At 40.6% G+C, this 72,089-nt stretch overlaps 4 protein-coding genes and 1 long non-coding RNA gene across 7 annotated transcripts in view; 1 reads left to right on the top strand and 4 right to left on the bottom strand.

Moving 5' to 3' along the window:
• Positions 1-8,369: 8,369 nt before the first annotated feature.
• LOC133436727 (forkhead box protein O6-like) lies at positions 8,370-38,885 on the bottom strand. The gene is made up of 2 exons (XM_061717242.1): positions 37,421-38,885; positions 8,370-11,900 (listed from the first exon to the last, which is right to left on the bottom strand). The coding sequence occupies exons 1-2, from the start codon at positions 37,904-37,906 to the stop codon at positions 10,206-10,208; spliced, it is 2,181 nt and encodes a 726-aa protein (XP_061573226.1). The 5' UTR covers positions 37,907-38,885; the 3' UTR covers positions 8,370-10,205.
• Positions 38,886-43,545: 4,660 nt separating this feature from the next.
• On the bottom strand, positions 43,546-48,323 carry med18 (mediator of RNA polymerase II transcription, subunit 18 homolog (yeast)). Of its 2 annotated transcripts, none has more exons than XM_061718462.1 (3): positions 48,220-48,323; positions 47,891-47,986; positions 43,546-44,346 (listed from the first exon to the last, which is right to left on the bottom strand). In XM_061718462.1, the coding sequence occupies exons 2-3, from the start codon at positions 47,961-47,963 to the stop codon at positions 43,790-43,792; spliced, it is 630 nt and encodes a 209-aa protein (XP_061574446.1). In that variant the 5' UTR covers positions 47,964-47,986; positions 48,220-48,323; the 3' UTR covers positions 43,546-43,789. The 2 variants fall into 2 exon arrangements, with proteins under 2 accessions (XP_061574446.1, XP_061574448.1); XM_061718464.1 differs by lacking the exon at positions 48,220-48,323 and adding an exon at positions 48,080-48,191.
• A 1,317-nt stretch (positions 48,324-49,640) lies between these two features.
• Positions 49,641-52,413, bottom strand: LOC133441080 (uncharacterized). Of its 2 annotated transcripts, XR_009782390.1 has the most exons (6): positions 52,206-52,413; positions 51,779-52,081; positions 51,365-51,655; positions 51,093-51,238; positions 50,775-51,005; positions 49,641-50,693 (listed from the first exon to the last, which is right to left on the bottom strand). It is a non-coding gene; the product is annotated as an uncharacterized LOC133441080 (long non-coding RNA). The 2 variants fall into 2 exon arrangements; XR_009782389.1 differs by having other exon boundaries at positions 50,775-51,238.
• Positions 52,414-56,399: 3,986 nt separating this feature from the next.
• On the top strand, positions 56,400-63,762 carry LOC133436743 (cytochrome P450 4B1). The gene is made up of 12 exons (XM_061717243.1): positions 56,400-56,633; positions 57,738-57,882; positions 58,036-58,080; positions 58,207-58,334; positions 58,458-58,582; positions 58,714-58,868; positions 58,962-59,068; positions 60,043-60,233; positions 60,359-60,492; positions 60,875-60,939; positions 61,258-61,340; positions 63,293-63,762. Exons 1-12 carry the CDS (start codon positions 56,442-56,444, stop codon positions 63,459-63,461), a joined length of 1,539 nt encoding a protein of 512 aa, XP_061573227.1. The 5' UTR covers positions 56,400-56,441; the 3' UTR covers positions 63,462-63,762.
• Positions 63,763-68,727: 4,965 nt separating this feature from the next.
• Positions 68,728-72,089, bottom strand: part of ppp1r8b (protein phosphatase 1, regulatory subunit 8b) — a 6,483-nt gene continuing 3,121 nt past the window's right edge. The window contains exons 5-7 of the mRNA XM_061717244.1: positions 71,435-71,579; positions 70,970-71,034; positions 68,728-69,232 (exon numbers count right to left, since the gene is read on the bottom strand). Coding sequence (XP_061573228.1) covers positions 68,879-69,232; positions 70,970-71,034; positions 71,435-71,579 — 564 coding nt within the window. The 3' untranslated portion in view covers positions 68,728-68,878. The remainder of the gene's footprint in view (positions 69,233-70,969; positions 71,035-71,434; positions 71,580-72,089) is intronic.

The following is a 72,089-nucleotide window of genomic DNA, read 5'->3' on the forward strand; positions in this document are numbered from 1 at the left end:
GAACAATAAGGCTTTATGCTACCTTCAAGGTGACTTCTTTTCCAGAGGCATCCAAGCATTTTGCAACAACGGCATGGTAAACTACACTGTGCACACATTATAAAGACATGGCTGGAAGAAGAAGATATAGGTTCTGCACTAGTAAAGAAACATCTACTACAGGCAGGCCAGTGGGTCCAGACCGTAAACGGGAAACACTGCACTAGTCAGTACCGTATCATACCTGAGAATGATTAACCCTGAAGTCTTGCTCATTTCGCTCCTGTGAGTGCTCAAGCACAGCCCAATTCCTCATCCTTGGCACAGTTGGAGGAGTTAAGCTTGGGTACAATAGACAAGGGTGTGTATAATGCAACATAAGTATGATGTGTAGATGCAATGCTTCCTTGCGAGAGTCATTTAACAACACAGAATAATCACGGAATAATCCAGAAAATGTAAAAAATGTGAGTGCTGAACCTGACTCAAAATAAAGTACAAAGCGGTGTCCTATATGATGACGTGTACAAAATGCAATTGCACTCAAGCACAGTTTAGTTTGGAGTAATGTAAGAGCAGGCCAGTGGGAGAATAAGGAGGGAGGGTCAATCTTGCCCGGGTAAAGAACCGCTCTGCTAGTGTGAGGGTGTGCTAAAGCTTCTCAAGGTAAGAAATAACGCTGAATGATCCAACATGATTTGTTAAATCACTATTTAGTAGCTAGTTCTTACAAATACTTAAAGTTTTATGCAACAAAAAAAGTGTAAAAGATTTAGGAATACTTTATCCGACCAAGTCCTATAACAACAGATTTTTATTATGTTGCTTTTGTAACACAGAATACCTGGGATGGATTCATTTTTTGTTTTTTGGCATTTATATTTTACTGATTTTTGTGTATTTTGTATTGATCATTGAGCACAAAGGTCTTCCCTCCTTCTAACCTCTGCAAAAACACTGCAAAGGTTAATCAGGGCTGTTCAGGACCCTGTGCGCTGTAGGGATTCATGGTCTTGCGCAGGAACACTCTTACAAACAAAACCTTGAATTTTGATTGTAAGCCTTTTGGTTTAACCAAACTTCCCAGCTCTCTGGGCAGCACATTACACCTTTCCCAGATAGCAAAATATGACTGAATTAACTTAGAAATATGGTTAGGCAAGAACTTTCAGCATACGTTGATTCAACATTGATTAGACATTGGCATTAAAATTCTACCTCAAAACAACATTGATTCAATGACATCTTTTCAACATTTCACTGGCTAGACTTGGATGATTGTTGGATTAATACCTTTTGCTATCTGGGCTCCTTCCTCTATTCTCTTCATTTTTCTACGCTCCTTCTGCCATACTGCATCACTGTGCATCATCACTGGATTGAATCCAAACTGCAGAAGACTTTTTTTCCTAACATAACCCTTCAAGCTATTTGATATGTGGTTCTAAAATGGATTTCAAAAAGAAGTATGCGATTTCAGAATGATTAAACCTCCTGTGTTTATTATTATTAAAGAAAACTGTTGTTGCAAAGCAAGTTATTAGACCTGTTTTGAGATTTGTTTCAAATGTCTTGATATCTCCATAAGATAATCAATCTATTTTTGTTCAGGCAACAGTATCCCAAAACATCTCACATTAGACTTAATTCAGGAATAAGTAAATCAGCCACAGCTTGTGAATTGTTTTTTTTTGTTGCTGCACAAGAGTTGCTTCACAGCCAAAAGCGCTGGACTGAAAACTCCTCTTACTCCCAGACCGATCTGCAGGTCTTTTAATACAGGGACCAACATAAGACAACAACTGAGTCCAAGTTATTAATGTTTACTGCTATAAGGTTTGTTTACATCAGTGTGGGCGAAAATTAAAGTCATCTGAAGTAATGCAAAGGCCTCTCTCTGATGTGGTTTGTGTAGCCTTCCAACTTAACAGTGCATTTTTTATGATTTGCCTGATTTGCTGGAATGAATTATTCTAACATAAAATTTTGGGGCATATTAGCTTTTTTTTCCTTCTTTTAATGTATTTTGTTCAGTGGTGCTGTAAACATGCCATTTTTGCATATGTAGTAAGGTCTCCAATAGTCTATCAGTTTTAAAACATTACTGTCCAACAGTTTTCAACTCTGTCGTCAACAGATAATTCTCAGCGGTCTTTCTGAGATCCTCTTCAAACACTACCTCTGTGCCTTAAGGAGTATGTTCATCCTGTTCAAAAATCTTTTTTTCCACAACATTTTTTATCCTGTTGCTGCTTTTGAAAGTAAAAATTGTAATATGTAAAACATATTTCAACTCAACTGAAAAGCCTTTTTCATAATGAGTGATTGCCGTCTTTAAATAAAGGATTTCAGACGATTGTGTTTAGTGGTGCCACATGCATGTATGTAATCCATAACCTCAGGCGTAGCTGACCAGACAACCCCAGTCTGTCCGGTGTCCCTGCCAGCGGTCTGGCCACAGCGCTGCTGTGGGCTGTCTACTGAGTGTATGATTCAGCAGGAGGATGGCTAGTCCCTGGTCTTGGGTTACAGCTGGTGACAGTAGTCTTTGTTCTGCTGTCAGGGGGCGGAGAGCAGTGGCGTCCAAAGTGATGGAGCTGGAGTCCGTCCATGGGAGGCCATACAGGGATTAGCAGTGACTGCTTTCAGAGTGAAATAATTGTATTTAGCGCCTTTAACCTTTGATAAGTTACCAGCTGGTAAGAAAAAAATATATAGTCCTAAACATCTGCCCTATATACAATTACCTGGAATTCTATATTGTTAACTAAGTTAAGTGTATTTTATCATTTTTTATTTTTGTAACATGATAAATCTTGACCAGCACGGTGGCTTAGTGGTTAGCACTGTTGCCTCACAGCAAGAAGGTTTCCGGTTCGACTCCCAGGCCCCGGCGTGGGTCTTTCTGTGCGCAGTTTGCATGTTCTCCCCATGCCGGGTACTCCGGCTTCCCCCCACAGTCAAAAATCATGCGTAGTAGGTTAATTGGTGATTCTGAATTAGGTGTGATTGTGAGTGTGCATGGATGGTTATGTGTATATATGTGGCCTGGCGACCTGTCCAGGGTGTAACCCCTGCCTCTTGCCTGAAAATGAGCTGGGATAGGCACACAGCCAAGGTAACACTCAACTGGTTGAAGAAAAAGAAAATAAAGCTGCTAGAATGGCCCAGTCAATCACCAGACTTGAATCCAATTGAAAATCTTGGGAAAGAACTGAAGATCCGGGTTTCACAGAAGAGACCCCCGGAACCTTGAAGATTTGAAGGCAGTTTGTGTGGATGAATGGGCCAAAATCACACCTGAGCAATGTATTCGACTGGTTTCTCCATACAGGAGACGTCTTGAGGCTGTGATCACCAACAAAGGTTTTTAAACTAAGTATTAAATTAATTTCAGTAAGCGTGTTCAATACTTATTCCCTGTGTCATTTCACTTTATTACACATAACGTAATTTATGGACATAAATGTTTGGATTTCTTTGTATGTGTGCATTACTTGGGTTGATGCCGACATCTGGTGAAAATTTCATGCCAATAGCTCGATTAGAAATATGTTTTTTGAGAGAAATGTTGACGTGTTCAATACTTATTTTCCCCGCTGTGTATATATATATATATATATATATATATATATATATATGGTATTCTTCATTCTTAAACCCAAAATATGAAATGAATTTAAAGAAAATGTGTCTCATGGTTGTCAGTTTGTTATGGCTTTGGTGATGGCTGGACACAAAAGCAAACACAAGACTGTGGGATGAAAAGGCAGGAACAAAAAAGAAAGCAACAAAGCAGGCTTCTGTGTTCCACCCAAAAGAGGTAATAATCTGGCATCGGACTCCGAGATGGTGCAGGCTTTTAACCGTGCCTGATTACCAACGAGCTGTAGGTGCGATGCTGACGGACTTCCACGGACCCGCCCAGCCTGAAACGCAACAGCCGGCAGCCAGGGACCAAAAACCGAACAGACAACATAACCACCACACAGGTTACATTGTTCATTTTAGAAGCACTTAAACTTTTTGTGGCCTTACTATTCCATTTTATCTTAACACCTGACTTATGCCTTCTGTTGTCCTCATTCATTATCTAAGTTGGGCTAGAACATTATGCTGCTGAAACCTGAAGGCTGGGCTTTAAAATTCAAAGACTCTTTGTACTTGTTGGAACTTTCCCTGAGATCTTTCCAAATATGGAGCTCATGTAGTGGATGATCTTTGAAATCCTCAGGACAAAACCATATTTTTTCACCTGTTTCTTCATCATCTCAATAATCTTGCAACCTGTGTGCTTTTAAGAAAGTCACACCTTGGCTTTAGAACTTTTTATTTTTTGCCTTGTAAAAGTCAAGCAGTTTTTATGTATCATTAGAGGATTGTCATGTCTTCAAATATTAGCATAAATAAATTATCCATCCATCCATCCATCCATCCATCCATCCATTTTCTATATACATTTAATCCTACACAGGGTCACGGGGCTCTGCTGGAGCCTATCCCAGCTCACTACAGGAGAGAGGCAGAGGTTAAAGGTGACCTATTATGACATTAAATGTATTTTTAAACAGGCCTTGAATGTCTTAAAAACAATCAAAAGCTTCTTTTTTCTACAGAAATTAGAAATTCAGCCTCTGGGCCATGTCTTTATTTTTACTGCTCCTAACCTCCTTCTCTATGAGGGATTCTGAGGGGAGGGGAGGCTATGATAATGAGGCACTGTGCTGATTGGCTGCCTGAATGACGTGTAGCAGGGGAGGGCACAAAGCCTCGCTCTGGGCAGAAGAGCAGCATGGAACACTATTAGAGCGTGTCCCATGCGAGCGAGTGTCAGCGACAAAATCAATTCCATTGCTTTATTTTTTTTGTATTGGACTGTGCTAACTGGCCGCGAGTTTAACGGTTTCAGTGTGGAAAGAGAGCGTCCGATGTCACGCAGCTCGACGCGATAGTCGGACGCTCGCATGCAGTTACACGGTGTAAACGGATCTTAAAGCCTGAATTACGGTTCTGCGTTAAATCGACGCATATCCTACGCCTACGCTTATGTTACAAGACAAATGAATCATGTTAACTATAAAGACATCACAACACTGAATGTTCACAAATGGCAACTTTATTGTTAAAGAAAAATAAAATAACATTTGTACACATTATATACATCACTTATATACACCATACACTGTTTATATACACTAAGTTGTATATAAATAACATTTATGCACTATTGGTGGCTCAAGGAAGGACCATGCATGTCTTCTGAAGGTGTCGTTGAACAGCTTCAGGTGCATTGCTTGGAAGATCTGAAACCATCGACAGAAAAAAATGTATTACTAATAGAGCTCCGGTGTTACCCGTTAGGTAACACCGGAGCTACTTACCGGAGCTCCGGTGTTACCCGTAGACAAATATAAATAACATAAAAAATTAACGTCACTTACTGCTGACTCGTGTGCAGTTGCCGGGTCCGTACTGTTGGTACTGATCCTTTAATGAGGGTAAGTGTCAATGCAAAACCTAATTTTTACTGTCCCTCGTTGTTGAAACAGCCACACGATATACCGCTTCGAAACAATGGCGGCGTTCTTGTCCCGGCGGAATTAGTTGTGGGCGTGGTTTCAGCAGCGGAGGCCGACCTATGGAAATCGCTCCCGTCTTTGCGTAACGACGGGAGCAGAATCTGAACGGCTCGTAGAAGTCACATGACACTGGAAGGTCATCCGGGCGGGGTGTACAGACACTGCAAAATTTGGTTGCTTTACTCCTTCTCTGAGTTGGCAGGGTGAGGGGACACCACTTTATATATGTTAAAGCAAGAAAAAACGTGTTTTTCCCCTTTAAATCAATTATGGAACGTGTTTTATCATTTATAAATGATCTAAAAAAACTTTGATTTCTGTTCAGGTTGATTCTGATTATGAAAACTTAAAGGGGACCTATTATGAAAAACACGTTTCAACGCGAGTGGCAGGAAGAAAATAGAAGTAGGGCGTCCGACAAATGTTCAGCTCAAAACGGCGCGTCATGCTGCGCAGCGCTGCATCGCTGCGGCCAGTTAGGACAGTCCAATAGAAAATAAAGCAATGGAATTGATTTTGTAGCTGACGCTTGCTCGCATTGCATGCAGTTATTAGGACACGGTGTAAATAACTCCGCTGGCCGGAGCTTCCGCCATTTTTCCGTAGCGGTGTATCGCGTCATTCAGGCAGCCAATCAGCACATTGCCTCATTATTAGGCCTCATTATCCTCCCCGCCCACTCAGAATCCAGCATAGATAATGAGGTTAGAGACTGGGAAGATAAAGACATGGCTCAGAGGCTCAGAGAATTTCTAATTTATTTAGCAAAAACAATCAAAAGCTTGTTTTTAAGACATTCAAGGCCTGTTTAAAATAGGTATTAGATGTCATAATAGGTCCTCTTTAAGTTATATCATCCTGCAAGCTAATTAATTCCCTTTTTTATTTTATTCCATATTTCAGCTAAACCAAAAACTAAGATGTGCTGAATCCTCATAAGCACTCAAGGACATGGGTACCCTGGAGTCTTGCTTGGGCGACTCTGTCTGTTAGCAGTTAGCCGTGTCCCCAGTCAGCTTTTAGCTCCAAGGGCAGTCTCCACAACAATATCACTAGAGCAAGTAAGGAACGACCTGCCTCCCAGATGCTTGAGTGGATGAATAATGATACTGTAACACAGTTTCTCTCTGCCTCTCTGATAATGAGGAACAGAAGAGCAGAACCTCCCCAAGGCAACGCACCTGGACTGGACTGCCTTCCTGTTCGGCTCAACCTCGATGTCTCTCAGGAGATGTAGGGAAGAGTTACACTTTGGCCTCATGCCAGGTTCTCAGTCTCAGTTACACTCGATCACACTCAGTTTGGTCTAATTGTGAAATTAAGAAATGCCTCATAAAGTCACCCAACCATGCTTGAGCACATCACCCCTCCTAACCAAGTAAAACATTATCTGAATTTGTGCTTTTTTGTGTGTGTGTGTGTGTGTGTGTGTGTGTGTGTGTGTGTGTGTGTGTATGTCTGTCTGTGCGTGAGTTTGTGTGTCAGACATCTTTAGATATAGGTATATAAGCTGCCTGGGTTCCTCTCTCGACACCTTTATTCCTCTCTTTCTCTCTACGTCTCACTTTTTTCCCAGCAGAGATGCTTCGCCAAGTGGAGTCAATTAAAACTGTACATCTAAGTGCGAAATATCTGTTGGAGTGTGTGCGTCCGCGTGTGTGGTTTCATAACCGTGCATTGCGCTTCTTTGTGTGACTGTGTGGTATTTTCAAATGCATGTGCATAAACATTAAGTGAAGTGTCTGTCGATGTGTACGTGTGTATGTGTAGAGGCGGGGACTCCCCTGGGGCCTGGCAGTATGGCGCTGTAATGCTGCACACTCCTCCTGTGAAAATGCCTCCAATGGGACCAGGACAGCTGTGGCCAACCTATACTGATTCGTAGGCCATAACAAGCCTTATGACACCCACCCACACACACACACACACCAAACACACACACACACACACACACACACAGAGAATACTCCAATCCAGGCAACTCTGTCTGGCTTAGTGTTAGTCTCCTTTTGTCTGTCTGTAAGGAGGTATTTGTCTCTCATAAACACCAGCATTCATCCAATCTTACAGATTCTCTACCACTTCTTTATTTGTCTTTGATGGCATATTTTTCCTCAATTTTTCATCCGTTGCACCCATTCCTTAGTCTGCATGTAGCAACATGGTGCCTGATCACCAGACAGTCAACAGGGATTGTGACTTCTGGTTGCATTGACAGAAATGTGACAATAGAGACTTTTTTTTCTTTAAATTTCATTTATTTAACAGTCACCAGATGATGAGATACATTCTCTTAAAAAAAGAAATAGACAACAAAACCGATAATCTTTTGAGATTTTTAAAAACTATTGTACATTTTTTTTAATATATAGATTTTGTACAAAATAAAAGTCAGTAAAACAGGCAAAGGGAGAGTGACATCTTAAAAAAACAAAAAACAAGGGAAGGGACAGGAGTTGTACAACTATCACATTTAGGAATGACAAAGACCAGTCTCTTTCATAAATAAATATAGGAAAATTAGACATCATATATAGCTCTCTTTCCGATAGCAAGGGATTGCTAAAAGTCTGTAGCATAGAATATAACATAACTGCTTCGTGAAGCCTGGATGCTTATAAAATTACACGCATTTCCACACTGAAATTAACCAAAACCTGTGCGGCTAAAGGCCTTCAAATAAAGGTATTTACCTCAATAATGGCTCTGATAGTCTGCGCCGTGCTTGACCTTTGGCTGTAAGAATAACCCCCACTCCACTCTCTCCGCCTCCCCCCTTTCCCCCTTCCCCCCACATTTTCTTTGTGCGGTACAGACGGGAGTGGAGAGTCTCCTTGACGGAACCAGAGAACAGGGGTGTCTTCTTCTTTTTTCCTCTCTCAAGGCCAGTGAGAAACAGGCTGCAGACTCCCCCCCTACTCACAAACACAGAAACAACTGAGCAGAGCACATATGGGAGTGGTGCACGCCATTGGAGCTTAGGAAGGTCATACTGCACTATACCAACATCGTTTCACCAGTGAATTCAATGCGTACACTATGGATATTTCAGTCCTGTTCTCATCAGTTCTTAGAATTTCAACAATACAACAACTACTACTAGACAACAGAATAAACACACAAAAAAGCAGATGTGGATGGCTTTGTGGAATTACATCCCTGTTTGATGTAGACTCATGCCACTCAGGCTGGCTGCTTGTTTTTTCCTTAAATCTCTCCATTTGCACCTGTTTCAGTATTTGAAGCTCAGAGTATAAGCACTGAAAATATGGGAACATAACACAGATAATGGAGATGATTTACAATATGAGTACACTACCTGTTTTCAGACACACACATTCAGATAGCATGGACACAGAGGCTGATGAATAATCTCAGTATAACCAGAGGCTTTTGTTCTATCCTTGTCTACGTCGTTCCTCCTTTTTTTTTTTCTTTTGTTTGAAACCTTCTGAGCAGACAAGCAGGCAGTGACATTGGCCCTTCTCAGAGCAGGAAGGCAAGCAGATTGACTTGGTGTTAATCACCTTTTTGTCTCACTACTTTTGGCCCATTACACTGAGGAGGTAAGCAGTGGCCCAGACAGCAGGGGTGAGAGAACGGAGGACAGCACGTTAGACTCTCAATGATGACACATCGCTCCCGTATCACTTTCGAGATTAAAAGCAAGATGCTGAATTTCAATCAAGCCACATTAATGGCTTGGTATGAGGAATGGTCACTTTGTCTCCACTGGTAGACAGAAAGAAGGATAGACAAACTGGCATGTGAGGCCCAGGTGATACAAGGTGAAATGGCATCTTAATTCACCAAATTACAAGCTGGCCACTAATGACAGCATCCATTTAATTGCATGACAATATTCTTCAACCAGTGAGAAAGGGGCATTACAAAATGTTACATCCAAGAGAAAAGTCAAAGCACCAAGGACCAAATGCAGGAAGTTGTAAATACCAGAGCTGCAGAAAGATAACTAATTGGAACTCATGAATATGCAAACTTATTTTTTATTAAATTGTATAATGGAGTTCAATTTAAATATATTGTACAAATGCGATACAACTTGTGCCAAATACAAGATAATCTATTAAATTATTTTGGAAATTTGGTATAATCTTTTTTTTTTTGTAGTAGGAGGGAAGGATTTGCCGCAACACTTCTCCCTACCGCTACTGACATCATATAAAAAAGTAGATCCAATTATCTGACATTTTTATTAGAGGAGCTTGCGATTTACCCAATTGTTCCCGTCAGATGCTATAGCCACCTTACAAAACATGCCAAGCTCTGCCTGTGCTGCTCTGTGAAGGCATTGCACCGTGAGATGTGACCCACTTGCAATAAAGTGCATTCAAAGTTCATTTCTCATGGTAGATGAGAAGCGATGTTGGGCAAGCACAGCTGAGAGATTGTCATCACAGTACAGCTGATATGAGAAAAAAAAAAACTTAATCCAATGTGAACTAGATCTCTAGAGGAGGAGGAGACTAAAAGAGGGAGAGTGACAGAGGACATTTCAAGACAACAGAAAGATATCGGAGCGTTGGTCCTATAGTCTTTGTGTCAAGTCAGGAATGTCACAGTTGACCACAGTGCTTCATGGGTAGGGTAGTCCTGTCTGAAATATACAGCGTGTTGCCTTTGACTTCAGCCCGGCACCCAGCTCTGGTTGCTATGGGCTTGCTGTGGACCAGTGAGACCGCTCATTCCCATCCCCATGCCCATAGTCACACCCATTCCCATACCCATCCCAAGGCCCACTCCCTGGGCAAGGGAGCAGTCAAAATTAAAGTCCATTTCTTCGCCGGAGTCCATGATGTCATGGAGGAGAATAGACTCTACATCACAGTCCAAGCTACCTTGGAACATGTCAATGTCCAGGTCAGCTGGTAGTCTCTCATGTGAGTGATGTTGGTGATAGCCATGGTAGGTGCCACCAGCGCTACTATTACTCATCCCGTGGCCATGGTGGTACAGTCCATTAGTCATGCCTTGGTGTTGTGAGTCAGGGTAATGGTTGTGACGCGAGTATGGAGTGGTGGCCACGTGGCAGGAGTCCTGGGGCATGCCAAGCATTCCTGCTGGGTTTGGGGGGAGGGTAGTAGAAGCAGGGAGGTGGGCATGTGATGGGGGGCTATACAAGTAGGGGGCTTTGTGATTGTAAGTCTGTAACTGACTGCTGTTTCCATGTGGAGTCAGGGCTGCCGCGCGGGGTGGTGTATGATTATGGCTCCGACTCAGGCTGTGACCATTGTGGCCTAGGCTGTGAGGTGAGTTGTGGTTGGTTACATTATTGTGATTATGATTAGGAGTATGGCTGTGAGTTCTGTTATGGCTATGAGGTCCATTGTGGCTGTGGTCATTGTGGTGGACAGGGTGGTGGCTTCGATGGTTAGATCCTATTCCGTTACTGGCTTGACCCATCAAAGTATGACCTTCTCGCTCTTGTCCCAGCATCATGTCCTTGGAACAGTACTGTTGGCCAGCAGAACCTCCTGTTAGGAGGCTCTGCAGTGCATTTGTACTTGAATATGCTCGCATGGTTCCAGAGAAAGTGGCTGGCTTATTCTCCTGAATGGTCTGCATGGGTGAATGGTGACGGAGCATACCCATACCTGTCACACCGTATACGCCTGTACTATAGGAGCCCTGTCCCTTCATTCCAGAGCTGTAGTGATACACAGAGGTTTGGTGCTTCTGTCTGCCAACAGGCGGATGCTGCTGATGTTGCGGCTGCTGTTGACGATGATGATAACCATCCTCCATCATCTGCTCATCCAAACTGATGGCACCTGTTAGGTTTGCCAACTGAGGCAGCGGCTCAAGGGGAGGGCAGTGATTCCCTGCCCCAATAGTTGGAGAGCGGGCACTAGTTGGTGAAGAGTAGAGATGCGGGGAGGTGGAACAGGACAGGCCACCCTCCTCAGGTTCCTCTGGTTCTCCCTCTGCGAGTATAGGTGACAGACGCCCACTTAGGGTGGAAGCTGATGAACTAGCCCTGGAATGGAGGTCTGTCCAAGCGTCAAACTCTCCATCTGTCCCAGATGTACCTCCAGTTGCAGGGAGGTTTTTCTGTGATGGGCTGCCATGGTCCGGTGAGCTCTGGAGCCCCACAACACCAGACCCTGCTCCAATCCCAGGACGGCCTACCCTTTTGCCTCTGACGCGGCCTTTGCTTTTTAAGTATTTGGTGCTGTTGTCCATGGAGACGGCTCGTCGCCTTGGGGCTTTGCCCATCTTGCCACCATCTGGATTCAGCATCCACCAGGAGCTCTTTCCTGTCCCCTCATTCTGCACCCGGATAAAGCGCGTGTGGAGGGAAAGGTTGTGTCGAATGGAGTTCTGCAGAGAGATCAAAGAGAGAGACGGCAAGAGACATCAAATTAAATTGTAACATAAACCACATCCATTTATATTCTTACTAAAATTGCTCATTTTAAGTGAGCACCAGTGAGTGAAATGTACCTCAGATTCAGATAAAAAGTTCCACAGGAAAATACAAATTTTGTTCATTGCTCCATGTGAGCATCCATGTGATCACTCCATAATCAAAATCAGATTGATATTCTTGAAGTTCAACATACTTTAAGTTATAGAATGAAGATTGAGCATTCCCCTATTTTTTTCTACACAGTACAGTTTCAAATTATGTGGTCACTTTTATGTCTATTATTGGGTATACACACAGAGGTAGGTAATCAACTTTCTGTGAAATCCATCAGAAAATTGAATACACATTCAGCCACAGCTGGCATGAAGCAAGGCCCTGTCAAACCCATCTAACCTGAAATGAACTGAGACTCTAGTCTTGAGAGATTCTCCTACTTCATGTCAATCCTCCCACTTTCATTTCTATCAATCCATGTGTCTTCCACCACTTCTCCCTTTAGCTGGGCTGATGTAAGCCGCTGAGGTTGAGCATACTGTACGTTTGAAGTTTGTGCCAGTCTGGCTTAGTGCCAATCCTGTCTTTTTCATTCTTGTAGCCTTAAAGGGGGTTGGGGGTGTATTGCAAAATTGAGCCATGAGCAAGGAAGGCTAATGGATGTATCCCACCTTCTACCTTTACTGTCGATCTCTCCTCCCCTCCCTTGTTCTGTCTTTATCACATCCTACTTTCTCTTTTGTCACCGAGTGCCACATTTTTCACCTCCTCCAGAGGAATCATTTTTCTCTTTTTGTTTCCTTGTTTCACACACTTCTTCAAACATAAGCCATTTTCCACCTCTGCTTACAGCCTATTTGCCTTTGGTTATAAAATGTGCCATCAGTTGCCATCATTTGTATTCCTATTATCCTGTATTCTTGCAGGTGTGGTCAAAATCGAGTTATTTGTTGTCTTTTTTTTGTTGCAATACTAGTTGCATTTCAAGTGTCACTAAATATTGTTATTGCAGTTCTGTTTGTTGTATATGAGGCATATACAGAGAGATTATTTTTTTTAAATCAAAAGGAATCTCATGTGTTTTAGAAATATACAAGTGCAATAGATCATTGTGTATAGAGGGGTTCTCACATTTCCACTATCTCTATTATGTTGTGGATTATTTGTATTCACACAGAATTGCACAGCAGGGATACAAATAAATCAAATTGTGGCAAGGAAAACACATAAATGGGAGGCGAGCTGAATTCAGGTGATCTGTGAATGCCTCCTTGGGTTATCTTGCTGTGCACCTACGGCATTAGGTAACCATGGCAACCGGGTAAACGTGCAACGACAGAGCTATATCATATTGTGGTGAGAGTCAAGAGAGTCAGTGAGAGCGATGGAGGGAGAGTGGGGGATGGGGTAAAGGATGCAAGCGGAAGAGACTGTTTGATGCTGCTGCTCCAACACTAAGCCCTTTCATCTTGGCAGTGCAGGTCCGCAGGGGATGCCCGCTCCCTGCTTCTGACGGCTTCTCTACGTGCCACGCCAACTCCCTGTCTCGCTCTGGCTGGATCATCCACCTATCATACCACTCCAAATCATCCCCCCCATAAAGTCCTGTGCATGCCTGAATTAAAACATATGTAAGCTTTCATGCCATTCCACCACGGCTGGTTGTAAATGGGGCATCTTTCAGAGAACCGAACCACTTCGCACTGCCACTCTGTGTGACCTGTCTGATTAAAATCTCGATTTATCCCTCTATGTGGGAAGAGCAGCCCCACTGAACTTGGAGGGATTTGTCATCAGCCCAAACCCTCTTTATCTGATGAATCCACCTGCTAGAGAGATTTGAGAGATTTTGGATGGTGGTGAGCCACCGCATCATTACTATCATCATTCCTAGCTGCTGCCTTTCTGACATGTAGTTTTCAGCATGCATTTTTCACTGACATCCTGTTTGCGTGTGTTATGCTTTGGAATCTAAGAATAGCTCAGGTTGCAGGTGGTTCCGCTGTGGGTGTGGTTCTGTTGGCCTCGTGTTCTCTGAGTCAGGGGCAATTTGGCCAGCCTATAGCCCTCACGCCCCCGAAACAGGCAGTCACTGCTAATCCCCCTCCATCCCTGAGTAATCCCAGACAATCCTGGGCTAATCCCAAGTTGATTCAGGGGCCCTCCCAGCTGGGTGTCTCACACAGAGCTATGCCAGGTCGCCGCAGACGCAGCGGGCACTCGGGATATACTATGATCCTGTAGTAATACAGCGGAAGGAGAGTTTGTGAAGTGGAAAAAGGTAGAATATAAAACTCTTATAGGATACAATGGCAGAGCAGTTTTAATGTTTGCGTGTTCATATTATAGTATATGACAAGGCACTGAGCTCATGTTAACCATATTTTTGACGCCTCCATCAAATCAACTACCTTTATTCTGTGCTCTGTCCTTGAGGGGTTGGCTTTGCCACATTTCTACCCCTTCGGCTTCAACAGAATAAAATTGAAAACTTTATTATGTATTAAATATTCATAAAATGGAAATTCTCTTTCAGCCCCCTGGCTTGCTGAGGTAGACGGATGAAGCCCACAGAAACATACAATGACAGAGGAACACACACATCACACGCTTGGGTCCAGGAAGCTACTTCCTATTCAAATCATACTCCTTTAATACAATGGGCCTGGTGGAGAAGGCTCTAAATAATGAATGAACTAGCGGCTGAGCTTATGCAGGAAGATCCATTGCCTGGTCCCATAATACTGAAAAGAACAGATGGAGTCATAAGTAGTACTGTAACTTCTTTGTATTTTTTTTTTTTTTTTTAAATCAGGGACATCCACTCTCATCACTTTTCAAACACAGATAAGTTAATTTGGTCATAAAGCAAGAGAGGTTAAGGGTAATAGCTTACAGCCCAATCAAAGCCAATTAGGGGTGAACAAGGCTTTCGAGGATGTAACAGAATGAACTTGGGTTCAGCTCTCATTAAGGCCTTAAAATCCTGATAGCTGATTTAGATATTTAGACAATAGATACTAAAGCACAGGATGGGATTCTTTGTCATCAGATTATAAGCTTAGGCTTTTTAACAAACACACCCGACATGCAGACACTTTTTCCACAACACACAGGTGGAAAAAGCAGCGGGAGGGGTTTTCTTAGCTAAAAGAAGGGACAGTATTCAATCCAAATAGACACAGAAGTGCATGAATCCAGTCCATCAGATTTCAGCTCAATACTTGTTGAGGCATAGAAACAGGTTTCTGGAATTAATCCTTAATAACCTCTTTAAGATCGATTCATTTGGCTTTCGGAAATATTTACAATGCCAATCAACTGCGCTGCTGTTCTTCCTCCCTTCAACATGCAAGCTCAGTTTAATTCAGGCAGTGAAGAAGCCCCTTCAGTGCCAAGAATCAATACAGTTTAATGATTATCAGTGTTTGAGCTTTGCACACATCAGTGCCTGATTGAACTATGCAATCGACCTGCATTATTTGGCCGGTTTTGGCACTCAGTAAACCATATTTAAAATATTTTTATTTTATATAATATATCTGTTTGCACTGTTATTGGCGTTGGATTTTAACCTCATTGTACATGCGTCTAGTGACAATAAAGGAATTATATTCTATTGTATATCCTGACCACTCTCACAACAATGTCTAACCGCCATTTTTTAAGGGACTATACCCACTTGCCTACTTTTGGCTTGATGCCCAACACACCCCTCAGTTTTCAGTTGCAATCTGAGTCAGGCATTGACATTGGGGTGAGATGCTAGTAGATGGGGGTAGGGTTTGGTATATTGCACACAGGGATCCATCTAAAATAACCCAACTGACTGGCATGGTTTCAGCTGTGCTCGGAGGTCCTGTATGTAAATCGGTGGGAATAAGAGGGGCCGCAAGAGGCCTCTCCAAACCTCACAAAGGAGTGCCCTCAAAATGCCCCCCTGCTCACCCATCCCCCATAATTAGACTCCCATCAGAATCCACTCAGGGGTTTTCCCCGCTCACACACAGAGGGGCAGCGAAACAGGTCAAATGGTTTATAAGACCCAACTTGTGGCAAATGTGCACTCATTCAAACAAAACTTAGTGAAAAACTTAGGAGTATGAATGGGGTCTGAGAACCAGGAAAAAACAACCACTCACCCGATTCAAACAACCTCAAGGGTGAAGCAGTGTGGTGCGCTTGCCCAACTAAGAACACAGCAGCTGTTCTTGTTGTGGCACCGGGTAAAGCAGTTTGCCACACTCGACTGGTATTACCAAACCATTTCATGCAGAATGGATCCATTATGTATTGTCAAAGGGTATCCCTCCATGGTGCACATTCATTTGATAAGCCTACATCAACGGGGAGTAACAGAAGCACTAGCTGTATTTATTGTGATGCTGTTTTTGCCTGTGAAGGAGGCAGGAGGGATCGGGGGGAGGGGAGGTTTCAACACAAGCAGTTTTGTTCAGAGCAGGAATGAGTTTTGTCAGCTAAGCCTGTCTCCAGGCTATTGGTGGAAATTAGCGCCAGCTAAATATTCACTTTCCGTGATTGATGTTACAGCTTCTGCTGTCCCTTTGAAGGGAAATAAAGAATTTAGAGCCACGCAGATTAATAGGGACAGAGTTGGGGGAATTTTATGCATCTGACTTGAAGTATGACTGAAGGGCCTAATGGTAGCACAGATATGGCACAATGAGGCTCCGATGATATATTGTATCAGAGAGAAAAGACAAGTGAGACTTTGACAGTGAGTACAACGAAAATTAGAAATTGTCTGTATGTGTGTGAGAGCTGGAAGGAGAGAGATGTAGTTGTTTGCATGAGAAGCCCAAAGTCAGTTGATTAAAATCCCTTTAGGAGGCTTCTTTAAGAGAGACAGATGGGCAGACAGTCCTATTTTGGAATGCAATCAAATTGAAAAGATTAAAAAGGAGTCTTTTTTTATTAGGAGGTGCGAAACAGTTACTTCTCTGCCACATGTCATCATCACCTCCACAGCAGTGGTCACAATTGCATGGGCTTGCATGGCACATTGTGGCCCATATTGGGAAGGAAATAAACGTGGGATTAAGAATTTTATGTATCTAAGTGTATCACTGTCATGTCTATGAGGATTAGCAGCAACTGTGATGCTTTAAAAGAAAAACTAAAACAAAACAATGATTTCCTTTATGATAATAACAGGAAAAATGTAAGGCTAACTCTGGGACTTACCAGTAGGTATCATTTTAAAGACAGAACTTTCACATAATCTCAGAATGCACCACATCCAGACAGGTACAATTCAAATGTGCACTCCCTTGGCTGCAATTCTACTTGAATAGACCAAGTTTGCGCAGCATAGTGATTCAAGCACTGTTAAAGGTGCTCTGAATCCAACCCCATTATTCCACAACACTGCAGGAGTGCCATTTATAAAAAGGCTTAAAATGGAAAGCAAGTGCGCAGTAGTGAGTCTGGTAGCCTCAGATCAGGAAGTGGCTATGGAGAGGGGTGTACTGGAGTTGGTGGGGGATTCCTGCCTGACTGTGCACTAATTGCAGCCAATGGCTGGCGAATCGTCAGCCGTGCCCACCCTGGCGCCAAGGAAAGGGTTGGCATCGGGGTGGCAGTGTGGGATAGAGAAGGGCTGCCACAGCTTTAGTTGGTAAAAATAGATGCTGACAGATTAGGAGAGCATCTGAGACCCCAACAGGGGATCGGAAAATCCGCTCGCCTGATGCCAGGGGCAGCCGAGTGTTTCCAGGGGGTGGAAAGGGGACACAATATGGGCATCACTTCTGACTCCCACACACAGAACAGAGGAGTCTTAAGAGTTGATGTGAGCTCATGACCCAGCACGCGCCACAGTACAGCATGGGTGTGGGTTTTTTTTCCTATAGGACCTGCAAGGTAGGCAGACCTCACAGCCTCCCACAGAGGATTCACACAACAGGTGTTTGGGCTAGGCCACCTGTGGGGCCGGCCGCCTGTTCGCACTTCACACTTCGTCTAGGGAGCAAACTAACATTTTCCACTGGGCTTGCCATGCTTTTGTTAAAGACCAACACGTTTCTGAAGAGGCTTTTACAGCTCTTTTTACAAGATCTGTAAGATATGCGCGCAAGTGTGCGTGAGTCAATCTGCATTCATGAGTGCATGTGTGTCAATATTTGTTTATCAGTCCATTTAATGGCCAACAGCCACAGTGTGGATTTGATTATATTGAAACCTCCCTCTGCCATAAACAAAGAAATTGTCAGGCAACAATAGAATCAATGCAGAACCATTTTTTCACACTCAGGCACCACATAATCTCATTCATAACAATGAGAATCTCATTTCCTACATTCTAAAGGTCAGTGCACACCTCCGATCACACTTTAATAAAAATCATTCTCACCGTTTAATTTAATTTCAGCAGAGCAGGAAACTCACAGGCAGTCATGCACATGGCGTGGAAAATTCATCAGATTGTCCCTTTGATTGCTTTAATTTTACAGTAAAGAGAAGAATGACCACAATTATGAGAGATAGAAATAATACACAAATAAGGACCACTGGGACACATCTGCAGAGGGCATAAAGGTGTGATAGTGTGAAAGAGAAAAGTCTCATGTCAAGTCCAAGTCAAGTGCGAGGTTTGGCCACATACTGATAATTTTGGGGGCAAATTCAAAACACTGGCTCCACATCTCTTCATCACCACACATTTCTTTAATATAAATTGGCACTGTATCCAACAGACATGTATTTATGCTCAAAGACACACACACACACACACCTTTGCAGAAATTCATTCCCTCTCACACATTGCTCACACATGCAAACATGACACAAAGCCTGGCACACCGCGCACACTCATTACTGCAATGCCAAGCTACCAGTTGCTAAGGAGACCTGTGGGAGAGGGAGGGTTCCTTGTTGTTGCCATAGCAGCCAGTGCGCTCCCTGCCAACTCTCTCCCTCGGGGAGAAAAAAGGCAAGAGGTGGGGGGTGAAGTGGGTAGAGGTAGGGGGCAGCAGTTTAATAGGGCTATGAGGTGCAGGGGAACTTCATTAGCCATCAGTGTGCAGTGCACCAACCAATGCTCCCCATGAATGCCTACCCACATGCTACACTTCAGCTCACAGGCTTCCAAAGACCATGGACCTCCACTTATTTATACATCTTTATGAAAAAGAAGAATGGATGAGAAGCAGCATGCTTAGCATGAAAAGCAGTTTATCTGCAAAAGGGACAGCTTAAGAGGGCAGAGGTGGGTGAGGCACAAAAGAGGGGACTTGAACATGGGAGCCTGAATCTAAGCTTCGGTAGTTACAGCGATATGGAGACAATTCTCTGTTTAACAGTGTCTCTCCTCAAGGAGCCTTGAGTGACAACCTCAATCCTTAAAACCACAGACAAGCACTTTGCTGTCAAACATTCAGGATGTACTGTGCTGTATGTAGTAGATCAGTGTTTTTCCCACCAAAAAAAGAAGTACGGTATTCCAAATTTGTCCCATCATAGATGTGCTATTAACCACTCAGCCAAACATTGTGGTTACAACAATTGAGAAGAATAGATAATCAAGTTTCAAAATCATACAAAAATAAGGCAAAAAATAAATACATAAATTACCAAAAGTGCCAAAAGGAGCCACGATTGAGTCCAAGTGTATCTTCTGTTTAGGAAGTCTGAATTTTTCGAGATAATATCCCAGAATTTTGACTTTAAAAATATTATTTTATCTTCTTTGTTTCCATCACAGTGGTTGAAATGACCTTTTATGGTGAAGATGTCAATTGACATATCTCGAGAGCTTAAATGAAAGACACTATACAGCAAATATGGCAGTTTGCATTAACCAAACTAAACTGCTTAGATGAGAAGGGACAAATGCACAGGTCAGTCATTAAATATTTTCAGCTGTGGAATAAGTTATCACTATTGTAAGATTTTGTAGCTTAATCCTGCCAACAATGCAGCCACAGTGAGTACGCTAGCAGGGGAAGAGGAAAGTCCAACTGGCTTTGATAAACAGAAAAACAGCCAGTTTAAAGCTGATGTCAGTGTTGGTGGGGGATCCTCAACTTTTCTGAACAAAATCTATCCCCCAATCATCTCCCTAACCCCTTATAGCTTTGGTTCATCAATTAGGTTTGCATGGTGTGGTGTTTGATTTTCACTAAATTATTTACAGTACACGTGTATAGTGTCCAAGCATCCATGATGCAACACTGATAACTCTGCAATCTAATATAAATCTGATTCTCTGAGCGTCTGAATAGCCCGTACACCATCAGCTGCACTACATTTCAACTTATCCCTCACAAAATTAATCAAATTCTTTTCATATCATTACTCCAGCACAGTGAGCATGTAGAGGTTCAGCAAACGTTGACATCTATTACAACATCGCTGTGATATTGCAGGGTCAGCTTTTGTTAGCATTAAAAACCTACTCTGCTGTGTCAGGGAACCCTGATATCAGACACCCTTAAAACCTCAAACAGAAAACTGGTGAAAGCAGAGCTATCTTAATTATTCAATAAAATAAAGTATTTTAGTCGTTTAACATGTTCTAATCAACTTTGTCTAACATGGGCAGCACGGTGGCTTGGTGGTTAGCACTGTTGCCTCACAGCAAGAAGATTCTCCCCGTGCTTGCGTGGATTCCCTCCGGGTACTCCGGCTTCCTCCCACAGTCCAAAAACATGCGTAGTAGATTAATTGATGATACTAAATTGCCCGTAGGTGTGAGTGTGAGTGTGTCTGGTTGTGTGATTATATGTGGCCCTGCGATGGACTGGCGACCTGTCCAGGGTGAACCCCTGCCTCTCGCCTGAAAATTAGCTGGGATGAGCTCCAGCAGACCCCCGTGACCCTGCAAAGGATATAGCGGGTATAGATAATGGATGGATGGATGTCTAACATATCTAACATATTTTCTCACACGTTTCTTAATTTTGCTTGGGGGGGGGGGCAAAGAAAAAAAAAGGAAAGCAGAACTGAAGTTGGACAAGGAGCACAACTCCAAAAAACAACAATCTAGCAAGAAGGAGAAGTGATGAAGGACAATAATGTGGACAAACACACTGACAGACAGAGAGGCTAATGAGACATGGATGCTAACAATCAGGAGAGAGGACCAACAGAAGAAGCTGAAAATGAAACTGCACAGAAAGGAAAAGTACTTATAAGATGAAAAAAAACCACCTCAACATACAAACAAGAAGTCCAAGAGCACAACACCACCAAAATCTAAGGAAAACACAGTACGAGTCAAATAAACCCCAAAACAAAATCCCAGTACCATGACACAGACTTCACTCAGACTCACTGGGAAATGCACAACAGCTGCAAAGCGTTGTTATGTTTTGGAAATGAAGCACAATTAGCGCTCAAAAATGGGCGACACAATAATAAAAGTAGCTGAGAAAAAACTGAAAACCTATAAATTTATTTTTTTCCAATTAGTTTAAAAGACCGACTTTTAGTACCACAAATTACAGCTTAAAACTGGAACCTACACAGAAAGAAAAGTTAGTATTTCAAAATTAATCCAAGCTCATAAGAGACAAGGTCTTCCAAGCAGGACGCTAGCGAAATGAAGGAGAAGAGAGCTCTCCAGCAGGGTCAGGGTGATTTCTGTATGCAGGAGCAGCGCTTCAAATATTGACAGCCCGATAACCCATGATGCCCCTAGCTGCCTCAAATTCTCATATTTTAAGTGCCAGTGTACAGTAAATACGAGGGTTGGTATTGATTTGGTTTGAATGAACTTAGTTTTTGTGTACAGCTATGAATACCACCCACCTGCCTCTCATCACAACCTCTGCACCCCCAACCAAAGCTTGGTCAATTTAGCGGGAGGACAAAAAATGATGGATGGGGAGAAATTGACATTTCTTTCCAACTGAAAGAAATTAGGAATATTAGGCAGGAGAAGAGATGGAATTTACCACGCCTCCCCTTTTCCCTCTGTTTCCCAAAACAAAAAAAGCCCAATTAAGTCAGTTTGAGTTAGGGCCCTGTATGTGTGTATGTGTGTGTAAGCAAAATGTGTATCCAGACCATGAGGGCATATGCAATAAAAGGAAATAGGGGGGCAACGTCCTGCAAGTTGCGAGACTGTCTGAGATAGGCAGGGGGGTGGGGTGAGTGTGTGGGAAGGAGGGTGGGGGAATTCGCTCCCATTCTAGCCTGAGAGGGCCAAACTTGCTCTCAGCTCCTCGGCGGGAGACGCTGAAATATTAATCGCCACGCTCCAGCCGCAGACTAGAGAACACAATCGCTTCAAACTCCCACCCTAATGAGTGTGTTCATGAAAGGCTAATGTGCACAGATGGGGGGCTGATGACTGGATAGATCGCAACGGGGAAGTGAGGGAGGGAGACGAGGGAAGGAGGGAAAGTGAAATTTCGTCAGGACCAGGTGGTGGTGGTGGTGAGGGGTCAGAGGCATGCCATGACCTTTTAAGAGGCTACTGAAAACTTAATTAAGGCTACAGTAGCCCCGCACTACTCTCTTTCGTTCTGTAACTTCCTCTCCTGCACATACTCTCCCTCGTGCTCACATGTCTGCGCACACAATTTCGCCTTCTTCAAGTGTGTGCTGAGTTTTTCCTCCCTTCCTCTAACCATCAATTCCCTACAGAGTACGTACAACACATTCCTAAGGTTAAAACTGAAAAGTTATGCAGGCGTTTTTAAGAAACCCCCTCAGCTTCTCGGTCATGTTAGCGTACACACACATACAGAAATTACAAAAAAAAAAAAGAATCCACTAGTTCTCATTAAAACTGCAGAAACAGGTATGTTTTTTCCACCCCCTACATAGATACATCTCGAAAAGAGGATGTAACAAATCCACAAGGCTTGGAGGAGCAAGGCGAGGAGCCGTTTCACCTGAAAAAAAAAACATTTACTTGAGAAGAGAAGTAGGGCTTACATCATCGATGGACTGAATCTTAGCTGAATCCAACAAAATTCGAAGCTTGTACAGGAAAGTGCCCCCTCGATTGGAGCTTGTTGCACTTGGAATGTTAATGTTTTATATGCAACATTTATGGCTGAAGCAAGCTTTTTATTCACCCCGCTGATACTTTCTACCCCGGTATCTCTCCATCTGCACAAGTTAAGATCAGAAACGTTTTAAAAACACGTGGACAATGACAGAAATGCGGGTTAAGACATCTTCCCAGGACTGTCACAGAGGCCAAATACGGATTAAGAATGCCCAGCGTGTAGACGCATATGCAGACACACACCAATGCATCAACATGCAAACTCTCACTGCATCTAATTAGAGGAGTGAGATGCTGTGACCTAATTCCAAATCTCTTTATGGTAGTCTGGATCAAGGCATCTGCTTGGATTAGAATCTCATGAAATGAGCCTCACAAAGACAAGTATGGGAATAGAAATAAGTTGATTGAGGGTACAGATGGTTATGCAGCGAGAAAAAAAAATATTAATCTATATGTGAAAAAGCACAGCAGGATCTCTCACATGCGTGTCTCATTTAGTTCATACAAAGCTAAGGTAGAAGAGAATCAGACCAGCATTCTAATGAGACTGTAATGTCCTGAATGTATGCATCCGTGTACGTCATGCATACCACAAATGTTATTTTCATATCTGGTTTGATTATGGAGAATATCAGAATTGTGAACCTATACAGTTTATATCTGCTAAAAAAAAGTAGCATGGAGGTTCATCTTTGCCCCCTCAGGAGGAAGCAATTATGTACAAGAGGTACAGATGCACACTTTAAAACCAGCAGCATTTTCACAGTTCTTCATTTTTATCTATAATTTAAATTCTATGCAAAGCAAATTTGGACAGATGCTTGGCATCTTAGAAATGTATTTTAGAAAATAGTTGATAAAAATGTGAAAAGACTTGTTGTGATCAGAGACTGATGACGCGTTGCATCCTTGGGGTCCATTTAAAATGTACCTAAAATGATGTGATGAAGAAAAAGGTGGAATCATTTTGTGGAGGGTAAAGTTGAAGAGCAATATTGTGGGATTTTTAGGGCTACAGAAGCACTCACGGAGGTGGAATTGCTGGAATTACGCCCAGTGAATTGATTCTGTGAAAAGCCATATAGATGGAAAGAGACCATTTTACACTGGGTAGGTTTAGAGACTTTCATCTGAGACAGTTAGGATTTACCAATAAAACCGCTGTTACTGCTAAAGTTGAGTCTGGTTTAATAGACTATCTCACTCCAGAGCCATCACCCTCCCATTTTTACAACATCTGGTGCTGTAGCATTGGCAGTACAGACGCCCACCAAAGTTGGCTTTAATTTATGACGAACTGTGACTTTTTTCCAGCAACATTTAACATCTACAGTTTTCATTTTTTTTATTTCACACTGGTTACAAACCAAACTAGTGAGATGTGACATCACTGAAAGCAATTTCCCTAGTTAATGAGATTCATTTAAGTTCACATTTTATATACTTATTTATTTCTACAATTTTCATAATACTTGCAGGGGTTTTTTTATCCCTCAGACAAGCCTGAATGGTAAATAATGGATCTTTTTGCAGTATATGACAAGCTCAAAATAGAAATTCGATACAATTTTAAGGGTCTGAGATGAGAAGAGCTCCACTATTTCACTTTGCACTCACAAAATGTTGCAGAGCTTTTATTACTCTTTCCCTATTCATGTTATTTAAAACACAAGATAATAGTAAAATCATGTTTTCATTATTATATTAATGAATAAATTGTTTAATAGAACCAAATTGTTAATTTAAAACCTGCAACTGTAGCATGCAACTTGCAGAGATAAATTGGGAATTATGTGTATCCGTGCATTTCTGATCAAACCATTCTCTAGTGAGCAATTCTGAATTTCAAACCTTTTTTTATGTGCCTATTGTCTACTCATTTTCACTATGTTTGCTTTCAAAACATGCATTTCCATCAAGCTCATGCGCTAAAAGCGATGCTGGTAGCATCATTAACCAGCGAGCCGTACCCTGTGATTACCTTGATGGCCCACAGAACACAAACCTGAGGACAGATGCAGCTGGATGGAGGCATATTCACTATAAGTGCTGACTATAGGCACTGCTGTGGGGTTCTGTTAGTGAGTAGACAGTTATGCATATACTCAAATACACATCTGTCAGCAGATGCATGAGCTGAGACACATATGTGAAGAGGTGCTGCACCTCTACATGTCCTGTCGGTATGTCATAGCACCCCTGGAAGGGGGCTGCAGTGTTTCCGCCTGAGCGCGGATGTCAGTGGGCATCACTCAGCCCCGCAGTGTGGCAAGACGCGAGGATCATTAGTGGAGACGGAGGGAGCAAGAGCGGGAGCAGAATGAAGGAGAGCACAGGAGAAAAAGGGGAAAGAGGAGCAGTGACTGCATGAGGCGGCCAGTACATCTAAAATTCCGTCTTGAGAGCATTACACACACGGCAATGCACTTTTCTCTCAGTCACGCGACGACCCGAGCACAGGGACCCCATCACGGTACCTTCTTCTGTCATTTTCTGCCCCCTGTCACTGTTCCTGCCTCCACTACCCAGTCTCAGCCTACATCTGAATGACCTTTCTGCCCCTCCCTCCGTCTCACAACCCATGCCCTCACTTAAGCCTGGTGTGTTTTTTATATCTTCAGCTCCAGAACTTTCTTTCTTCTTTTCCATCTTTCCATTTCAGCACTCCGCTGCCATTTTCAGCCCCTTTGCATCACACTGCCGATCATCTCCCTGCACTGAGCATCATTGCTACTTGACCTACTCTTAACCGCAGCAAGGTGAAACAACTGTCTTACACATGTGAGAGATGAGCTTTTTTCACTTCTTTTTCTTTGATCTTTCACTGCATCCCAGCTCTTCATCCCCTTGTTTCATGCTCAAGAACATCCTTCTCTCAACCAGCTTATCCATTTATGCATTCACCCATCAATCCATCCATTCATCTGACACTTTGTGTCAGTATGCTTCATGTCTGCAGTCATTCGTGTACCACTCCACCATCTCCCTCTACTATTTCCTTCCTCTGTTTAGTCAGAATGATCCCTCTGATCTCCTTCTGTCCCTCCAGGTCTTTGACCTGTGCAGCAATGCCCAAAGCTGAAGACCAGAATCAACATGCTTGACATTTCAAACAAACGGAGCAGCGCTTAGAAAATTAGCTGTGTTAGCACAAGTGCTGATTCACCCGTTGGTTTGCTTTACTCGGAAGGTTTCCAGGTTCACAGATCCATCTGTTTGCATTTCTGTCATAGCATTTATCACACTCAGATTAGGTTGATTCTGTAATGCACTTGTCCCCAGTGAAACATTAGTAAGCTTGGTGTTGGCACCAGCTGTGAGTGCAGCTAAGCTCCACAACCCTGCTGATGACAACAGTACAGTAATATCATGAGGTCGAACAAAGTAAGTTGGCCAGGTGCCAGCTCAGCTGGATGACTGAGGGGTCTCGGGATGCATGGAGTCAGGTATGAAACTGGCATATGAGCATTTGCACAAGAAGCTTGTGAGTGACCAATGACAGTACGACAAGGATATCAGTTAAATTCAGATTTTATGGGATAGGACTGAAACGTCTACCCAAATTATAATTTCCATTAAATCACGGACTACCATGAAAAAAAGAGGGTGTAACTCTCCTCTCTATTCTTAACAGTTTCATCTTTTCATCGTAGTCAGATAATATCGCAACTTGTCTACCTTACCACCTTACTATACTTTTTAAATTTTAAATAAAATATATTTTCAAATAGAAAAAAGATGTCTTACTCTACATTTCTCTTTCTACCCCTCATTAGTAGGTAACTTGCATGTCTGGAATTATAATTTCAGAAATGTTATGAATTCATGCAACTTTGGAGATGGACAAAGGCAGCTTTCCAGACACTGATTCACGCGCTGCAGCCTTGACCCTCCAGTATCCCCTAAACTGCCCTTATGACACCTCCTTGCCACTCATCTAGAAAAAAAAAAATCGCCGGGGCGACCCAGCCATTTTTTTTTTTTTTTGGGCACAGATCATTTGTAAGGATTTGAGAAAAGACTTCACTAAGCTGACTGGAAAGGCGAGGGGGGGGGGGGGGGGGGCAAAATTACCATTGCACAACTGTGTTAAAACCGTTGTGGGTCATGATTTGCCTTATGTAACAAGATCGTGTACGCGTATGTGTATGTGTTCCTGCAGCCACCCTTCCCCGCCCGCTGCCCCTACCCCACGCCATTTACCCATTTTGCACTAATTGAGGGATCCTTTTTTCAGAAGCTGTTATTGCACTCATTTAATTATTTATTTTGACGGGAAGCATTATGGTGGCTGGTGAAGAGATTCTGAGTGTGTGTGTTCATGTGTGGATCAGATAAAGGGGGAGGTGGAGCAAGACTGGGTCAGTGTAGCTTTTTCTGGTGAAATGTGTTTTTGAGGGCAGAGCTACTGTAAGTTAGCTGCACTGTATGTCTGTGGGGCTTTTTATGTATGAACAGCAGATTCAAAATTTGCTCTGTATGCATGCATGTGTGCATATGTGTGCATATGTGTGCTTGTGTGTTGTATCTCGGGTGCAAGGCTTTCTGAGTGCAATGGGACTGCACTAATGGACACACACTTGAACTGAAGTGTGCAGAGTATAGCTGAAGTGCAGCCAAGTCTAGCTTCCAGTCCTGCTTGGAAGCCCTGTAATCTACTCTCTACAATTCTGCTCTCCATTTTCCTCAGTTCTTTCCTCGTCTTTCTATCTTTGTCTCTATCAATTTAATATTTTTATCCCGTCTTCATTGACTGCACCAGCCTCCCCCGTCTCCCGACTGTCTCCCTAATAAATCTCTTTATCATGGTTCTGAAAATGAAGAGACACAGATCAGCATCATTGCTGTCTGGCTGTGGACTTTCCTCTTCGTCTCCACTCACTCCCTCCTTCGTGTGCAGTGAAGAGAATGAAATAAGGGGAGACGACATGTAACCACCAGTAGTCTTGACCTTTATCAAGCTCCAGCGCCTGAGGCAGGATGAATGAGACATTAAGAAAATGACTGAGCATTATTAACCCGCACTCACTAAATGCAGATTTTGCCGCATTATCTGGTCTGAACAATAGCTCTGATGCTTTTTTATCTTGACAAAAACCTTCTTGGCAGTTTGGGATAGGCTCAGACTGGTTGATAAAACTATGAATAACACCTTTGTAATATGTTTCAAATCAAATAGGAAAAAAAGTGCTTCCAGTCCAGCTTGGCCCGTCACCTCAGGTTTTTTTTAACTATGATCGATCCATTGATCCTAGCATTTCTGAGAATGCCAGTTCCTGCTGAGAATTGATGTTTCATTATAAACCAGGTGAACCAATTCTTCAAATGATTGGCCTCTGAGAAAAAGCTGTATCTGTGAGGGCCACATGATAACCCTCTAAAGTTGAAGTTTAAACCACCACACTATATTTCTAATGAGACTTCACCTCTCTCTCTCTTTTTTTTGTTTTTTTTTCGTCGGTCTGGTTGCACGTGCATGTGACTGGCACTTGTGCATGTGTGGCTATTCCTCTACCCCAGTCAATCAATGAGCAGAGACAATTCCCCGAGTGACATTTACGGAGAAGAAAGAGAGCCATTTATCACTTTAGTTTTGGGATAATAAAAGAATGACTGAATGAGCTTGTGCGTGTGCGCGTGTGCGTGTGCGTGTGCGTGTGTGTGTGTGTGTGTGTGTGTGCGTGTGCGCGTGTGCGTGTGTGCGTGTGTGCGTGTGTGTGCGCAAGAGAACGGGGAAGAGAGGGAGGCCGCTAAAGATGAAAAGGGGATTTCAAAAGCACATGAAAAGAGCAGGAGAAATAAGCGAGGGAAGAGGAAAATGAGTGATAAAAAGGCTACTTTGTGGGGAGGACTCTGTGTGTGAAATAGAACAAGGGAGGAGAGAAGGGAAGACTGTGAGTGACTGACAGTGAAAAAGAGAGCACGGGGGGGGGGTCTGGAGTCGGCAACGGGAAGAAAAAAGGAAGAGAGACAGGAGAGGGGATAGAAAAACACTGTTGGCGCAGAGGGGGAAAAAAAAGGGAAAGAAAGAGGGGATAGAGACAGAGATGGTGAAAAAAGGAGGAGAAAGACAGAAAGGCAAAGAAGACAGAGTGAGGCAGACGTGATGGGTTCATTCAGGGCTATGAGCAGACTTAGAGTTCAGACCTCACACGGTCAGCATACTAAATACAGGACCCGGTGTCCTGACCCAGATTCACGCCACTGAGATACAAACCCAAATGAGGAGGAATTTCTCCCTCCTGCGTGACTGTAACGTACCCCAAACCCAAGCCTTTCCCCTGGGACCCAGCGGGCCTCACAGTCACCTCATAACCTCACCCAAATCCTCGTCACCTCCCGGGACATATGCCGGCTCTCCCACACAGATTTGCTCCCACGTGGGTCGTTTCACACATACACATACAGGCCCACAGATCCATATACAAGTGAAAGGATTTCCTCCCAAACTTTCCGCTTTTAATCTTATGTAAGCTGTCATTACAGCTCACCAGAGACCTCTCCATATCTGCTACCTGAGGTGACCTCTGCAGCTCCATTCATCACCCCCAGGGGCATAGTTCAGGCACGGCACATCCACCAGCCATTAGCATAACAAGCGTCTTTCCTGAACATCATTTCTCCTCTCTGGTGCCCTCCTTTTCTCTTTCTTTTTTTTTTCTCCTTACCTACCAGCTCAAATCAGTCAACATTAACCACATTTCCCTTTGTTAAGAAGCTCCCTCCATCACTCGCCAGGTCCACCAAACACAGGTAAACTGATCGCCGGTCCTTACACGCTCCACTTTCCCCCTCCCACAATCCTTTCGCCCGTGACAAGGGGCTTGATGGACAGCCACAGAGAGGCGAAGGGCCCGGCGCATGGCTGCCAGGAAAGGGCCCAGAGATGAAGCACTGTGAAATACACTGTTTACGTCAGCGTACATCATCTCTTTCTCACGAACAGACATTGCAATATGCATGCACATAAACACACAGGCGCATACACAAAGCCATCAATCGCTTGCATACAGGAAGAGATATCAGACAGGGAGAAAAATTGAATTAGGAAATACGGGCACCGTGATTTGTGGGAAGCCAGTTTTGAGGCAGAGAGAAAAATATAGCTTGGAGCACACTTCATCTTAAAGAGCAAGCAAAGAGGAAGAAGCATCTGTGTTGTTTATCTAAAGCCCCCCCCAATTTGGTTACAGTGGCTTGATTTGAAATATTCATATATATGTATGACAAGATCAGCCCCATTATGCTGATCTCTCTGCAGGGCTTCACTGAATGGACTGAATGGAAACCCATCACTCAGTGTAAATTATGAAGACAAGATACATTAAATAAGCCCATAGATGGGCATGAAGTGGGGTATTGTTGTAGCATGATATCAATCACGTTCTACAGTGTCATCAGTATGATAATATGCTATAGGCTATTTCAAGGATAAATCCGCCATTATAATATGTCACAACGCCTATAATGAAAGGAAAACATATTAGGCTTTGTGTAGTGGGCCTCAAAAGGTGTTATTGTTCATGTTTTAGATGATTGTGTAAGGAGACACATGGCACTTCAATTAAATAATGAACCTACAAACTATAAAAACCAACCAGACCTGCACTTGATCTGTTTGTTTTTTTTCTTATAGCCAAATGCTTGCTTGTAGATTTCTATGGCATTAAGTTTTTTGTTTTTTTTATTGACCCATGCCTTCAACACTAAAACGTGCAACGTCATTACTCAAGAGTAAATCTTTGTTGGCCAACGAATGAAGGCATTCCACAGCGGCGTCCCGACACCACAACGCCACATGATCGGTATTTAGCTGGAAATGGATGACGCACGTATTTAGTTTGCGAACTGAAAACAGTGTATTAGTAGTGTGCTACGCCGGTAAGGTGTGTGCTCATACGGAGCAGGTCGGGCAAGGGCCGCCTTGCTGTGATAGGGGTGAGTGCCGGAGACGGAGCAGAACAGAGTGGAGCAGAGCGAGCCCGGTAGTGGTGGAGGAAAAAAAAAAAAAGACAGAGAGAGCCAACCCAGCGTGACTACCGCCTGCCTGAGTGGAGCAGCCTGCCTGCAATTAAGGTGGAATCAGGGAGAAATCTGCGCTGCCTTGATAATGAGCCTCGTCTGAATTATTAACGAGAGCTGGTCCCCCGGGACCCAGGCTCCCACTGAGCCCATCAGCCCCACCCCCAAAGCCCCCCCACTCTCCAAACACACACACACACAGACACACACTCATAAAGGGAGAGGAGAGACAAACATCCACACACACACACACACACACACCCACACACACAGCAATCACGCCTTACGCACATTGACATAGATGTGCAACGAGCATGCCGCCACACTGAGTCCAAAATTTCAAGCACCATTAGGGCCAAGACATTTTACTTACAAGTGAATATATCTTAAGCTATTTATAAGATTTCTAAAATAAAAAAGTCATCTTGTATAATATAACTCCATCCACGTTTACCTGCTACAGTACAAGACTGTATATGTTTAAAATATTCCAAAAAAACACATCTAAGACAAACCCTCTAACCCGTAATTCCCTTTCATTTATACTTCACGACTGAATCAAAACACTCTGCAGCAACAAAAAGCATTTTCTATACCATTATATATTTGCACCAGCTTTCTGAGACGTTCCATTTATTTAATGTGTCTGATGTAAAGTAGTCACATTCATGAATGAAGAGATTCATTTTGAAGGTAATATTGCCACATTACTAACTTCCCTGACAATGATCTGTGACTCCTCCATTTCTTTTTGTCCAGCAAACTCTAAAATAGCAGACTGAATTGTGATGGATATTTCAATCAACATGACTTCAAGTCACAGGGATGCTGGTGTCATTAGAATATGCCTGGAGGGTAACGGCAGAAACACAGTGACGTTGGCTTTAATTTTATTGAAATGTGGGCATTGTGGGTACAAGGCTACACCCTGAAACATTACCATTACATAGCCTTTCCCTGTTCCCTTCCCAGTTTCATGGAAATAAACAGAGATGTGTTTGAATCTCACACCAGTGGTGCAACACTCGAGGCTTCCCCCTCCCAGTACGAATCGCACGGCATCAAACTTAACGCAGGCTCCGAAAGAAACGCACACCACAATCTGCCGCCACAGCTGTGAATGGTTTTGCCCACACTAAAAGTTTACGACAGATTACCGAACAGAACTACCCCTTCCACATGAGCCAATCAGACAGGTTTAAAAAAGAAAACAAAAATAAGATGGCAAAACAGCACCGCTGCGAGTTGCCTGCAGTTCTGGCCGGCCCCATCCTCTTCCACAAAAAGGCTCACCCCACCCAAGAACAGTGTTCCTCCTTGTGTGGTTTTAAAAGGCATGTTGTGTGCTTTCTGCAAATGTGCATCTCTGAGTCAAAGAGAACGGCAGAAGCCATCACCCTAAATAGCACAATGGGTAAAGAATGACAACCACTCTGCACTTAAGGGGGGGTGGGCATTAAATATGTCACCAAACAGAAATTCTGAATGATGGGTAATAAGCTCGGTAAAAAAATGCTACCACAGTAGAAGTTCAATTTAGAAGAGTAGAAGTAAATTAGTTCAATCATGTCCAATTGGAAATTTGACAGTCTCATTGTCAAAAATCCGGTATCAGAGAGAAGTTGAGCTGGGTACTATTCAGCATTGTTATCCTATTATCTCTGAGATAATGTGAGATATGAGATTTCTCTCAAATAAGAGGAGGCGCACCGCTTGAGGCAGTCTGGATCACTGCTAAAGCTCAAAATCCTGACGCCACAGCTCCCTCGGGTAAGACTCCTCACCTCAATTGGCCCTTGTACCTAAAACCACTAAGACAGAAAGAATGTATAGAATGTCTGATGGATAGACTGCGCATAAGAAGAAAGCTAAAAAGGGATAAAAGAGGAGATAACAAGGGCGTCTGGCAGATATTGCGATAAGAGAGAGCGGAGTAATATCAAAGGCAGAATGATATTGTTCTTCATATTACTGTCTCCTGATTGCTGTCTCACCCATTTGAATGCATGCCCATGCTTTGGTAATTTGCATGTACATTAATCATTTCAGCGAGAAATGAACTGCCACTGCTGCCTGAAGGCTGCAGAGGGGAAAGGCAGTCAGAATGGGTTTCTTGGCATCAGATAACCAGTTCAGAGTAAATATACTGCCTAAACCAAAACCGGTTCCAGGTGAAACAGCCAAGGGGAGATGTAAGGTGTTCATAATCCTGCATCATAAATCTGTCCAGCACTCATCATATGCTCTCATTTTGTGAGAGTGTAAGCAAGTGTGTGTGTGTGTGCTGTGTGTGACACTCTCAACTTACTCTGCTCCCCTGAGCCAAGAGAGAGGAAAAACTATGAATCAGATGAAGTCTAGGATCGTTTCCAGTCCCCGCTCCCAAGACTGCGTGACCATCACCAAGCGACACAAGCTTGTATTATATTACATACGTGCAACAGACTCAAACACGCAACTCTGCAAACACTGAAAGTTTAAACTCTTTTCACATCAGCGTGAGCTTCCGTCAAACTCACTCACCTGGCTGTTGTCTAACATTCATATGTTTTATATTTACCATGTACCTTTACTACCGCTGCCTGAGTATATGCATAATGATGGGATTACAGGAGTCTATTTGTCTCTTCACCTATATATCATTTAGATAAAGTGACCATCTAGTCCTGCTATAAATACTAGTACCTGTTGAGATAGGGGTTATGTGCTTTTACACGATAAAACAATACATATAGCCAGGGACAGCTTTCCTCCTCTCCTCATATCCCTGGAGACAGTTTTCCCTTCCCTTGTAACTGCTACACCATCACTGTCACTTTGCCTTTGCTTTTATTTTCGGGTCACATCTCTGGACTGGCTGATTTCTTCCAGTAAAGGAGGCTCCTTGACCCTTTACCCCGTTGGCCCCAGACAGACCTTTACCTTAAGTCCCTTTATAAATAGCAGTCTAGTCACTTTGGATTAAAGTGTTTCAGTGAATGTGTGGCAGTCTCGCCAACCTGCAAAATCCACTGGCATCTGACGGACACAAGAGCCTGGAAAAGCTTTGGCATTGCAATAACACAGGCATACTTCACACAGTTACCCCTTAGTTTTAATTCTGCATACGTAATGGGCTGATATCTTAGAGGCATTTATCATACATTTCTATCTTAATAGGCTTTAAAGCTTTTGTGTATTATGTATTCTTATATCCCATAACCATCCATGCTGGCATTTATAATAAAGCGACCCCCAGCATAACAATGGCATCATCTAACCCCCATGAAGTTAATGAAGTTCTATACGCCTACGGGGCAAACCCCACATCAAGTGGTACCCCACCATTAGAGGCATTATGAAGTCAAGAGCGAGACTACATATACCATTCACCACAGTGACATGCTGTCAGACCAATCAGCTGGCCAAAACACAGACGCCTATAGAAGCAGACAGCCCCTCCCCCCTGCAGAAGCCCCCACAAAGACTCACTGAGCACTGCCAACCTTGATGCAACCTTTGTTGGAATTGACATGTGCTTCTCCCACGCACAAATTCAGAATACATCTAAAATGCACAAATGGATCCCCACCCTCAGATATAATTAACTTTGGAAAAAAAATATAAAATCCCACAGTACATACAGGGGGAATCAGTATCAGTTGTTAAATTTCATTGAGAATCCTGCAAATATCTGGGTTTGGATCCGCTTGCCTACAGAGTTTAGGGGAAATTAATCCCAGTAAAGTTACCATTGCACCTGTGGTGCTGTAATGACGAGCGCCCCAGTGGAAAGTGTAACAGGATTCACAAGAACACAGTTCCACGTACGGTTCCTCCAGTAAGGAGTTGATTAAGAGGCTGTGACCTCAGAGCACTGCAGCCTTCCTAGAAGTCAGAAGCCATTAGGTATTTATAGGAGCTTAATGGTACTGTCTAGGTGCACGGGCTGACTAGTACTCATCATCAAGCCAGCATCACATCCTTCCCAACAGGAAAGCACAAAATGCTTTTCAAGATCTGGCAGGCGTAGCCATGACCTCAGAAATACAAGGGCTTTCTTATGCACTTTAAGTTCTGCAATCCCAAGCGTGATTCTTATTTAATGAGCAGAGTTCACAAATTGAAGGCATTTAGTCCAAAGTAGATGGCTGCATCTGAACTAAATTTCGAGTTTCAAATACAGATATTCTGTCCAGTGACTGTTTGATTGCTTCCTGTAAGCAAAATGCGCATGTGACTGAGTGTATGTTTACATTACCACTCAGTCTCTGACCAAAACCAGGGACAAGCCTGTTGCTAACATTAAGGATGTCTGCTTTAAGTGACTTGCCTAATCCCCCTGTCATTACCTGGAATTGGCCCCATGTCTAGCCTGTGGCCTGAAATAGTCAAGGACCTCAGACGGCCTCTGTCAAACCCTACTAATTTGCAGTTTCATAAATAGCAGACAAGAAGCTTGGGTAAAGCTTTAGGTAAGGAGGCCCTGTGGTTGAAAATCGCTGGTGCGAGTGCATGGCTAATGAAATGAAGCGTACCTGGAGACACACCTCAGCAGTCGACCAATGGGACAGGTCGAGTGTTAGTCAGGTGCTGTGTGATTAAGATCCAGGGTGAAAGAGGAGACTGACTAAGTGGTGACAGAGTTTATGTTATGCAACAACAACACAGCAAGTTTTGACAGAGACTCATTCCTGTGAAATAATGAATTTATGTTGAAAGCATGCCATTGTAGGTTTCACTGTTTATGATGAACAACACAATTAGAGAGTTCTGGATGAGCAGAAATCTGAAGAGCCGCCAATTATTGCATTAATACAATTATGTGTATATATAAATATATATCAATTTAGCAAGAAACATTAATGTGCTGAAAGATAAGTGTAGTTGAAATGAGATGATAAACAGAATATGGGGCTGACAAGGCCTCTGCCTCTTTTGCTCTCACGCACACTAATATGACAATGAGTGATATTGCAAATGCAAAGTGTCAAGGCTCAGTTGGGGAAAGTTACACCATCAGGACAAGCACGGCTGCCCTGCTGATCCCACTGCCCCCTCTCACTGTCCTCAGATGGCTATAATGAATAGAAACAAGATGAGACTGGGAGCAAATACTGATAACATGGGCAGATGTCCAGGAGGTTCGGCTCTCGGCCAGTGGGCAGCGGTAGTGAACTGCGGTCGGCAGTGAATATTTACATAGTGGACAGCTGACCTGTGATCTACAAGTGTCACTGTGTTGATTCTAACGGTGTGTTTTGAATGGATTAAGAAAATAAAACGTGGGTTGATTTTTTTTCTTTATGTATGAATTAGAGCTGTTCGATTAATCGATTTTAAATCGTAATCGCGATTATGTAATTAGAACGATCCTCTCAATACCTGCGACAAGTGCCCCATCGGAGAGGCTCTTTAGTGTAGGAGGGGGCGTTGTAACATGCCACCGGGCATCCCTCAAGCCAGATGCGGTAGACCGGCTCGTGTTCCTTGCAAAAAACTTTCAAATGTGAATAGCAAATGTAATGACTGACATTACACACCTCTACCTCCTTCATGGGTTGCATTATTATTTAGCATGCAAAGACCCAGTTTAGTTTAATTAGAAAATGTCTTGTTTTATTTAATTGGAAATATAACTTACTGTATGTTTGCAAGGGCTGATTTGCTGATTTTTTTTTTCAGAGATAAAACTTTATATTTTATTATATTTTTTAAAACTTTTTTTCAACTTATTTTACAGAGTTTTGCACTTTATTCATTCATTTTTTGGTTTAATAAGAGCAAAGTTTGCACTTAAAGCCCAATGGGGCAAATGTTCAATAAAAAAACAGCATATTTGAAATCATTTCTTTGCCTTTTGTCAATTCACAAAATAATCGTAATCGTAATCGAAAATCGGATTTTGAGAAAAAAAAATCGAGATTTTATTTTTGGGCAAAATCGAACAGCCCTAGTATGAATTATTTTTTTAATTTTTTTGCAAAGCACTGACCTCTACTACTGAAATACTTCTGGTGAGATATGCAAATAAATGATCAATCACTGTGATGCCGAGATGACGGGTCTCATGCAGTTTCTGCTGCAAGGATTTTTTACTCGAGTCCACATTCTGTCATCAGTAATATATTAAGGCTGATTTATGGTTCCGCATTACACTAACGCAGAGCCTACGGCGTAGGGTACGCGGGTACGGCGCGCGTCGCCGCGTACCCTACGCCGTACCCTACGGCGTAGGCCCTGCGTCGATTTAACGCAGAACCATAATTCAGGCTTTAGACTGACTGACGGCAGTAATGCACTACTAGGACAAGATAAGGCACATCTCCATCCACGCGTAACCGAAGTAATCCCACGGTAACATGTGTAAGGAGAGTGGGGAAGGAATAATTATGGCTCAGTGAACGATTATCAATATTATCACTGTGATTAAGGGCGTCAGACCCCCCAGCATTGGCACGTTGTTGTTATAGTGGCGCTCCGGCGTCTTACCTTCCAGCCGGCTGAGCTGTTGCTGTCGCCTTTATCTTTGAAATACGGCACATAGCGGACCATCCAGTCGTATATCTGTGACAGCGTGAGTCTCTTTTCTGGGGTGCTCTCGATGGCGCGGGTAATGAGATCCGCGTACGACTGGTTCCCCCACGCGTTCCTGCGGGAGGACTTGGCTTTGCGCAGCGAGCCGCTCACATCCAGCGCGCCGGCGCCGGCCAGGCACGGGTGCGTCGCGCCCGCCGGGTGCTTGAGCTCTCCTCCCGGCGTGACGCCCACCACCAGCCCGGCTCTGCACGCCGGCACTTCCTCCTCCGGCTCCAGCTTGATGCCAGCCAGAGGGAGAGCCGCGCTCCCCTCGTGTTCCCCGGGGAAGTCCTGCAGGCACGGCAGCGGCCAGGTGACCGAGCGAGGCCGGCTCTGCGGCTCCACATCCGAGTCAGCCTGGTGATGAGCGTCCAGCTCGTCGTCCTCCATCATCAACATTTACTCTTTCTTCCGTTGAGAGTCGAATCAAGCGAAAAAACAAAAATAATAATAATAAGAGCAAGTAGTGGAAACTGTCTTTGGCAACACTTTCACACTGAGAAAATGCTCCTTAGTGGTGTCCCCTGTTAAGATCAGTCAGATTCAAATGGGAGCCAATTCAACGGAGCAGGACATTCATGATGAATGCAAGCACAAAAATAAAAAAAAAATCACAGCCGTGTGTGAAGAGATAAGAGAAGTAATAAAAGTAGTAATAATTTCTTGTCCATTTTAACTGGAACAAATAATCGAAAGTTGCTCAAAAATGCGTCTCAATTAACCCACATCACCTTGATACACTAAATCTCAAACGTGTCTGAGTCAGTCATGGGGGCTTTTCAATCCAGTTGCAGCAACAGATGATATTTCAGATAAGGAGCACGGCGGCCGTTGATAAATCCTCCACAAGACAACGCGAAGAATCGGGAAAAAGAGGGAGGCGAAAAGAAAAATCAAGCAGAGCTGCAGAGAGCATCCACTGAAGCGATAATGCGTGATTACCGTGAATTATTAAATCTTCCAGTCTGCCCGGATTAAGCTGGCATGCAGCGACACATTCAAGTCCATTCAGCCTGAACAGCACCCAACTGTCTGCAATTATAACGAAGAGGCGTGCGCATGTGACGAATCGATCATTTCCCCGTCTGCAAAAAAATAAAAAATAAATAAATAAATAAAAGGGGGAAAAAAAATAGCCCGGCAAATCAAATCTCGTATCCAGATGTCAGAGCGATAAAATCGTCTGTTTTCACACCTCCACTTGTTCCCTCTCTGTCTCCTCCTTGCCTTTTCTCACTCTCTCAGATGCCACACATGTTGTCATTTGCTTACAACTCGTTCCGTCGCTGAGCCGAGGATGACGCGCCGGCGCGCTGTAGTAGAGATGCTGCCAATTGGAGTGCGCTCACGAAATCAATACTCTCCAAACACGATTACGGCGAAATCCCGGACTCTCTCTCCCTCTCTCTCTCTATCTCTGTGTGTGCGTGTGAGTCCGTCTGTCTGTCTCTCTCATGCTCCCTCCCTACCATCTCAGTTACGAACAAAGGTGGCAAAACTCATATTCTCAATCAGAACTCAGCGTAATGATTTGTCTGGCGACGCGTCACGTGGACCTTTGTGTGCCAGTCTCCACGTGAAGCCATGGTGAAAATAAAAAAATAGAGGCTACCGAAAATCTCAATCTCGACATGGTATCATTATTATTATTGTTGAAAAAAATTGGTTACAGTCAATGGCGCATTAATAAAAAATCGTCCCGTGCGCTGTGTCCAAATGCCCTCCAGAGAGAAGTTGCTGCGCGCAGGCGGTTTCACCTCCGCTCATTATTTGCGGATAATACCTCAGTGAGTGTAATTTTCTATGCCGATTAGACAGATTTAGTTCAGATTAGATCAAGGGAGATTAGGTAACCCTAGATTTTAATCTGGCAGGAGTGGGCTGAAGTAGGGCTTTTATAGGAGGCCAGTATGGGAAATCATTACTGCCCCATACGCCGAACAAGTGCAGGGAAATAAAAGACTGGCATGCATCCCCCCCACGTCATATAGGCTCAGGTTAAACCCATGTGCACAAGTGACCCTATAACCCACACCACCTTCTTCTAAAATCTGACCGCTGGGCGGGCATGGAGTTACAGGTGATATTATCCCATCGGTTATTTATTTATCCAATAGCCCATATGGCCCAAGGCTTAAAAGATTAGAAAAAGAATCAGGTTAACCTCTTACTATACCTTTTCACCTTTATTAATCCAAAAATCATTGATTGAGCTCATAATCTAGTCCTGCCCCTTAATCTTAATGCACTTTTACACCAGTAATGTTGATGGTTGCTGTGGGGATAATATTACTTATTCATCGACTTTAACACTTAGTCCCACTCATTTGCACTCTCACATGCTGCTAGAATTTCTGATAATACATGAAAGTTTAGGCAGCAGTTCCATGGAAGTCTTTTAACAGCCTATGGGTACTTGATATGACCTGTGGGTTCCAATCAAAATATTCAACAGCTGAATAATGAGTTGTTCCTCGGCATGCACACCCTCTAGCAAGCAGAAAACAACCTCCCGAGAAAGCACAGTGGCTGAAACTGTCTGTGAACACCACCCTATTCATGCATTCAAGGGTGCATGCATAGAAGCTGTACTTAAAAGTTGCATAACGAGGCCGCGGTGTGCACTCAGACATGAATGAGGTTGAGAAATTTGTCAGAAATAGTAGGGTTTTAAACGCGGGAGGATGCGTCATGTAATGTGTCATGAAATTACTTAATGTGGAGCATCGGTGGGATCGTGAGATTAAAATCCCATGTAGCAATTTTTTTTCCTGTTAAAAATACTGGAAACAATATTTCTACATAAAAAATGAATACAGGGAAATAATTTATTATCTTTCTATTATAATGTGCCAAGAATAACAATAGTATCAGCCCTGGAGACGGAGGAGCCTTTTGCAGTTTCTAGACTTTAACGCAAGGCTCTGTATGAGAAGCCTCACAAGTAACACTTATGAAAGCCATAATTTTGGTGACACTTGAGATTACACAATATGCCTTGATTACACAGGAAGTGAGAGAAAAGCAAATGACTATGATCCAGAGGCTCACAGCAGGACTGAATCTTATAGGCGAAACAAAACTTGTTTGGGAGGGGCGGCGGGGGGGTGCGGGAGGGCTGGACAGCACCAGTTTCAAAACCTTTGCATTTGGTCCCCTCCAGGCTGACTCTTGCATTGTCCCCATACCAGACATTCCAGAGGCAGCATGGCTGTCTTAAAGCTTTGAGTGGCTGACCCTGGAACAACATGTTCTGCATTGCAATAATCACCTCAGTGAGCCACAAGCGAAGCAGAGCATCACAAGAACAAGTCAGAGCTTTGTGTCTGTGAATTTGCACCCTGACAAAACATTCTTGAGTTTCATTCAAAGAAGGAAAGGGAAGTTATCATTGACCCATTTCCAAAACCTATCCTCATTTCTTTGGCCATACCACTAAATCCATCCCTCACAACCTTATTATACTTCAGATTTTGTCCCGTAATGTTTTGTGCCCTGTGGTGCTTGGACAAAAGGTATCCTGCGAAAAACCACAAGAACACCCTCAGGAGATCGAAGTCGGTCTTGGGAAAGCTCCTCCCCTCGTACTCCTGCCCTCTCTGAAAACAACCCCCTCTATCTAACAAGCATATGGGTTCCCAATTAAACAGGAAGGATAGGACTCAAATCCTGGTATTGGTAACAATGCAGAGGAGGTGAAGCTGGATTTCATCCCCTTTGTGGCACCGGCCCAAAGAAAGCTGACTTTAAGACTTCCTGCCTCGAGCAACTGCCAGTTTTCTGCGGCATCTTGGCATCCGCAACGGCAACTATGAACATTATGTTCAGAAGATGTGAAGAGGACGGATGCCAAGAGTTTTAATTAAGGCTGTTTTGTGAAATGGAAAATATAGGCATGTGCAGGTAATGACTTCCATCCCTATTCGGAGGTCTAACACAATATGATTAACACTATCAGCCTAAGCCAATTAATTATATTTAACAGTTGAAAATGCAGAACAACCAAATGGCCCAGAGAGGAAAATCAGTGTGCAGTGCTCTCATTCCCAAAACTGAAGCTGGCTTAATTGTATTACAATAAACTGATGCCAGAGAACATTCAAGACCATGTTATTGAGCTGAAACATTTCCCTCCAAAACCAATAAAACCAGGAAAAAATAGATTGCAAGTAATACCTTATTAATAAATCCCACAGTAGAATAAATAATTTATTTGGCTAAATTATCACTTAGATCGGGAAACATTTGCTCATTTCAGACTTTATCAGATAGTTCGATTTGGTTCATTCGCTGTCGTGTTAATCTCTCACGGAATAGTTATTAAAGACAATCAGTATGTCAGCATCATAACAGCTAAATGTGACTTTTTATTCCATTTTGTCTACTTTAATTAGACAATATCAAATTATTAATTCATTAAAAAAAAAAGGTTAACTACAGCGAAATGGTAATGAAAACAAAAACATCCTAATACGGTTAATTCAGGGCACAAGCATTAGTGTAAACATAGTGCTATCGGCATGATTTGATCTGACAACACGGGCTTTTCTAGTGATACCAACCTTACGGTGCAGAAATATTGTAAGAAAATTAACAGCCACATAGCTATGATAACCGCATTATACTTTGAGGAGTGCGTCATCAAATTTCTAAGTTGCAAATACATCTTTGTTTTGAGAAAAAGAGTTGAATCCTTTACTTGTGCAAGTCAGTGGTTGGCAGCCAGTCAGTGGTAGGCCTGATGCCAAGACACTGATTAGCCTATATAAGCCTCTGCTCTCCAGGCAATATGGAGTGGAGGTGTAGTGGGAGCCCTGCTCATCACCGAAGAGCACTGAGCTAAACCATAGTTTAAGTAGAAGAAAGCCAGTAGACTGTAGTGTATCCATAGTGGAAATATAAAGCCTTAGGCAGGGAAGCAGCTCGCTCTTTAATACATAATTTACTCAGGGCTGAAACATCATGCATCAGTCTTAAGGATCTGTAAACTGCTTCTGGTTGCTGGAACATTAAACCGTCTCTATCAGATAGAAACTTTGGACGCTACCTTGCAAGCTATAAAATAAAATTCAGTTAAGCAAAGATAAGGTTTGCTTTCAGAAGCAGACCAGTTAAAACAATCCCTTGATGTTCAGTATCAAGCCTTCAAAAGCGTTATTTTCAAGGCGCTCTAAACGCACGTGGAAGGAATAAACCTCACCTTTCCACCTCAGTGAGCTTGTCCTCATCAGCCTTGATACACAGGTAGGTCAACATGTGGAGACAGCATCGGCCCTTGAGACGTCCCATCAGACATGCACGTGGTCACCTTCCATCGCAGCTCCAGCAAATGCATCTTCCTGCAAGGGTATTATTAGAAGCACTCTCGTCTTTGTGCCGGCATTATTATCATAACTGATGAGATGTGCATTAGTTACGTCCATCTTTGCAGCAGATTGGCCGTAATGTTAGCGCACTAGTACGCATCCTTTTTGAGTTCAACATGAACAGTGAACAACCTGGGGAGCGATATGGCTTTCACGTGTAATACTCTCAGCTCAAGTTCCCATGAAAAAGGGCACTAATGGGTTAACAGTAGAAATGAGAGGGGAAGAGACAGAAAATCAATGCTTTTGTGGAACGGAAGAAAGAAAGGCTTTCACAGGTCTATGTATCATTAAGCAATTGAGAAAGCTAATTAGAGTGAGGTAAAAGATGTGAAGATCTTGCACCTAATTATTTCCATGGCAACCACAACTCCTGTAGATGATGAGAGGTAGCATTCAGTTTGCTCCAATTAAAACAGTAACAAGAGAAAGAGAGACCCCTAGTGGAACCACACAAATATGTCCTTGGAAAAGACAACTTATAAGAAAAAAATAAATAATAAAACATCCTATGACTATTAAGATTTTTTTTTTTAAGATGACACCACCATCTGAAATTATAGTTCAAGTGTTGCTAAATACTTTGCAAAAAATTAAAGTGTAAAGAGATAAGAGATGAAAAAAAAACCCAGAAAACTCTCTTTTATGACTTTATATCTGAAGCTGACAGTTGTAAGATTAAGCCCTGATAACTTTGGTGATCAGAATTTGATGAAAACCAGAGAAATTTGCAGATTTTTGATGGATGAGAGGTTTTTTGGCTTACATAAACAGATAAACCAGAGGCATAACTGTTACAAAGTTGCACTGTATTTAATTTTTCTATAACACAAACATAGTATAAAAAAAACATAGGCAATAAAAACAAAAGCAGTCAATTACATTTTTTGCAAAAAAGGACATAAGTAAATCAAACTTAATGTCTCTGTTTGCTTGGATCAATCTTCTCCAGGTGAATGAGGGGTTTGAGTTGCTCAGCAAAGCTGCGCATGTCCTCCGATACAGTATCCTGGCCGGCAGGCGCACAAACACTCAGTTCAACTAAACACGAAAGTGACATTCGCTCTGTGTTTTCTGTGTTCCCTGGTACCAGGATCCGAGACACCTTGCTAACCACGACTTTCATAGCACCTTTACGAAATATGTGGCCCGTGGCTACAAACTCGTGATCCATGCGGAAGCCCATCTCATTTAGGAACTCTGGAAGGCTGTGTGAGGCGGCCACATCAACACAATTGCGAACCAAGGCGTGGCGGCTCTTGTCTCCCACTTCAGGCTGGCCTAGATAACGTAGGTGCCATGGAGCTTTGGGATGGGAGAGGGAGCGCCGGGCACGTAAAATGAAAGGGTTTCCTTGTTGGCCTTTCAAAAGGTAAACTAGTTCGTGATCTGTAAAACTTTCAGGTTCCATGTTGTCACAGAGACCACGAAGGCGATGTAAGAGGCTCTCCAGCGCCTGGTCCAGTACACTGCCTGTGTCAAAAAAGGAAAAGAGAAAGAACTGATTAAACAAAACATATAAACAATCACTGACAATTATATTGTATTTATAACAGTTTCTATAATTTTTCTCCTGGAAAAACAAAAACAATGCATAACATTGTAATTAAATATTCCTGTTGCAAATCCATCCTTCAGGGAAAGCTACGTTTTGATGTAATTGATGAATGTTTTACATTAAAATGTTCCCAAGTGATCTTTCAAACACCAAACTGCTACAGTCCACGTTATCGCAAGAGATACCACGTTTGAAAATAAGTCTAAGCTAATCTTTCACATATGAAGTTTTGATACGCAAGGATACCATATACTCACGCTTACTCTTTAATCTTATGTGTGCAACATTTGCTACATCACGTGTCAGCTGTACCTTTCATTGAGGAGCCTTCATAGAACTTAAATATGCCATGGAGGGATATGTGCAAAATCTAAAATGAGAAAACGGCTGGTATGGTCCAATTTGAGGTGAGGGATTTCATACACAAATGACAACATCCAGGATCAACACTGCTCGTGCACTGCAAGGTAAGAATACATTAATTTACTTTTTATTACTTTAATTTTGAAAGGCATAGTTTTAGATCTATGGTACTACAGAACTTCACATCTAGTGCTTCACAGCTAGTAGCAGATCTGTTATAGGACGACATGACTTACCATCTACTATTAGCTGTCAATCACTACATCTGAAGTATGAAGACATGATACTGCTAGTTACCTGGCACTAGATTTAAAGTTGTATAAAATCCATAAAACAGATAAGCGTTCTGGACCTTCCAACATTTCTGTGCAGAGCTGAAAGTCTGGCCTTTGATCCCTGTGCAACTAATACTCAACAGCCACTGGCTCATCTGGGTTTAAGAGGGGATTCTTACTTAAAGGTCATTTTATGTTTTAATAAAAATGAAACAGTTCAGTACATTTGTATCTATATGATCACCTGTTCCATTTTTGTTTTGAAAAGTTACAACAAATATGTTTAAGTAAAAGCATGCTGCCTTCCACCTTTTCCACACTGTCATTAGATGGGTGCCATCCGCTGATATGCAAAGCCCAGATACAGGCTTCCTAATAGAGACTGAAGTCAGGCTGTGCATCCCAATTCTGTGTGATTATTGTTAAAGCAAAGATAAACTGAGACAACTGAAAAATATCTATATTTCATGTTCTGATCACTGTGTTTATAGTAGGACATGGTCCTACTATAAATAAAGCCCTTAGGGTTTTAAGGGGTTGAAAGATTTAAATCCTGTGAGAACTTGAGGTTGAAGTCTAAGGCACTTTAAGCCCTTGTTCACAAAATATATGCAGGAATTTATTACAGTAAAAATCATCCCCCCTGTAAAACTGCCATCCCTCCTTTCCATCCCTTATGTCATTTCATCAATGAATGTGGTATTACTGCTATTTCAACATTTAGAGTCATCACCAGAAAAATAACTTATTTGACAATTTTCACCTGTTTCAAGTAAATTTTCACTTGAAATAAGTAGAAAAATCTGCCAGAGGGACAAGATTTATCTTCTCATAACAAGCAAAAAAAATCTTGTTCCACTGGCAGATTTTTCTACTTATTTCAAGTGAAAATTTACTTGAAACAGGTGAAAATTGTTGTTTTTTCCAGTGATAAGTCTTGTTTTAAGTGTAATAAGATTTTATTTACTAAAATGAGACATTTTAACTAGAAATAGGACAAATATTCTTATTTTGAGTTTTTTGCATTGCCATCCATTTTACTTATCCTGTGAAGGACAGAATCATATTGATAAGTTCAGAAAACTTTTTTAATTGTTGTGTTTTGATGTATTTGATGTAAACCCAGTGGATATTTAAAGCTTAGAGAAGGCTGCATTTGACTGCTGCTATATCTTAATTTCTTTTGAAAAAAACTGGATGAAGTCTATCATGCTGCCTTGCGGTTTGTAACTGGTTCAAGTGCACGTACACATCATTGTAGTTTGTATCAAATGGTTGAATGGACTTCACTGAGTCTAAGGAGAAAATCACATATGTTAATATTTATTGCAAAAGCATTACTGGGTAAACTACTTCTGTACATATCCAATTTATTAAAATATTACTCTAGTAGTTATAACACTAGATCATCAGAGAAAATTCTCCTCAAGGTCCCAAGCACTCGAACAGAGTTGGGTAAATCGGCCTTTTCCTTTTATGCACCGCAAGCTTGGAATGAGCTACAACACATACTCAACTTGAAATATTTACCCTCTCTTAACATGTTCAAACATATGTTAAAATCCGTTTTCACAGAACAATGTCATTGTTTTTAATCAAGTGTCATTCTTTGTCATGAATTCTTTTTAGCTTTCTGATCCTTGTATGTTTTATTTTTGTTTGTTTCTTGTTTTGATATGTTTTTATTTTTTTTGTAAAGTTACTTTTCCTTGTATTTATTTTCTTTTATATGAAACTGAATTTATTTTTCTGCTGCCATCTTGACCAGGACTCCCTGGCAGAAGAGATATTGGATCTCAATGGGACTTTCCTGGATAAATAAAGGATAAATAAAAAAAATAAAAAAAATGTAATTCCTGCAGTATTTCTGCAGGTGTTTTGGTCAGTGCTATTATCTGTCCCCATATGATAAAATCAGTGGTGGACAGTAACGGAGTAAATTTACTTGAGTACTGTACTTAAGTACATATCCAGAGGATTTGTACTTTACTTGAGTATTAGATTTCTTTGGTACTTATTACTCTTACTTGAATACATTTCCAAGACAAATATTTTTACTTTTACTCAAGTAAATTTCTAGGAAGGCTGAAAAGTACTCGTTACTTTCAGGTCTGCTCTTTTTTCTTCTTCCCTAAAATCCTATTGGACACAAGCTGTTTTTGTCAAAGGAGGAGACCTATCACAGTGCACTGGGATGTACGTAAAGCGGAAATACGTCAAGCCTCCCCCTGAGGGGGATCCAAACTTAGTTGGATGGTGCAGGTTCATTTGGTTTCAGTTCATGATTGTTAATAAACTCTGCATCATCTGCTGTCCTCTTATGATCCCATTCATTTGGTTTGTTTTTGGTGTTTCTGCAGGTTTTATATAACATTGTGGTTCTAAAAGCAGCACATCAGTGCAGCTGGTTTCAAAGAGTTAATTCTCAGAAACAAGAGTTAAAAGATGCTTAAATTAATTTAGAAAAAATATAGTAATTTACTGATGTGGAAAATAAGAAATTTACTCTTACTTTTACTCTTACTTAAAGTAAATTTAAAAGCATTTACTTTTGGATACTTAAGTACCTTTAAAAGCAAGTACTTTTCTACTCTTGCTCGAGTATGTATGTATGTATGTATGTATGTATGTATGTATGTATGTATATATATATATATATATACATACATACATACATACATACATACATACATACATACATACATACATACATACATACATACATACATACATACATACATACATACATACATACATACATACATACATACATACATACATACATACATACATACATACATACATACATGTCTCGTCTTACCTTGCAGCAGATACTCCATCATGTTGATGGTTCCGCCGGTGACAGGCATCACAGTAACAGGGGGAGCCTCCATAGTTCTGATGCTCCTCTAAGACCCTGCAACAGGAGAATATGTGAAGTAACGAACCTTTTAGTTTCACACGAGACGTTTCTTGCAAAGACAAACTAAAGCTTTAGCCTACTGCTTACATTTGACCACAAACGGAGTTTAATTATCAGGAGCTGCTGCTATCTGAGCTCCAGTGGGAGCTACATGTGGCTACCGAGGCTACTAACAACACTGAGCATTCAAAATCGCTTGCATGAAACGTTTGTTGTTGTTCTGTTACCTTGCGAGTACAAAGCAAATCCCAATCCCCCTTTAGGAATCCCAGAGAAACGCTGGTGTTTCTGGTGTTTCGGCTTTAGGTCTCCCCGGTTTGCTGAATCCACTGACTTATGGTTCCGCGTTAAATCGACGCAGAGTCTACGCCGTAGGGGACGGCGTAGCCTGGCGTAGGTTACGCGTCAACGCGTAACGTACGGTGTGCGTCGCCGCGTACCTTGCGGCGTAGGTCTGCGTTGGTGTAACGCGGAACCATAAATCAGCCTTTATAGCCGATGGATAGTTTGACAGGTTTGGTGTGGACGTCAGTGACGTGGTGAACTTAAAAAAAAAAAACCTTGAAAATGTGATGATGCCTGCGCAAATATAGGTAGGCTCTAACTAAAATATTTAAAAAAAATACTCGCTTATGAAATTATTATTTTTTTTCTTTTTTTTTTTGGAACAGTCTGCATCCACTTTTGGGGCTTGTTACAGCCACCTACTGGAGGAAGGCTGTGTGTGCCTCCTGCATGGCAAGGATTCTAATTAAAAATAAAAAATGTACTTTTAAATTAAATTAAAACTACAGTACTTTTATGAAGTAGTCTGCTGAAAACTTCTATGATAAAAAACTGTAAGCTTTTCATCATCCAAACTCTTGCATCTGGGCTGTATATGGTGAGATAAGGCGTATAAAGTGTGTACAATGTGAGTAAAACCAGAATTAAATAATGCGCCAATTAGTCAAATCTTATGTTAGATTATAAAGAAAACATATCCGTTTTGAATTTTAGTTCAAGTAGATTCTGAATTGGTACCGCTAATTTAAAAACAAATATAAGCATCAAAATCATAAGTACAAATCACTGCATGAGCACAGGAACATTTTCAAAAACTAGGCCATTTTTATTGAATGTATTCCTTTGGTTCAACAGTAATAAGTGAAAACATTAAAACCCCACCATACGGAGTGAAAGGCATATTTGAACTATACTTAACACCGTCCATTTCTGTGGATTTAAGCTTAATTATGAACAAAGTGAAAACGTTTTCATAAGATTTTAAAAATTAAAAAACATTTTTCTTTTGGAAATCAGGGACATTGTCATTTGGACTTAAAACTAGAAAGACCACAGAGCATAGTTAGCATCAGCCTGATTCCCTGGTAGATCAGGATGCACTAAATGTACATGATTGGCTTCACTTGTACATCTCTGATGGTACTAATAATGCTGATTAATTTTTAGAGATTTTAATTGTTTTTAAACATTATATAAGGTAAATAAAGTGGGAAAAAAACACAGTGACTGGTATTCAAATGTTTAGACAGCGTTTCTAAATGAAGAGGTTGTGGTGGAACATTTCAGAGTGCTATTATATTATTTCAGTCTTACTCAGATATTACAGTCACCTTGTGGTTAAAATGTGTTTATAGAAAGGCAGTAGATACTTTTTTCCCCAACAGAGGTGATGCAACGCAAGAATAAACGTGTCAGAGAAGCACAAAACATCTACAGAAACCCACCACATACTCAAGTTGATAAACTGACTCTACTTTTATTGACAACGTGTCAGACTTTGGCAGATCTATACAACTGTGCAAGGGCTATTTACGAGAACCAAAGTAAAATCAGTAAATCTTTACTTTCTTTTTTTTTTTCTTTTCAACAAATCAGGACACTGAATGAAATCTGTGGACACAAGCTTTGCTTCTTATAAATTCTGATGAAATTTTCATTAACCATTAATAATTTACAAGGTTAACATTTCGATAAATGTCTCATTGAAGCAAACACTTAAAGCATGAACAAGTGAAAGCGTAATGCAGGTTCACTTCTGAGCAGTTTAAAGCTGCAAAATAACTAGCTTTCAAATAAGACAAATGGTAAATCACAGAAAATAGCACATTTGAGCCGCTGGACTATAACTGGATTAAGATAAGATAAGAAAACCTTTCTTTGTCCCACAATAGGGAAATTACAGTTTGCGCGAACATACAGAAAGGGCAGAATAAGAGATAAGAGCAGGGAGTAGCTTATAAAAGATTATTAAATAAATTAGCATTATGTAAAGACCATATAACGTATTTATAAAACCAACATATTTAATTACATATTTTAAACTGATACAATGTGAAACAAAATCTTTGCTTTTTTCATAAAGGATGTTTTTGACATCAGATAAAGAAACAAATGTAATGTAAGTGCATTTTATGATGTACGGAATTCTTTGGACAGAAGCTGCTTCAACGTTTCCCCTCACAACTTTGTGGACGAAAAGTCTCCTCACCGTATCTCATGAAAAACAAGGATATGGGATGGCTTTCAAGATCACCAACAGTTCCCTTTCCTGGCCAGCTTGAGCTTGAGTTGAGCATGTTCTCTACGTTTTCACTTCGCTGTACACACAATCGTTGTAATTCATGTGGTTGAATCCTGCTTTATCAGAAGCCTTGAAAATAATTGATGAATAAACCACGGCGAACTCCTCCTCCTCCTGTATGAAGTAATAAAGAGGGGGAAAAATAATTACCTGAACAAAACAACAGGATTTCTGCTCTGCAGTTAGTACACTTACCTTGTCAACAAAAGCACAGCCAGAGAAGCGAAAAGGAAACGCTGAGAAGAAATAGAAATAGGATCAGAATCAGTTACTCAAAAAAATGATGAAATAAAGAGCGGCAATGCTTACCTGCTCGTAATCTTGATCTCAAACTAAAAATTAATAGTGCTATCAAAATGAAACATGTGAGGGACACTGATACCCCACAAATAACTTTATTTAGATTTGCAGGCTCTGTAGATACACCTGTTCAATTCAAAAACACAAACATATATTATTATTCCTTTTATTGAGGCCAGATTTGTTGAAGACAAATGTACAGCAAATACCCACCTGTTGTGTTCAAGGTAGATAGTAGCACATTACTTCCGATAACTGTAGTATTTTCATCCATTATCTGACTTGTGTTCTGAGTTAAGGACCCAGATGGATTTCCAGTCCTTGGTTCTGTTTCCCCAGCTGTCACCAGATTTGAAGTGCTTTGTGGATTATTGCAATAACATCACAGAAAAAAACACTTATAATCTGTATACTGCCTTCCAAAACCTAAAGAGTCTAAGTAGTCACACGGTTCATTTCGATAGAAGAATTTAAATGTTTCTTACCTGTTATGACGTTTAAGTTGATAGTACGCAGTTTCTGACTTGGACTTCCACAGCGACTTGCCCAGCAGGTATAAATCCCATCATGTGAACTTTTGACATTTACAATATGTATCATGTTGTTGCGAGTCTCATTGATCATTTCTGGGGTCTGCGCTTTTTCCCCGAGAGCAGCTGCTTCAAAGCTTGCTTCAAAAGTCCATTTTATTAGATAAGATGATTCATCTGAACATGCGTTAGTGAAGCTGCTGCCTGCAGTGATGTTAAATGTCTCCTGAGTTTCCATCAGAATCACTGAAATAGAAGATAATGTTTAGATAATTTGCATTTTTAAAACAGATTTAGAAAATTATATTTGAATAGCAGAAAGACTGTAAATGTCTTGCTGAGATTTGTGACTATCAGAACAATCAGTACCTTTCTTCACTCTCTGCTGTTCACTGTTGCAGTTTTCTTTATAACAAGTTTCACACCGATACGTGCCCTCATCTTCCTCAGTAAAATGATTGATAACCAAGGACTGATTACCTAAAATAACTTCTTTGTTATGCAAAGGACCGTAGTGTTTAACTCCACTCCTGTCTTGAAAAAATAATCTGATTTCTCTATGTTGTTCATTTTTCTTGAAAAACCATCTGAAAGAGTTTGACTTAGTGCTGTAACGTTGACATGGTATCACAGCTCGACATCCCAGCCAGAAATCAAGGCGACGTGGGGCTCCTAAAACAACAATTCCTTGTTATTCACAAACTTTAAAGCTTTGAAAATCTAAAATATAAGCAGTAGGTTCACAACCCTTCATTTAAAATACAAGAATCTATTAATAGTTTGCTCAGTTACTTACCATTTCCGAAAGAAATGTATGTGTTCCATGAGATCAGCAAGAAAACAAAACTGAAACCTTTTAGGGTCGTGGGCAAGGGACTCATCTCTTTGTGGAAAAAAAGACAATGCTTAATAAGAGACCACCAATTCTGTGGTGGTACTATAAATGCTCATCAAAACAGAATTCAGAGACCTGACCTCGCTTCATAAGGTTTTACATTGAGTCACATGACTGAAGTCAAACTGACACATCGGAAGAGGTCCAACAGCAACTGCATAGGAAGATCAGAAATAACTGTGGTTTTCACCCACACCACTGCGTTTCACATATAAGCAACAGCAAATGTGCTGAGTTCCATTGTGTGCCCAACTAACGGATTTGTTGTCACGCACATACTGTAAGTATCGAGTTTGTTCACGGTAGTTTCTTTTCGATATCTTTGACTAAATGCAAATTACTTTTTCAAGAAACAAAAATTAAAACCAAAGTGTGTGTAAAGTACAGTATACTGCAAGCATAGGCTTTCCAAAAATGTAAGCTTGTTTTTTTTTTTTCTGAATCTTGAAACTATTTTTTCTAAACACTATAAATGGCAAAACTTTCACCAGATAACAGAAAGTAAATGGCGGAAGAGTAGCAGCGGAAAAGTTTACATGGCATGAGCACCATTGATTAGAAATGAGTCACACACTCTCAAACAGCTTAGAAAGAACATTGTGCTTTCTGGGGGGTTATCCTTCTCCCTCAGTATATTTAAGTTGTGTGTGTGTGTGTGTGTGTGTGTGTGTGTGTGTGTGTGTGTGTGTGTGTGTGTGTGTGTGTGTGTGTGTGTGTGTGTGTGTGTGTGTGTGAGAGAGATTTTTCTTTTTTGTGTGTGCATAGGGTCAGAAAACCTACAGAACTAAAAGTCAAAGAGATTGACTCTATCACAGAGTACACTCCTCCTAAACTATCTAAATATCCCACTTGGCAAAATCATCATCTTTGAATAATGGCCACTACATTAACGCCACCAGATGAGAGGGACCTTCAAGAGACAAGAGCAGAAAATGAGCATATCCTATACAGTCATCAGTGTAGAGCAGTGCATAAGTAAGTAGGATGGGTTGAAGAAAAGTAACATCCGGGGCCCCACTGGGTCCATCACTGGGGCCCCCGATCATCTCAGCATCATAAATGCTGTCTGGGATGTCATGAGGAGACACAAAAATATGTGAAATCTCTTTTTACTGAAAGTATTGTTTACGCAGAGTAATCCTGAATTTCACAACAAGGCTGTGAGGAAAGATAATAAATGAAAGCTGAACAAAATATGTATAATATTTTTATTACTTGAAATAGCTTTAAACATATAATAACGATGTATCATATTTGAAATCAAATATATCAATCTAAATTTCTTGGATGGATAATCTTCTCTAAACATGTATTAATGGCTCTCAATCTTAAATGATTTGCAAGCGATAAGAAACATGTTTTCCGTCCAGTTTCATGCCATCATTTGACCTGTCACCACATCAGAATCAGAAGTGCTTTTACTGCCAAGTATTTTAAAATACCATATGAGGAATTTGTCTTGGTATATTGGTGTATATTTGAATAAGAGAGATATGAAAAACAGAGATATGCAAAAAAGAAAAGGTCAGTTGGAGTAACCTATTATGTAACACAAAATATATACATCTGGAGTATGAAACGAGGCCTTCAGGTTCACACGCAGTTTCTTTGCATGTGAAAACTACATACACAGACCCTCAAAGACACATCTTTTTTGGTTTTACACAAATAAACGAGCGTTTTCTGTATAAAGTTAATAGAGATTGTAATGAAATGTGATCTTGCTTGCTCTCGGATGCATTCATTTGTATTTGTGCTCTGTCTTATACTGGGTAATTATAAATTAACATTTACTCCCTGAAAAACAAAAAGGCTGATGCTTGTCTACCGCATCTGTGGCTTAAGTGCTCATCAGTGTCACATGAGAAGATGCAAGTTGTCCTTTATAAACCTGACACATCAGACGTGGTCCAACACTTATGCCACAGGAAACTGAATATGGCTTTCACCCACACTATTTGCCTGCCAGAGTTACATAGAGTACATATCACCTTTAGCAGCATGTTTTAGCAGCCTTTGGCAACACGCTTTGCAATGTGAGAACATTTTGTCGGATTATGTTTTGTGATTGAAAAACCCATGTTCTTCAGTAACAGATTTTTTTTATTATCGTCTTTGATATACATCTGTGACAATGTGGAAATTATTTTCAGAGAAATAAAATACGTGTGTGAGCTGTGTATAGAGTGCATAAATGGGCATATAACGATATACATGTACATAATATAGGCTCACATTGCCTTATCTGCTATACAATCAACTAGGTAAGTAAAATCTTAAAGTATTTACCACTTTACAAAGCAAAGTAGGGCGCTGAAAGATCTGCGTGTTCGTTTGTCTGGTGCGCCATAAGAAAACCAGTGAACAAAATCACTACACTATACTTTTTTTCTCAAACCACAGAGGTAGGAGAGAAATGCAGACGTTGGTCATTGATCCAGTCGTATTTATACTGAAAAAGGAGGTGTTTTGCACGTGAACCCCATCTGTGGAGCCAGCTGCGGGGAAAGACACCCAAACATGTCACACATTCAGCTTTATATCTCTGTTGATTGCTTCTTACTTGAGGTGTCAACCCAGAAAAGATCTAAGACAACTAAAAACTTAAGGTAAACAGGATGAGACCCATCAGTTCAGGCCCGGGTCTACAAGGGTGCAAAAGCATGCATTGTGCATTGCATTGAAAAGACGAAAAGAAAACTGACAAATGCGCGCGCGTTAGCCTGATTTATGGTTCCGCGTTAAATCGACGGCGGATCTTATAGAAAAACTGTTCAAACCTTTAAACTATTTCATAAAATCCTAACAGTATGAAATGGAAGTGGAAGATCAACAGTGGAAAACAGTACATGACATAAACACTCTTAGTTAGATATTAAGCAGACAAGTCAATGAGCTTACAAATGTTTTTTTTAACATACTTTTTAACAAAAAACGTATTAATACGGCATAGCTTATTGTTTCGTCATTGACTCAACATTTATTTAAATCACAATCTCAACATGAGCGCCTTAACCTTTTGTGTGATTGTATTTGCAATTACAGAAACCAATAAATCCATCAAAACTCTCAAATGTTCCCAGATCATTTCAACATTCAGCTGTGCACTACTACAGTCTGCCCAATGGATACGGAAGAGTATTAGGGCCAGGCAGGAGAAAAATAAAAACAATATTTTAGAGGAAGATGATTTTTTTTCATTATGCACTTCGAGAAAAAAGTCGAAATTTCGAGATTAATGTTGAAGTACAATTTCGAGAAAAAAGTCGAAATGTTAAGAAAAAAATCCAAATTTCGTGAATAAAGTTGAAATGTTGAGAAAAAAGGCGAAATTTTGACTTTATTCTTGAACTTGTATTTCAACATTAATCTCCACATTTCGACTTTTTTCTCGACATTTCGACTTTTTTCTCGAGGTTGTATTTCAACATTAATCTCGACATTTCGACTTTTTTCTCGACTTTTTTCTTGAAGTTGTATTTCAACATTAATCTCGACATTTCGACTTTTTTCTCGACATTTCGACTTTTTTCTTGAGGTTGTATTTCAACATTAATCTCGACATTTCGACTTTTTTCTCCACATTTCGACTTTTTTCTCGAAGTGCACAATAAAAACAAATCTCCCCCTCTCAAATATTTTTTCTCCTTATCTTTTCTCCATTTTTTCTCCCTAATACTCTTCCGTAAATAGATGACAAAAGCTAAAGCTCCCATTTAAACGTGAACGTCTCAACATTGTGGCGCTGATAGACTGATAGAGCGCAGATAAACACACATCTCTTGTTTCAAAGCTACTTTACTTTGAGGAAATTTGAATGCACTGTGTACGGTATGAAAGAAGTCAAAAAGAAATAAAAAAAAGAAAACGTAAAATAAGTGTGATATTTAAATTATTTGTATTTCTTTTAAACGCAAACCATTATAATTTCAGTCTTTGTTAATTTGGTAATCTGCTTTTAACGTGGAGTAATTGCTCTAAAAAAAAAAACGCCTGTAATCCAGTTTTCTCATATTTCCGTCGGTACCTGAACTCCTCATATTCAATAGCAGACTCTCCGCCCATCTCTCTCTCTCACACACTTGTTATGCTCCACTAAACTCTCTTTTCCTGCAGAAAGTGAAGAGCATCGTCGGGATGGATTTAACAGAAGCTTTTCTGAAGTTTCAGCTGACATGGCCTCATTTGCATTACTGGTTCGGTGCGCTCTGTGTCGTTGTCGCTGTGTATAAATTAACAAGTCTCCTCGTCCAGAGGAAAGCTCTGGCTCGACATGTTGAGGCTTTTCCAGGACCGCCGGCCCACTGGCTGTTCGGACATGTGTTGGAGGTAAACCCGGATCACACCACCTGTCCGTGACCCGCTCGGTTAGTCTTATGTAATAAGAGTTTTCACGTTTCCACCTCCACCGTTGTTAAATGTTGAATTCTGTTTTTTTTTTGTTAAAAGTCTTCAAGTTGTAATTACGGTGTGTTAACAATTATTAAAGCTTTATATATCATGCTTATACCATTTTGAGACAGTAATTTGGCATTTGACGTGCAGGTCTAATATTGCCTATAGCCTACCAGGGGTCTGCAACCCAAAAGGTTGAAAGAGCCATATTGGACCAAAAACGCAAAAAACAAGTATGTCTGGAGCCGCAAAAAATGAAAAGTATTTTATAAGCCTTAGAATGAGCGCAACATGCTGCATGTATCTAGTTATAACTGGGGGAATTTTTTTTTTCATTATGCACTTCGTCGAAATGTCAAGAAAAGTCGAAATGTTGAGAAAAAAGTCGAAATGTCGAGAAAAAAGTCGAAATGTCGAGAAAAAAGTCAAAATGTCGAGATTAATGTTGAAGTACAATCTCGAGAAAAAAGTCGAAATCTTGAGAAAAAAGTCAAAATGTTGAGATTAATGTTGAAGTACAATCTTGAGAAAAAAGTCGAAATGTCGAGAAAAAACTCGAAATGTTGAGAAAAAAGTCGGAATGTCGAGAAAAAAGTTGAAATGTCGAGATTAATGTTGAAATGTTTAGAAAAAAGTCAAAATTTCGAGAAAAAAGTCGAAATGTTGAGAAAAAAGTTGAAATGTCGAGGAAATAGTCAAAATTTCGTGAAAAAAGTCAAAATGTTGAGAAAAAAGTCGAAATGTCGAGATTAAAAAAGAAGAAAAAAAAGGAAAAAAAGGAAAAAAAGGTCAAACATTTTTGAAAAAGCTCCAGGGAGCCACTAGGGCGGTGCTAAAGAGCCGCATGCGGCTCTAGAGCCACGGGTTGCCGACCCCCGGCCTATACCCTCATGTAGTTTGTAAATACAATTGGGATGTTTTATTGTGGATATCCTGTTATTAAAGTATCTTTGTCCCTGTATCACACATAACACCACATGCTCATATATGCTTCTGTTAAAAGTTTTCTTGCATCCTCTGCTGTCATTTCTCTTTTAGTTTAAACAAGATGGGACAGACTTGGAAAAAGTGGTGAAGTTTGGGGAGCAGTATCCCTATGCTTTCCCTATGTGGTTTGGCCCTTCTGTTTGTTTTCTCAACATTCACCATCCTGATTATGTCAAAACCGTGCTGACAACAACAGGTGATATTAAACTTTGATATTTATTTTTTAACACAGGGTTTTGACATCATACAAGTGCTTGTTGTTTGATATAATCATTTCTCAGCCTTGATTTGTACACAATAAATCCCAAAGGTCATGTCACAGAGTTTCTGTTTATTTTCTTCCTGGCAGAACCAAAAGATGATTTGGCATATAGATTTATTGAGTCATGGATTGGTAAGACTATTCTGCATTTTCTCTTGCAACAGTTTCTTTATTATTGAAAATGTTATTTTACTATTAAGTTGCTCGTTTCACTAAGTTCACGTTTCACTGAAATGCATCATGTTTGCGTTTTATAAGGGAACGGATTACTGGTGTCAAAAGGTCAGAAGTGGTTTCGTCACAGAAGGCTCTTGACTTCAGGTTTCCATTATGACGTTCTGAAACCATACGTGCAGCTGATGTCAGAATCTGCTAACACTATGTTGGTATGTAAATCTAAGTTACTAGTACGAACCACAATTTTCTTAAACCAAATCTGTACAAGCTAATGTGTGCATTGGAGTATTATTTCATATCCTGCATGGTCACATCTGTCCTCTTGTTGACAGGACAAATGGGAGAGTTATGCAAACACCAATGAGGACTTTGAATTGTTTGGGCATGTGAGCCTTATGACACTGGATAGCATCTTAAAGTGTGGTTTTAGCTGCAACAGCAACTGTCAGACCGAGGGGTGACTATTCACAATCTCAGCTTCTCCCTTGTTCACTGCTCTTAGTAGTAAATCAAAGAAAATTGTTTGGCTATTTCAGTCATATGTGGAGGACATGTAACTGTTAATGTTTGCCTTCTCTCACATTTCAGGGGAACAAATGAATATATCAAAGCAGTGTATGAACTCAGCGATCTTGTAAACCTGCGATTTAGGACATTTCCGTACCACAGTGACCTCATTTTCAACCTCAGCCCACATGGCTTCAGATATAGGAAAGCCCGCAAGGTGGCTCACTGTCATACACGTAAGCTCTCCGTCAATCTAATTTTGTTCAACAATAATGTACATGAGTGCAGAGTGAAACTGTAAAACAAATTAATTATCTCCTTTTCCGAAGAGGAAGTTATAAGAAAGAGACAGGAAGCTCTGAAGGAGGAAAAAGAGGTTAGCCGAATTCAGCGCAAGAGAAACCTGGACTTTCTGGACATCCTTCTCTTTGCAAGAGTAAGTTGTGTGATTATCTGAGGTTAAGAAATGACAAATGGAAATAACCATGTCACAAAGTATATTGCAGCAACGCTCTTAATTTTTAACCAGGCAAACTCAATTAAGCAACACCAAGTTTCCCATAAAAACGCATAAAAAACTTAAGCCTTCAGAAAACATTTCTAGAAATAGAAATGTGTATGACATCTGATGTCAGATAAGAGATTAGGTGGTATTGAATGCAAATATAAATGGTTCAAAAGGAAAGGGGAAGCAAGCACAAATAGCTGTTGTTAATGCGGGTAATGTTCTGCATATGAATGTATCCTGGACCCAAGGCAACTGGCAGGCTTTGTGTCCTCGTGAGCAAGCAACTGAGAGCAAACAGTTGGATTACAAGTGGAAAGATCAATGAAGACAGCAATGGAAAATGTTTGACATCCAATTTCTGGTGGCTTTAAACATCCCTGGTCTGTTTTACCAAGGCAGGATAATGTCAGGAGAGATGTCTGCAAGTTAAAACGCAGTGGCAGTTAAGAGAAGCGACGGGATGCCCCCAAGCAGGCTCTTAGTAAGAATTATATTTAAAGAATACCCCCCACCCCCACAGAAATGTGAATGGACTGAATGGACTCTTACTCAGAACTGTGCAGATTTGTTCCACTGCAAGAATAAACAGTTGTTTTTTTAGATTAAAGGGGCTCAACACTTTACTGAGACGGAAAGTTCTAATGTTAAATAAAAAAATTATAAAAGCAATTTTATATTTGTTTCTATTGAATTTCTTTGTTTTTCACACTTTATGACGATCTAATACAGAAAACCGCGTAATCCCTAGTGGTTAACACTGTGATATCCATCACAATCCAGTATTCTTAATGCATATTTAATACTGCTTTATGATATTTTTTATTAATATTGTGAAACATTTCTAAATTCATGTAGGTATTTTCGAAAGTTGTGAATATTAAACCAACACCATTCACCTTCAGGATGAGCAGCAGCAGGGTCTGTCAGATGAAGATATACGTGCAGAAGTGGACACCTTCATGTTTGAGGGGCATGACACAACAGCCAGCGGCATCTCTTTCATCCTCTACTGTCTGGCATCCCACCCGGAGCACCAGAAGATCTGCAGGGATGAGATTATTGAGGTCCTGGGTGGCAAGGACACAATGGAATGGTTGGCTTATGTAATATGAGGCTTATGTAATGGAAATATTGTCATGTCACACCGTCTGCTTTAGGAAAGGTACAGGTCTTTATCGCGTCTTGATCACTAACACTGCATCTGTTTGTTGTATTCAGGGAGGATCTGAGTAAAATACCATACACTACAATGTGCATAAAAGAATCTCTTCGCCTTTACCCTCCTGTACCAGGAATGTCCAGAAAGATCACCAAACCTATGACCTTTTTTGATGGAAGGACTCTGCCAGCAGGTTGGTGAAATTACTAACGGCCTAGAAAAGACTGGATGACAATGTTTTAGATGGCGCTGCTTTTTGGAGCACACAGCAAGGTGAAAGATTAACTCTGTGACCTATGGACCTGTACTAGTGTTTTAGTGTAAAAGTGTCTAATTCATGCAGCACCAATTACCTTTCTACCGTCAGTGAATTTTAAGTCTTTTCCCACCTTATTTGACTACAATAAACGCTGTGCAGAATATTATCTACTTTTTATTTTAAACTATGAATCTTTTATATCACATGTACATAACTAAATGTGCACAAAGTAACACTTTGTGCATAGTTGTGATGGTAATATGCAAACTTTATGTGTTTACAGTAACAAATATATATTTGTTTTTCTGATCTGCAGGTTTTCATGTTGGCACCAGTGTGTATGGAATTCACAGAAATCCTGCTGTCTGGGAAAAGCCGGATGTAAGGCTAAAGGATTTTATTTTAAGCAGAATAAGCCAGATGTTGTCATTATTATTGAATGAATTAATGATAACAGAACTTATGAAGTCTGTCAGCAGTCTGTTAATATGTAAAGATGCTTCCCATAATGTGAGACAGTTCATGCAGAAAAACATGTTCATTTGCTTACTCATAAAAACCTAGAGCGCTCAGATATCAGAATAAAACAGACCGACATCTAAAACCTGCTGTATAGTGTGTGTCAGTGCGTTTAAACAGGAGAAACAGATGTGCAGCTTCCACAACACCAACATGTTCTTTCATCTTTTCTTCTAACAGGTCTTTGACCCATTGCGTTTCCTCCCAGAAAATGTTTCAAAGAGATCTCCTCATGCCTTTGTGCCATTCTCAGCTGGGCCAAGGTTTGAACACACTTGACACTCTCGTGTTTTAATTGCACTCAGTTTACAGCATCTCACAGCCCGGTCTAACATATCACGAGTCTGCAGTACATAAATGTCTGGGCTCCAAGCCCTGGTTTTTATGAACATGATGTAAAGAACGTTAGGGTTTTTATCGGGGGCCAAAGTAAAGTGGAGAAAGGGTGAACTGTAAAACATACAGTGGGGCAAAAAAAGCATTTAGTCAGCTAATAATTGTGCAAGTTCTCTCACTTAAAAAGATAAGAGAGGTCTGTAATTTTCGTCATACGTACACTTCAACTATGAGAGACAGAATGGGGGAAAATAATCTAGGAAATCACATTGTGGGATTTTTACTGAATTAATTGGTAAATTCCTGGGTAAAATAAATATTTGGTCACCTACAAACAACCAAGATTTCTGGCTTTCACAGACCTGTAACTTCTTCTTGAAGAGGCTCCTCTGTCCTCCACTCGTTACCTGTATTAATGGCACCTGTTTTAACTGGTTATCAGTATAAAAAGACACTTGTCCACAACCTCAAACAGTCACACTCCAAACTCCACTATGGCTAAGACCAAAGAGCTGTCAAAGGACGAGAGAAACCAAATTGTAGACCTGCACCAGGCTGGGAAGACTGAATCTGCAATAGGTAGCAGCTTAGTGAAGAAATCAACTGTGGGAGCAATTATTAGAAAATGGAAGACATACAAGTCCACTGATAATCTCCCTCGATCTGGGGCTCCACGCTAGATCTCACCCCGTGGGGTAAAAATGATCACAAGAACGGTCAGTAAAAATCCCAGAACCACACGGAGGACCTAGTGAATGACCTGCAGAGAGCTGGGACCAAAGTAACAAAGGAACCATCAGTAACACACTACACCGCCAGGGACTCAGATCCTGCAGGGCCAGACGTTTCACCCTGCTCAAGCCAGTACATGTCCAGGCCTGTCTGTTTGCTAGAGAGCATTTGGATGATGCAGAAGAGGATTGGGAGAATGTGATATGGTCAAATGAAACCAAAATAGAACTTTTTGGTAGAAACAACTTGTTGTGTTGGGAGGAGAAATAAAGGCTGAGTTGCATCAAAAGAACACCATACCTACTGTGAAGCATGGGGGTGGAAACATCATGCTTTGTGGATGTTTTTCTGCAAAGGGACCAGGACGACTGATCCGTGTAAGGGAAAGAATGAATGGGGCCATGTATGGTGAGATTTTGAGTGAAAACCTCCTTCCATCAGCAGGGCATTGAAGATGAAACGTGGCTGGGTCTTTCAGCATGACAATGATCCCAAACACATCGCCCGGGCAACGGAGTGGCTTCGTAAGAAACATTTTAAGGTCCTCTGTCTGGAGTAGACTAGCCAGTCTCCAGATCTCAACCCTATAGAAAAGGTTTGGAGGGAGTTGAAAGCCTGTGTTGCCCAGCAACAGCCCCAAAACATCACTGCTCTAGAAGAGATCTGCATGGAGGAACGGACCAAAATACCAGCGACAGTGTCTGAAAACCTTGAGAAGACTTACAGAAAACGCTTGACCTCTGTCATTGCCAACAAATGGTATATAACAAAGTATTGAGACAAACTTTTGTTATTGACCAAATACTTATTTTCTACTATAATTTGCAAATACATTCTTTAAAAATCACATGTGCTTTTTCAGATTTTTTTTTTGTTTAGTTGAGATATACCTGTGATGAAAATGACAGGCCTCTCTTATCTTTTTAAGTGAGAAAACTTGCACAACTGGTGTCTGACTAAATACTTTTTTGCCACACTGTACATGAAGTGCTGAATGTTGATTTGATGATCAAACATCCCTTATTACCCCCCCTCTGATTCATTTCCTGCATATCCCACTCTCAATGATAACATATGACTCTCATTCTCATCTTTCTGCTCGGATGATTAAGGTTCTCCTTTAATATCTTATGATGTCTTTCTTCAGAAACTGCATCGGTCAGACTTTCGCAATGAATGAAATGAAGGTGGTGACAGCCCTGACACTGAAGCGTTACCAGCTAATAGAGGAGCCCAGTTTGAAACCCAAGATTATCCCACGATTGGTTCTCCGCTCGCTCAACGGCATCCACATCAAGATCAAACCAGTGGTGTAAGGAAAGATAGATACAGGAACTGTTAGAAAATACATAATCCAGCACTTTAATCATTGAAACCATTTAAAATATTAACAGAATCATTTAGGGGGATCTGGTGTGAAAATTAACCAAGCTTCTCCACTGTCATTGAAACTAATGATTATGATTAGTGCCTTATTTTAAATGTGTTTCAGGAGGAATTACGTGTTAAAAATGTCGAGGGAAAACATGTAACTTTCTGGCACTTGCACTTTTATTAGTGAGATTTCTTTGCACTTTGTATGTAAAAAAATAAAATAAAAAAAAGAATTGCATTGTTTTTGAGACATGTTTTACTTTGTAATAGGATCTGTATGTGAATACATAATTTGAGATTTAATTTTTTTTTAAACCCAAAACACCTATAGGATTCAACTTAAAGCAAAATATAATTTGAAGAGTATCCATATCAATCAATCAAACTTTATTAATAAAGCACTTTTCATCCATAAATGTAGCACAAACTGCTTTAGATGTTTAAAAATTACACAATTTAAAAAGTAAAGATGGGCAAAACCCCACTCCCCCGCATACACATAAACATTTTTTTTTTTTTTTAATGAAACGAGGATGTCCACCGAAGGGTTCACCAGTCGGAGGAAGAATGGGTTCATAGTTTCAACAATTGAGTAAAATTGAAAAGTACAAAAAAGTTGGAATTTCATCATTCCAGATAGTTAACGCCATGTAAATATTCAGAGAATAAAGACAAATGTCGATATAGAAGACATAAGGTACCAAAAACCAGCAGCTGATATCTGCGATTTTCAGTCTTTTTGAGGTACTATATTAAAAACAGGGACAATTTGAGTTTAGGAGTGCAATCTGTTACTGTGTCCACAAATTTATGTCAACTTTTTACTAAAAGACAAACATAAAAATCACAATTTTATGCACCTAAACTTATAGAATTAACTGAAATGAAGTGGAGAACTGTTCTGTCCTCAGAGGAACTAAAACTTTCCTCTTGGAAATCATGGACATCTGCTTCTCCGAGCATAAAATAAGGACAACCTGATCTCTTATTGGTGTAGATGCACTTGTGCATGTTGCACATGTACTCATGTACTTGTGTCATGTACTTGTCATGTACTTGTCTGTGCTCGTTTCACTTAGGCATGTGGTTTAATATGGTTTTGTTTTTATTTACATTTTACACCACGTCCCAAATACTTCCTGGACAATTTTGTGGGTGGGGAAGGAAAAAAAACCTAAAAGATGAAAGCAATTGTGAGGTCAAATTATGAAACTCAAAGAGGTTTATAGTTTTTCTAGAGTTTTGCAAAGCTTTAATTTTTGGCACTTTACACAGAGAGCCATTTCAGCACCTGATTGATCTTCTTCTTCCTTAGATGCAAAATATGACAAATTCAAAGAACGTGCAAAAACACCTTCTCACTAAAACAGAGAGCTAAGAGAGACTGCAAAATAGGACCGATGCTAAGTATATACTGAAACACCTTATGACTAAAAAAGAAACGTAGCCAGGCCAGCTTCTTTATCCAAGGGGTGAGCAGTTGTAGCAACTCATTTCAAGTTTGGTTGATGATTGAGCCGGAAGACGTTAAACAGTTTGAAAATTAAAATAAGCTGATATTGCTCAACATACAGCCACCCCCCACCATTGTATATAGTGCAACACAAAGTTACCGTCTTTAGTGAGAAGTAGGTCAGGGTTCATATTTAATGTTTCATCCGTGCCTTTTGTCTGTAACATGATTTATTTTAAGCCAGATCCAAAGTACACCAGAGATGTGTGGTCAATGTTTACCTCTGGCATATTCTGTAAGGAGCAAGAAGACGACGAGACAACTGGCTCTAAATATTCATCACTACCAGCTTTTTTTTTTTTTTTTTCAAAGTGTGCCAATATGCCAAAGTAACGTAATGCCATTCTTTTTATAAGTGAAATCATAAATTTATTTCAGAGGTACACAATAGTACAGTAGAAGGTTTTGAGCAGTAGGTAAGTACATAAAGTACAGTTCAAGTGGATTAATGGGGCCCAAAGAAAACAATTACTTTGTTTTGTTTTTTTAATGCTGATACATATTTATGGTAAACAAGGGAAACATAACATCTCCAACCACTTTAAAACAGAAGTTACCACTTGATATTATTCAGACTCAGGGTTTCCCCAAGTAGATTTTACCACTTCAGTTTTTAAGCTTGTGGGGAAAATGCCAATGAGTCTTTGAAGAGACTTAAACCATGACTTCTGCAGCATTTAATTTTCCTTCGGGGATCAATAAAGTGTCTTGGAATTTGAAGGTGCAAAAGAGCAACAAATATATGAAAAAGCGTCCCCTGTTAAATTCTCAGGTTTTACACAGAAAAATAAAAACATAATAATCTAGTACATTTAACCAATTTAAACTCATGAACAATTGGAGACATTGTCATTATTTGTGAAACAAAACATTATGCTGCACTGCAGAAGCAATATGTTTAAAAAACTGAGTACACCCTTATTGTTTCCACAGAATTAAAAGGGTAACTGGGAGCCAAGTGATGCTAATCAAATGTACCCTACTGATTAGTCATCAGCCAAGTGTGATATCTGTCAGCTCAAACTTATTCATGAAAAAGCACATGATCACTAGCACACTATAAGAGAATAACTCAAAAAGAAAAGAATAAGGATGTTGCAATGGCCCAGATCAGTCTGACTGAAACGCTGCAGCGGGACCTTAAAAGAGCTGTGCTTAAACGATTAACCACAAAGAACCGGAAAGAAATGAAGCAATGATGGAAAAAAAGAGTGGGCCCAAATGTTCCCACAACCATGTGAGAGACTTACAATGTCATCTTGAAAATCATTCCATCAACTTACTGCCATAAATGGTTGTGCAATTTTTATTTTGTTTTAGTTTGTATTGAATAAATGATGACACTAATGTATGGTCATCTCAGGATGTATTCACCTCATTTTAGGACCTTGGAAACCACCCAATGTTTTAGACCTTAAAACTGAAAGATGATTGTTTATTTTTTTCACGAGGGAAAAAAAATAACGATGGTCTGTACCAGAGAATTGTGAAAAGTTACTTTGAAAGGGGCGTGAGTACAAAGTTTCTATTTTAATAGATATATGGTAACATTTGTCTGAGACAGAACACCACAAAGCTACACTTGTAAAATTAGTCTAACATACACACTACATTCATTATATATGCAATATCCTCTATTTAACATCAGAAAAAGGTACATCTAATATTTGGCTGTGTTTGAATAAATATTAATTATAATATAATATATAAATAAATATAATTATTATATAAATATTATCAACATCGAATGCAAATTCAAGATTGTACTTTTTATGGTCACGTTTTTGAAAACTGCATACACCTTTTTGACCAGATGTGTGTGCGTGTTGTGAGTGGAGTCAAGTCCATAAGCAATCACTGAAACAACAGCACCTCACCTTCAAACACCAGCGTAACGACAGGCTGGAATCCATTCAAACTAATAAGACAGTTATCTTGCAATGTGAAAGATTAAAAAAAAAACACTTTCCATATCAAGGAGGATGTCATCATCACTGCATCGAGTAGGTTAATGCACAAAGATTGCAGAAAGGCACAAAAGTCAAAAGTAATTCAGTCTTTATTTACAGTCATATTACAAAATCCACACACTCAGAACAAAAAGTCACTGACACAGTTTGTAAAAACAAGTAATTTCTTATCTTTGATCTCAGATTTCCATCATTTGACTTAACACCTATGTCTTGGAAAACTGCTTTTCCCAAAAAGAGACAGTTACATAAAGATGTAACAAGGGAAGTTATATGAAGTCCAACCGCTGCCATCCAGTTGTTTTGATAGTTATAACCACCAGTCTTTGCTAAAAAATAATAACCCATTAGATAATACAAATTAGCCAAATAATACCCAACAAGACTCCTATATATAAAAAAAAAAAAGCCATTACGTAACCAAAGCATTGTTGAGGGCTTTGATGACTTACAGTTCCTGTCCGAGGTCCTTAAAAATGCATCTCATTTACCATTTTAATACAGAATTTGATGTGATTGTTTGACTTTATGAATAATCTACACACAAATTATAACCAGGTGAAGACATGCTTAACACACTGGGCTGTGCTTTTCTCCTGCTACGCTGAAAGACGGCTCCTTTGTCTCGTTGGTGAAGGTAAACTTTACTAGACTTAACCGCACTGATCTCTGTTGAATTTGAGGGAGATTAAGAGGTGTCAAACTAAATCCAAACCACTGTTTTACAGCGTCATTTTACTTTAGATTTAAAAACTTGATGTTCTAGAGTCCATTATACTTTATGTGAGTGGACTATAGCTAATTTTCCCCACTCTTGACTATTCATGTTTTAACTATGTAAAGCACCTTGAATCGCGTTTTTGCTTAAATGTGCTTTACAAATTAGCTTGCCTTGCCTTTATTGTTGCTACTTGGAAACAGTCAAATTACAAAGCAAACAAAAAATTGAAATTATCTTATTTATAGTAAATTTACTGTGAGAAAAGGGGCAGTAGAGTATTTAAAAACCATTAAAAAAAAGTCAAAAGAAAATGTGTCCAGTTTATCGGGCATCTGGCTTTAACCTGAACAAAAGTCAAATTACTAAAAAAAAGTGCTGTCATAAAAAGTGGGATGCCACACTCCAGCCAACCTTTACAAATCTGATATTTTTGTCTAAGGCTCCATCTAGTGGATTGCAGGGAAAATGCAAGAGAACTCAGTTGATGTACCATTTTCCTCATACGTGGAAGGGAAATAAATCTTAATCCTTTTGAATATCAATGTTTGCAGAGTAAAAGGTAGCCCTGTGCTTTGACAGAAATTCAGTTTACATCTAAAATCCATAACTTCTCTGACTTTTCACACTAAGATCTTTTATATAAAAGTACGTTCTCCTTTTAATAGCATTATCAACATTCCAAAAGTGAAATTAAAAAAATATTTTGAAATGTGTAAAAAAAAAAAAAGTAAAATACAAATATTTTGAAATGTGTAAAAAAAACAAAAAAAAAGTGAAATAAAAATAATTTACATTGATCAAACTCAAACAAATAACTCTGACCCATCACAACCTCACAGCGAGTAATCCTGACAAACACGTCTAACTCATATGCTAACTGCTAAGTCTTGTACATTTGGGTGAATTTCATTAGAAATTAATACATGTCCTCTGCTTATTGATACATTATAAAATGTTAACTTAGTAATGTAGATTATATCATGTGACAGACAACCGAGAAAATGTGTGGAGGATATTTTTAATTACAAAGAGTAACACAACAAAACAAAACAAAAATAAAATACAAAATAAAAAAAGTGAACGACCACCTCTGCCAGGTCACAGTCCCTGATGTATCTGCTGGAAACCTGAGAGTCACCAGCTTTACAAAACTGGTTAAATGAGTAGGGAAAGGGTGGGTTTCTTGCCTGGCCAAGCTTCTTTGGCATACTTCTTTTTGCGAGGCTCGTTGAGCGCCTCTGGTAGGTAGGGGGCTGTTACCGGTGTGGGGTTGAGGGCAATAGGGGGGTGTGGAGCCTCTGGGGCCAGGTCTACCTCTGGGGCTGGATTAGGGAATGGCAGAGGAAGTCCCCCTTGCATTGCAGCACCTCCCGGTGCTCCCGTTGGCTGGTTCTCATGACTGGTGGGGGGCAAGTCCCCATAGAGACCGCTAGCCAGGCTGTAGGCATGGATGCGCTTTGAAGCCAGGTCTTCAAGACCCAGAGTGTTTTGGCCATCTGATCTCCGTTTCTACAGAAGTGATGGAAAAAGTATTACCTAAAGCATGCTTTAGACAAGGACGGCTTTCCAGTAAACTGGCAAAAATATAAACATGTTGGTAGCATGTCTGATTTAATGCCCTGGTGTTTTTCAGAACATTTTGTGATGGCAATTTGAATGGGTTGGATCAAGTAACATGTTTGTATCTGGTTTTACTAAAGGCGCTTACACACTGGCATTTCTTTAAGGAACATTTCCTGCTTTTGCTGGTCAGCACTGCCTGTACAGAAGAGCCGCTTTGCGGACATAAAATCTGATAGTCTCATTTTCCCGCCTCCCGTGGTAGACTAAAAGGCGTGAATAAGGAGAGATCGGTTGCGTTTTTAAAGGCCATTCCATAACTGAGTGAGAAACGTGAGAATTTAATGACTTTCTGATCAGGTGGGAGATGTCCCAACCATAGTCATAAGAATAGAGCTGCACTTCACTCCAGGGACGAGCAGCGCTCGTAGTTAGAACCCACTCACAAATGAAACAGCAGCTGCTGAGGAAGAGCCGGACGCTTCCAGCTGGAGGAGTGGCAGTGGTTTTATGTACTGTAGCCTACTGATGCTGTACATGCAGCTGAAGCTGTCTACTTACCCTGTTAAAACCTTCTGGGTCAACTTCTCCACACATCAGCGCGTTGCACACACACACCATCTGATCTACGTGCCTCTCTTGCACAATTGCACATGCATGCTTACACACATTCCTATTAAAAAGGACCGCAGGCAATCTGGAGGAAGCTGACAGCACCGTCTCCTCCGCTATGTTTTTATTTTTAATTATCATTATTAGCAATGTTGACCCCTTCCGTCACGTCTCACGCACACAATGTTGAATCACACTTTTGTTCAGGAATCCCAGTTTTGTGTATATAAGGAGACACGTTTGATGGATTTCCCTCTCTTCCTTGGGTCACTATGTAAAGGCCAGTGGAGAAAAATTGGTGGTCCAGTGTTACTGAAATGTCACAGAACGCGAGTATGTAAGCGCCTTATGTCACGAGCCTGAACAACTGCGGTCACACATATGGAGAAAAACGCAGAATAATGGTGGGTCCATGATCTGCTACTTGGAGAAATCTTAAAACAATTTCCAAGTGTGTGGTTTTATCAATGATAAGCCACAAAACCAAGTCATTTTTCAGTGTCCAAGCCAAATGAATGAAATATCTTCATTTTGATTAATTCAACATTTTGTTTGATACATTTTTATGTGCAAAATGAATGCTGTGATTAGAAAATTCCATGTGTGTAAGGACTAAGTGAGTTTTATGGGTGGAGCAGCTTCTCATCTGAGAAACAGCAATGTTGTTTGAGAAAATGTCATCAGATTTAGTAAAAAAAAAAAAAACAATTAGTTGTACAATTAAACATTCATTGATTTAATAAGCTTAATGTTTTGAAAAGTGATCTGGGGCAGGTTTTATGTTTGAAAGCCAATCAAAATGCAAATATTGTATGTCTGAATGAAGCACAAAGAAACTCCTCTTTAACATGACTCATGTTTAAATGTCAATGCCAACGTTTAAAAAAAGAAATTAATGAAGCCATTAATGTCAGATATATGTTTGAGAACACTGGAAGTGCTGGTGGCCATGTGAGCTACATAAATCAGTGTTTTGCTAAATACAATGTTCTTAAAATGTGAATTCAGTAGTTCAAGACACAAGTGCACTTTGTCAGTTGAAGTTGATGAATAAAATTACTGAGTAAAACTTACCTTAATGGGGATGACAGCAGTCTGAATCATATTTCTAAAGCGTCCTACTGAGGGATCAATATCCTCTGTGAAGGTGTAAAAGGAAAAGTGTTAATGTATTTCAGAAATGTTTTTCCTAATAAAGGTTAGAATTCAACTTTTTTGCCATTCTGACCAGTAACACAGCTGAACTGCACTCTATTCAAACAGCACTCTACAAAGACAGTCAACATTAAGATTCAATAAAAAGATGTTCACCAAGATTAATTAAATTATGTGAAGTTTAGGAAAACATATTGAAACAAGTTAATTTGGCTTTAGTTGAACTTAAGTAACTCATCTCAAAAGTGAAAGAAATCTCATTATTTCATTCTAACCACATCTGGTAAAACTTGACAGTACTGAAAACATTATTCACTAATTTGTAAAAACAATGGTGTGTAAACACGGTCACTACTTCAGCAGGACCTTCTCTCTGACCAGTACCTGGGTTAATGATGCAATCCTCCTCATTGAAGGTGACTCGGGAGTTTCTGCGTTTCCTCTTGGGCCTCTGGATTTCCAAATTGCCTTCCTCGATCGTCAGGAGGGAGATGCGCTTGTTGTGAGCAGTGTTGAACTCTGTAAGGTTCTGGCAGGATACAGAAATCACAACATAAATGCACTGTGACTGAAATGATACAAACAGATTACACACCACTAGGTTGATGATAAACACATAACACCATCAACATAACTAAAAAAAAACTAAAAAACATAGGTTCTAATAAGTCAGCAAATATGGAAAGCATATTAATGATGATATGGTGCATCTTCCATGTCTATTATATATTATAAAACTAAAAATTATAAACTAAAATATTATATAATATATTTGTGCAGCCAAATTTTCTATTAAAATGAAAAAAAAATGTAAACTACACCTAAAAAAACAACACCACGCATATAAATACAGTCCCAAGTCTAGAACGCTAGATAAGCGACTTATTTGGATTTGTCTCAAAAAATAGAGCTATGTCATCACCCAAGTTACAATAATCAAATACAATCAATTTTATTTCAATTAAAAAAAAAAACGGTATAATTGCTCTTCTCTTGGATGCATCAACATAGATAGAATAGATAACAAAAAGAATATGGA

The sequence above is a fragment of the Cololabis saira genome, chromosome 3 (assembly GCF_033807715.1).
Source record: "Cololabis saira isolate AMF1-May2022 chromosome 3, fColSai1.1, whole genome shotgun sequence".
In the NCBI taxonomy this organism is placed as follows: Eukaryota; Metazoa; Chordata; class Actinopteri; order Beloniformes; family Belonidae; genus Cololabis; species Cololabis saira.

Coding starts and splice junctions, on each gene's coding strand:
- LOC133436727 (XM_061717242.1), bottom strand. CDS start 37,906: ATGTTGATGATGGAGGACGACGAGCTGGACGCTCATCACCAGGCTGAC. Junction 11,901..37,420: donor ACAGCTCAGCCGGCTGGAAG/GTAAGACGCCGG, acceptor ATCTCTCTGCAG/AACTCCATTCGACACAACCT.
- med18 (XM_061718462.1), bottom strand. CDS start 47,963: ATGGAGGCTCCCCCTGTTACTGTGATGCCTGTCACCGGCGGAACCATC. Junction 44,347..47,890: donor GATGGAGTATCTGCTGCAAG/GTAAGACGAGAC, acceptor TTTTTGACACAG/GCAGTGTACTGGACCAGGCG.
- LOC133436743 (XM_061717243.1), top strand. CDS start 56,442: ATGGATTTAACAGAAGCTTTTCTGAAGTTTCAGCTGACATGGCCTCAT. Junction 58,335..58,457: donor AATCTGCTAACACTATGTTG/GTATGTAAATCT, acceptor TCTTGTTGACAG/GACAAATGGGAGAGTTATGC. Junction 60,493..60,874: donor TGGAAGGACTCTGCCAGCAG/GTTGGTGAAATT, acceptor TCTGATCTGCAG/GTTTTCATGTTGGCACCAGT.